This window comes from Cryptomeria japonica, chromosome 10 (genome assembly GCF_030272615.1).
Source record: "Cryptomeria japonica chromosome 10, Sugi_1.0, whole genome shotgun sequence".
NCBI lineage: Eukaryota > Viridiplantae > Streptophyta > Pinopsida > Cupressales > Cupressaceae > Cryptomeria > Cryptomeria japonica.
The window spans coordinates 133,905,492-133,977,580 of record NC_081414.1 but is presented as its reverse complement, the minus strand read 5'-3'; positions in this window follow the sequence as shown (position 1 = coordinate 133,977,580).

Genomic DNA, 72,089 nt, shown 5'->3' with positions numbered 1-72,089 from the left:
AAGTACAAGGTAGAGTTGATATCTTCTCGATGATGTCTTTCCCTTTATCATTACATTCTTTTTGTGCTTTCCTCAAATCTTTGATAAGCACCTCAAGCGTGTTCATCTAATATTCAAGTATTTTCTCATTGTTAAATATGCATGTCCCTTGATGGGATCACTCGATTATCAACCAGAACATCCAACTGGAAATCCTCTAGCTTCAACCAAGAGTCGAAGTCCTTCTCATGTGCTTCCACTTCATTAGAAAACAAATTCAAAGTTTTAACAATATCAACTTTTACCTCCTCCAAGTTGTTTACAAGAGTAATTGTTGATCATAGAAGGTGAGTTCCTTGTCTCAATAACCTATCAATCCATTCACCCACTATTCTCCCATGAGAATTCACTTGTTCAACATGTTTAACAATTTGTTCATCCACTGAAGAAGTGACTGACTCAACTACCTCTGATGATTTGGTAATCTTGATAAAAAATTATGTGAGTTGATCAAACTATTTTTTTAACTTATCTTTCTTTACCTTTTCTTCATTGAACATGGCCACAAGATGTTGGAAAGAAGCTTGAGAATCTTTAGCAGTTCCATCTTGTGTTTGTTTTCCCAAATCAATTCTACTGATGACATAATCAGTAGACTGCACTTTATCAAGATCTATGGAGGAGGAATAGCCATCTCCACGTACTCGTTGTTTGATTCATTTATCTTGAACCTAGATAAAGTTTTAGCCTTTTTCTTACCTTTGGGCTTAATAGGCACCAATTGATTAATGTTAAAATCATCTAGAGATATGGTCTACTTCTTCCTCTTGGGAGTGTTAGACACCAGCCAAGGTGGCAATGATGAATCTTCATCTACTCCAACAGTCAAAACTTGTGTAGCCAACTCATGTGACTGCACACTAGTAGTAACAATAGATGGAGTTAAGGAAACAATGGCAGGTGGATTTGAAACAATAGAAACCTATGGAGGAACTTGGGTTTCTGACATGAAATTATCAAAATCTTCTAGCATGGAAGAAGTAACCTTAGACAAATTAGGAAGGAACACGGTATCAAGGTTGTCATGAGGTGTATCTAGGGTTGATTCACTTTTGGAGGTGGAAGGAATGACATGTATTTCCAGAGCTTGGGATGAAAATGACACAGTAGAACCCAAAGGAATAGGATCACTAACAAAGACTGAGGTAGTACATGTGATATCACATGAAGTAGGAGGAATACCTTCATTTGTCTCTTAAGACTGGGAAGTACTTGGGATTTCAGGCAATCCTTCCTCATCAAATTCTCCTTCATTTTGTTCTTGTTCATTCTCTGGTTCATCTTCTTCTTGTTGTTGTTCATCTTCATTTTCTTCTTGTTCTCCTTCACCAATCTCTTCTTGAGCTTGAATTTATTGAGTCGAAGACTCACCTTGGTTTTTACCTTTTCCAACAGTGAACTTGAATTTCAGACCTTTAGGAGTAATAGGTTCTTGTCTATTTTTTGTCCTTAACTTAAAAGTCTTTCCCTTAGGGCCTGCAACATATTCTTCAAATGATTCAGTCTGGAAGGGTTTCAACTAAACACCATGTAGATTTAACCAAGCAGTGGTATTATCAAGAATCTTTTGAAACCTGGCCCTTATGGAAGTATTCTCCTTTTGGGACCTTTGAATGAGAGGCAAGGTAATCCAACAACTTTATTTCTTTCATATGCAGGATCAAGGATGTCACCATCTTCTTCAAGATCTTCAGGGACGTTAGCTAGATCAAGGTTTTGAATTTTCTCTACTGTTAAATGATAGTAGTCCAATCTTCAAACATCCTCTTGAGTCCTACAATCTACCCATACATCTTCAATTTAATGGATATGGGTATAGCTCTTCTTAATATTATTCTTCATGCCCTTATAATGGAAAAAATTTCTTGCTTTAAAGAATCTCATGGTCACTCTCTGAGCATCTCCTCCTCCATGGGACGAGCCTTGTAGATGGAATTGATGGAGTATCTCCCTATGGTAATGAAGAACTTAAGACCTGTCTTATGAGATCTAGATTGACGCTCATGGATAGAAATCATTTGGCGAGCCATCTCCATAAGAATAAGCTTATCTGACAGATACCTTAGGAGCATAAATGGTTCTCCATCAAAGCATCCAATCCTTATATATGTGAATTTGGGGAACTGAAGAAAAATGCAACCATATTCACTCACCACCTTCCATGCTTCATCTGATACTATTTTGTTTTGAAGGTCCTTATCAAATAAACACATTTAATGAGCAAATAAAGCATCATTTACCCTCTTGAAATGGTGTAAACTCTCCGAGAGAGTTAATTGAGTGAAGTATTTATAAACAAGAACTTGAATCTTGTTACCTATGGCAGATAGACTCAGAAAATGCCTCATTGAAGAAGCTACATAGACAAGATAAGAAGTCATATAGAGTTTTAAGGTGGTAGGCACCTTGGTCAATTGTTCACATAGAGCATTTGCAATTTTCTTGCACCAATAGATCTTCATCTTATTCTACCTGATGACATGAATGCACTGATACATCCATTTATGGCAAGTATTGGAAGTCGGGAGACCTTTTACTCTACTGAGAAGAGTAATGAGGTCATTGACCTCCTCAATGAAGTCACTGCAGGGAAGTGTCTCTTACCACATTGAAATCATAGACCTAGGTGTTTTTAGCCAATTATCATTCATATTCCTCCTACATTTCTCTGAATTCTTATCAAAATAAGCCACTGTCGATTGCATGTCAATATCAACATATTTATCTATAGGAGAATAGTTGAAAATTATATCAAAGCAATCCTCATCAAGTTTAATGAGTGTTTTCTTTCCATCAACATCCTTTATTGATTTGGTGACAAGATCATATTTGTTGGCAAGAGCCAACACAAATTCTGGATTTTGATTCGATATGGGAAAGACAACCACCAGATGAATTTCACTATTTATGGTGGGCTCCATCTTGTAAGAAATAGGTGGCTCTCTTACCCTCTTAAAAACTTCTTGAAGATCGACATGGCCGATCTCTGTGTCCTTGATATTGTCAATATTTGATGACACAAAAGGAGGAAACACTAGATGTATTTCTTTCTTCTTGAACTTCATTGATTTTTTTTTCTTGTCGAGGGTTCTGACATTTGCAAATGAATGCATTGCAAGAAGGATCACCATTTGAGACAATTAATCTCCATAGAAATCTTCATTTGATAGGGAAAACCCATCAATCAATCACAAATTGGTGAAAAATCACTAATTTTGAAGTGTCTGCATTAGATGCAAATCAAACTTACAAGTTTGATTTGCACTTACTATAAGTGTAAAATCAACACCAAGTGCATATCGGACTTACAAGTCCGATTTGCACTTACTATAAGTAAAATCAAAAGTGGTGTATATCGTAGTTATAACTCTGATTTACATCACGGGAAAAACTCACATAGTAGTGCAAATTGGAGTTATAACTTCAATCCATACTTGAAAAAGAAGCACAAAGAATGGGTGTCGGGCAGGGTTATAACCCCGATAGGTACTATCAAAAGGGAAAACCAAACACAGTTTCAGGCAAGATTATAAACCTGCACGACACTGTCAAAAGGAAATAGTAGATAATGACTTCAGTGATGGTTGGGTTTGTAACCCCGTCCACCACCAACACTACAATGAAAGGAAGAACGAAGGGGTGGGTCGGGGATACGACCCTGATCACCACTATAGTCATATACCATGGTGAGGATTTGGGGTAATACCCCACTCACCCAATATCACCAATGAAAATAATAAAAGGTGATGGGGATGGGTGCCCGCCACACACCATGAAGCATGCCATGGTGTGTGATGGACATACAATCTCGCCATCACCATGAACCATATAACTTAGAAGATATGGGTCAGGTCGGATTTGTAATCTGACACATATCAAGGTAATCATTAGTATGTGTTGGGTTCCAAACCTGACTCCTACCAATTGAAATCCAAGGACACGACAAGAAAATACAAATCGAAAGCTTATTGAAATAGATCTTTTGAAAATAAAATTTAAATAGGTAGGGAAAATAACATACCACAAAATTTGCAAATTGAGTTTGGAGGAAAATGAGCTCTTCACAACTCCATGAAAATTATAATGGAAAATTAGGGCATAAATCGAAGACTAAATGGGTGAAGAAACCCAATTTAAAACAAACTGTACAAACCATTAATTGTAAAATTATACATTACAAAGATGTAAATTGGACCTACAGGTCCGATTTGCACTTAAAGACCAAAAAGGTGTAAATTGGACCCATGGGTATGATCAACATCTTAATATTTATGCCATGGTGTAAAGTTGGGGATACGACCTGATTTGACACCAAGTAATCAAATATGGTGCAAAATCGGAGATAAAACCCGACTTGACATCAAAACAAGGAAGCTCACTTCTAAGTTAAAATTTTGAAATTTTAACTTCATGAGGGAATTTCAACATTGAATAATGCATTTTTGAGGATACATGAGACGACCAAAATGCCTCATTTACTTGACTTTGAAAGAAAAAAGGATAAATTATGAAAAAATTGTAGGGGCTTGTAGTGTCGTAAATTGTAGACCCTTGCTAGGGTGGTACAATTTCACACTTAGGTTAGCACCCGCCTTAGTGTGTCTTCTAGCTTGCATTTCTTATTTCCTTTTAAGCATTTAATTAATTAATTAAATTAAATCTAAAGTCATATTTCATCACTTCATACATTATAAAATTGGGCCCTTTACCCTGAGTGTGCCCCTTTTTATTTTATTCCTCCAATAAATCATTTAATCATAAACCCTAATTATGTTCTATTTTGACCTTTAAGGCCTAATTTCCCATATCAAAACACCTCAAAATCTGCTGTAACTTTGGGATTCACTCTAATATCATCATATCTAACGGCCTTGAAAATTTGGTGAAAAGTTGGTTGGACCGTGGCGGAAATGCACATGGTCCTCAACTTTTTTCCCAAAATTTTGGGATCACAACTCTATGATATTATAATGCTTAACCCCAAAATATTGGCAGGAAATTCAATTCCTAGGTCAACCTAAAGACAAAATTAAGTCGAAATTAAGATCTAGGGTTTCATACATAAGAGCTCTCTTTCTTCATTTGAAGAACTAAGATCTATCTAATCTAAATGAGTTTTCAACAAAGAAAGCATAAGGAGCCTTCTATGTAGTAAAAGAGAAGCCTATGTGGAGTCTTCAACAACATTCAACAACATTCAACAACATTTCATCAAGCATTCATCATCAATTAGGAGCCTTGAAGATATTGAAGAGTAATAGGAGATCTAGTGGCAATATATCTCCCTTGGGGATTGGTATGATTTCATGTTATTTTCATGTCTTTGTATTAGCTTCTTTACATCAGTTTTCATATTTACATTCATTCTTTAGATCATTTAGCATATTTGGTTTGAATCATTGTTTTTTACATTCACATTTACATTTAGGGTTTACTCTCATGCGTACGGTAGCTCTAGTTTCTTTCATTTTAGGATCTTGCATACACACAAGGTTCTAGCATACAAATTTTCAATACATTATCGGCTATTTATGGAGGTGGAAATCACTAGCATAGGGGTTTGATTGAGGCAAAACCCCATATAACCACCCAAACCTTCCCTTTTCAGTTGCAGGTATAGAAACAGGCATCTAGAGGCAATTTTAGATCTGGAAAAGGCATCAACACCACTCAGAAGTCTCAGAAGTGCAGAATTATGTCAAGGATAGGGGTGTGGCACCCTGGTCTTGCCCAAGATAGGGGCATGGTGCCCTGGTCCCTCTATTTTGTAGTCAAATTTGATAGTTTGGAGACTCAGGACCTCTAGTTTGTAGCGTCTCAGTTTCAGCCTCGTGTTTGCAAGAACAAGATAGTGGCGTGGCACCCTGGTCCTGGTCAGTTTTGTTCAATTTGCAACATTAGGTACACATCTATAATCCTTCTCCTTTCATGTTCTTAGTATCTTAGTTTCAGATCTACAAGTTTGTGCAATTCCGAATTCATTTATGCTTCATTCTTTATCTCCCAATCTAGTTGATCATTCAAACCCTAGTTTTTCTCATCATTTGCAACAAGAGAAATAGACACCCTAAGAGGTAATCCTTGGTTCTCTCTTTCTCACAAGAATTAGCCAAAGTGAGCTATCTCCATAGGCTGTTTCATATTCCCAATGTGTTGGCGAAAGTGGGATTAGGTCCTAGTCACCCGATCTCGCTTTTCTCACCTCCACAGGGTTGTCATGTTTTCACAAAAAATGAAAATGAGAACAACAGACTACAAAGAAGAAAAGAATAAGAAAAATAAGAAGTTTGATTCTGATTCTGAGTTTGAGGTAAATATTATCCTCATAATCTTTCTAATTATTGAGCATTCAATCATCCCAATGATGGATCATAGAGTGTGATCCAAAACATTGATGTAAAAATTTACACACAATCAAAACCAAAAACATCTGCAATAACTATTATGGATTGTGGAGAATTAATATATTCAACTACATCAACATTTTAGATAATTAGGATAACATAGGCATTTTCATGGTTGCTTCATATGTCTTTAAACTTTTCAAAAATTATTAAATAAATTTCATGGATTAACTAAGACAAAACTAAGGGTTAAAGTCACCTCCCACACCTATCACAACAAACTCTACCAATGTCTCTAGACACTATAAGATTCATGTAGTAGAGATGAGCAATTTATTTTCATAACAAAAGGGTAGAAGTAGGAACTCACAATAAAAAAAATATTAAGTGCAAGGATTACTTTTGCAACTATGAAATTAAACCTTGATGGAGCCTCAATTATTTCCTATATTACTAAAACTTCACTCTCCCAAAGTTTAATAACATAACTAAACATAAATGTAAAATAAGAAAATCATAATAAAATACCACCACATGAGGGGTTCTTCCCATAGGTGTTGGTTAAGTGGTGGTATTGTTGTTGCCACCACTAAGGTTTAAATCCCGTTGGGCCATTGTGATCGTACTCTTGTGCCTTTGTTGATGCAATATGCTCGCAGGTTTGAACCTTAGGTTATAAGGACATGTCGTGCCAGTGTTACCGACCAGTTAATGCATTAAAAAATAAAATAAAATAAAATAATACCACCACATGACAAAACAAAACAAAATATTTACATATTTTTTAATACTTTAGAAAAACATATGTATAAAATTTTAATATTTAAACTTATGTATCTTAATTTATTTATAATTTTTAATTATTTAAAAAGATTATCTAAACCCTATGTATTGTTTGAGGATAGTTTTACTTCCTAATAAATGTAAAGAAAAGAGACAAATCTTTTTACAACACTCTCTCTTGTTATTTACTCTTTAAATTTAGGTAAATAATGAAAAACAAATCTTTAACATTGTTTGCAATTTTTAATACTAATCAATAATTTTTTTATTTTTTATTTTTTAAAACTAGTGAATAAAAAAAATAATTAACTTTGAACCTAACATGAATCAAACACACTACCTATTGATCCGGAGTCCAACACGCTACCATTCTACCACCGATCCACTCTTGTTAGATATTATAGGTTATGTTTTAAAAACATTTAAATGTCGCTTACACTTACAAGGAAAGTTTAGTTATCATTAGTTGATACATTTCTTACAACGACCTAGAGTTCCAAATTTAAAACTTATTAGTTCCTCCCTATAATGTTTTCATCGAATGGTAGTGCATTATATATATATACATTTTTTTTTTTTAATTTTTCTTTTCAAAATTATTTTTATACAAGTTCTTGGTTGAATTGTTTGTTTTTCTCAATCAATTTTTTTATTTTTATTTGTAGAAGATAAAGGAAAATAATTTTCAATTATGATGCATGTGAAGATAAAAACAACAACTGCTGTCTACTGTATTCATTTCTTATTGTAAATTGCACGAATGAACAATTTTCTTTCTATGGTTTGACATTTTAATTATTTAAGAAAGCATTTCTTAAAACACATCTTTTTTTGTATCTCTTAAGCTTATATAAGGTGGTGACATTATGCATATATGAAGATGATCAACATGCCAAAACATATTGCCATGAATGAGATCTAACAATGCTTAATTCAAGCAAAGGACCAAGCCCATAAGAAATTCAGGCACATCAAAATCTTACTATGGTACTTGTTTTAGGCTCTACAAGTGCATTGTTGCTATCTTGACCTTGCCTTTACCAAGGACACCTTATGTTTCTAGTCCTGAGTTGAAAGGATGTCTAGCTTATATGCCTATATTTTATTACCTTCCCAAGCTATGTTATTAGTGTTATCTTAGAGCAACTATCAATAGAGTTTGGGTTTTTTAAGAATTATTTTGTTACCACAATATTTCCTATAGATGGGGATTAAATTATGTAATGTCCTTTGAGAAAGAATTGTGATTGCATAATAATATATTTTTGTACATGAGTGAGAAAAGATGGTTGTTGAAGGAACAACATTAATGTTCAACAATATTATGCTTTAATAAGTTAAAGAGGGGATAGTAAAGAAAAGTAGAAAACAATAAATTGCACTATATGAAATATCCAACACATGTTTTTTCTCAATTTCTAGGTAGGTCCATCTTGTAATTCTACCTTACACCACTTTTCTCTCTTCTTTTTACCTTTATATTGCAGTCAACTAGGAGGCTAATAGTAAGAACACTACCATCCAAATCATGGTAAACACCATGAAAATTTCATGTCACCTTCTCAATCACATGATATCTCTTTAAGTGGTTAGTAGGTTCTTTTTATCTCTATGTTCACTATATAGTCATTCATATTTGTACAAAGCAAGAGAAGTTTCACGACAACTACAAGTTTCAGGGTCTGAAGCTTTTAGCCTTGTTGAGAGAGTGGTTATCTATTGACAAGAAAAAAGGTGTCAAAATGACTTGTTCTCTAGCTAGCAACCATGTTGTACTGGAAATTGACCACATGTTAATTAATCAATCCATTTGGTTTCTTTATTAATTTTTTCCAATTTTAAGTATTAAGCATGTCGTGTTCACATCAATTAGAGCTCAACATTGAACTTCTATAATAAGAATTTTTCAACTATTATATTAATATTTTACAAGACATTGTAGACACTTAAATTTGACTAATTAGTTTAATCAAATTTAAATCCCTTAGCCGCTTATGTTTATTAAATAACTCATGTCATTTAATTAAATATAACATCCTATCCTCTTTGGCCAAATTAATTCAATTAATAAGGCCTTCTCTAATTAATTGATTAAATTTCTTAATTAATTCCCCTTTTCCATCCCTTTATTTGAATTTAATTAATTCAAATATTCCATTTGGACCAGATGTCTCCTAACTTTTACTACCCTTCTAACCTAACCTCTCATCTAAACTCATGGGTTCTAACCAACCCTATCCTCCCAACCAACCCTATCCACCTAACTAACCCTATCCTCTCTAATCTCTCTCCTCAAATGTGTGTGCACATTCCCTAATTTCCTAAATATTAAGAAATTGAAACCAATTTTCGGTGGCTTCCTCCCAAAACTGACATGTGTCCTTGAGGACACATGTCATGTCCCTTCTTGGCACTTGTTTCTTCCAGGGACACTTGTCACTATTGGTTGAGCTTTGAGGACAAGTGTGGAATCTCATTCCACATGGCACCCTTAGAATTTCCACTTGTCCTCCTTGGGGACAAGTGTTGAATTTTCACTATCCCTTCCTCTCCTCCCAATTTCTATTTAATATCCCCTCTTTTTCAAGAAAACCATCCACCTTCATATAATCATAATGTCATAATGCAACATTTTATCCACTCTTTGCATATCCATACCATTATCATAACATATTTCATACTCACATCTATCATCTCATCCTCATATCTTGAATCCAACTTGCATAATCCTGCATCATGGAGCACAATCGAGTATGTGCTACGTCATTGAGCACACATCCAACTAGAGAACAATCAAATCAAGTAGACAATGGTTTGCTTTTAATTGTCATTATTTGATGCTTTCTAATCTCCTTTTTAACAATGTTCCTAATCTTGAGGTGTTTGAGTGAATTTTGTGTTAGCTTAGATTGCTTATCTTAGGTTTTTAATCATTCTTAATTGCACACAATTTCCTTCATACATTTTCTGGCACGCTCGGTGGGACCCATTTCACGGGTCGATCTAATTGCTTGATTTTGTTTGAGTGATTTTGATTGCAGATATTTTGATGGTGGAAGATAGGAAATTGAATTCTCATAACTTCATTTTGCAGATTTTCGTATGATTTGCATCCTTCTGTCAGAATTATGCATTCATATGCTCATAATTTTGCATCCGTGTGCTCAAAATTTTGCATATGTTTATGCAGAATTTCACATTAGTCTAGCTAACATTTCACATTAGTCTAGTCATCATGTCACATTCGTCCATCAACCATGTCACATGCATTTGGGTAAAGGGAAGTGATTTTTGATATGTCATTTTTGTTATTTTTAGTGTCGCTTGTTAATTCCCAATACTTGTTTGCTTCCAGATTTGAATTTTTTTGCAAATAGAGTAGAATTTTTTTTTTAACAATGTGTCAACCCCATGGCTCACAAAGTTAAAATTTAATTTGTAGGATCACATTGAGAAGCAAAACACAAATGGCTTCAAAAAAAATACTTTAGGGTGGTGAGAGTAGAGCAGTTGATTAATGAGCAGGAGGAACAAATCAAGTATTTCCAATAACAATGAGTCCTAGCTTATATTAAAAAATACAACATGCTCTCGAGATCACACTTATACTTCTAACCCTGATTTGTAAATTTTTTATCAATCTATTGCAGAATGTTAAATTTTTATTTTTATTTTGCATAGAAGCATTTCACATTAGTCTTGACAATGTCTCACATTAGTCTTGATAACGTTTCACATTAGTCTTGTCATAATTTCACATTGGTTTGTGCAAAATTTTGCATTAGTCTTGATAATGTTTCACATTAGTTGAGTTAGCATTTTGCATCCATCTAGTCAATGTTATGCAATTCTGTTTCAAATTTGTCTTTGTTTTCAGGGTTTTTCTATGTTACTGATGCTTTGTCTGCAACATGTGGCAAAACATAATTCTTGCAGAGGTGTTTCGAGTGGTGAAAGATGAAACCCCAAATTACTAATCATTTGCTTGTAGAGATGTTTCAATCGGTCGAAGGCAAATATTAAATTTATAACTATTTGCTTGCAGAGGTAGATTAGGAGAGTGTTTGCTTTTTAAAGTAAATGAATTTTGGATTTGGGCATTAAAAAGAACATCTATCTTTTGTGTTTTCTTTGCTTGGACACATTTGTGCCTATGAGTGGGCCTAGTGCTAACACACACTATCCTCTCTCTTGGCTCTCATGGTCCTGGGTGCAAGAGAAAAGTGTTAGCGACACTCATTTTTTTTAGTAGGTAGAGGGCATGTCCCCTCGAGAAGCCTATAAGGCCGGTGAGAGGAGAACGACCCAAGCGGTAATGGGCTAAAGCCAAGTCACCTCTCAATTGCTATATAAAATATGTGGGACAAAAGTTTTCACAACGAGTACTAATTGCCTACCTATGCCGACTTCTCCGGTACCTGTTCTTTATAGGGAGGAAGAATCTCAAGGGAGAGAGAGTATATGGATGCTCAAAAGAGATTCTCATACTAAAAATATTTTTGTTTAGCTGCCAAAAAACCTTCTACTTGTTGGCTTAGGCGTTGTGATACATACATGTCGAAGATACCCCTCAAATACCGTTCAATTTGAGATAGAAAATTTCTTGAGATCTTAGGATCTTTAGAAATTTGAAGCTTGGCATGCCCAAGAAGTGTGTGTCGTGGAGTAGAGCCAATACTGCCAAACTTCTATCCATCCTGTTGAATGTGGTATTCTGGCCTAGGGTATTCAACAAGTTTTGTCTCTTGACCAACCTAGGAAGTGCATGATTGCTTTTCATTTTTTGTACTTGTGTGTTTGCCATGTTTGGTGTCAAAAGAATACTTATCAAAAATCAATTCAAAATATCAAACATCTCAGATCACTAGGTCCTAGTTTGGTTTTGTCCTTCAACAAATTATCCTCTCATTCTAATGAGTTTGTGTCAGTTGTTTCATTATGCTGTCAAAATTACCTAAGTCAAGTGTCAAATCAATTCATCTTGGTCATCATTGCAAATATTACGTTGTTTTTATTATCTACTAAGGTCTTGACTTGTATGGTCACTTTTATCATCTCCGTTGTTAGTCATAACCTTGGTTGTCATCATCTAAATTCTTGTGTCGCCACTATCATCCATCATCATCTTTCATCTCCTAATTTGCATCAAGATTGCCTTCTTCCTAAATCATCAATCCAAATATCAAACAACAATTAATTGAACATCAAGCTTCATCCCCTTTCCAACTTCCTCAAAGTCAATCCCCATCCTACTTTGAGCCTGTCGTTCATATCATTTTGAGCTTTGGTCTGTTGACCATTTTTCATCTTTCATCTCTCCAACTCATCAACTAATCATCATGTAGAAATTTTATTATGATGAGGTTGGTCGTCCTTCATTTTCTTCCACTGTATCCCATTTTGGTGATGATAAGGGTATGGTTGATCAAGATGAATATGAAATTGAAAATCTTGATGCTCTCATCCATAGCAAGCTTGCATCAAGTGTCCAATACCAAAATCCAGTTGTTCATCCTAGCTACTCTACCATTCCTTAATGCGCATCCACTCATAATCCTTATCAAACCTTTGACAAGGGAAATCCATCATATCTTCTGGCCACAACTCCCTCATATATCACCTCCACGCATCCCTCATATGCAACATCCATACCTGCATCTTCTCCCATGGTCCTATCTCAACCCCATTCTTTTCCTCACAATACTGCCACTTACATCCATAATTTGAATCCACCATCTCATTATACCAAAATCCATTACACAGTCCATAATCCTAACCCCCCATCATATCTCACTCCTCCATCTAATCTTCATTCTCCATCCTACCTCAATCCTGCATCCAATCCTATTCCCCCATCCTACCTCAAGCCTCCATCTAATCCTAATCCCCCATCATATCTCACTCCTCTATCTAATATTAATCCTCCATCCTACTTGAATCCTGCATCCAGTCCTAATCCACCATCCTACCTAAATTCTCCATCCAATCATAATCTTCCATCCTACCTAACTCCTCCATCTAATCCTAATCCAACATCCTACCTTAATCCTCCATCTAACTCTAATCCACCATCATCTGTTCGACATGTTATGATTAGGGGCATGAATTAGACAATGCCATTATCATCTATGCCCCCACCCATCCAATCAGTACCACAAGTTGTTAGTGCCCTCCAATACCAACCTCAATTTATATCGCAACTTGTTGTTTCACAACCATGATTTAGTTACCTATAGGAACCGCCTTTATCCATTGTTGTGACGAACATTCATCACTTAGCAAGTAGCACCAGTCACAATCCCCCATCCTATCTCAATCCACCACCATCCACTTCATCCTATCTCAACTTACCATCCAATTTGTCCTACTGCAATACTTCACCATCCACTTCATCCTATCTCAACCCAACATCCACTTCATCCTATCTCAATCCACCTCCATCCTACCTTATTCCACCTTCATCCACCTCATCCTACCTCAATCCACCACCATCTAATTCATCTTATCGCAATCATATACAATCCATTTCCTCCTCCAATCCACCAACTTCACTTCCAACTCCCACAACTATCATTCCTCTCCCACCTCCTAACACCATAAAAACCCTCCTATGCATTGAGATTGTTCAACCACAATCCCCATCACCTACTCCTACCATTATTCAAATAATCCGATCAATCCCCCATCCTTTCATCCACTTCGTCTACCCTAGTTTGTGAATCCCCCATCCTTTTATCCACTTCATCTACCCCGGTTGGTGAATCCCCCATTCTTTCATCCACTTTGTCTACCCTAGTTGGTGAATCCCCCATCCTTTGATCCACTTCATCTACCCCGATTGGTGAATCCCCCATCCTTTCATCCACTTCGTCTACCCCAATTGATGAACCTCCCATCCTTCCATCTACTCCATCTACCCAAGTCAATGAACCTCACATCCTTCCATCAATTCCATCTCAAGAGTCTACCCACTCAACCCTTGTCACACTATCCATACCAATCCCTTCATTCTAAGATCTTGTTCCAGAGCATGTTGAAAAGTTTTTTGATCTAAATCAAGATCCTACCATTCCGCCTCCACCATTTCAAGATCCCTTATCATCCCTCCATTCAAATGAAGATCCTAGCATCCCATCTACTCCACCTCAAGAGCCCTTATCATCCCCTCTTCCAAGTCAAGATCCTCCTATACCATCTACTTTACTTCTTGATCCTCCATCTCTTTCTATCCAAACCATCCCACCACCATCACTCTATCCCCTTGGTTCGCTTACATTCTATAATGTTGAAAAAGGTGAATGATTAGCAATTTAAAACTTTAATACCAGAATATCAGTTAAATCAATTAAGCATAAACAATAATCACAAAATAAAAACCATCCACATGACACCAATATTTATACGTGGAAAACCCAATAAAAGAAAAAACCACGGTCAGATAATACTTTTGTAGTAAGTATGTGAATTGCAATTGTGGGGCTTGCACTTGCAAGAAGGGAAATATCCTAGAGTGCACTGCTCATCACAAAAGGAGCCTCATAGACTACAATCCGGAGAAGTGTTGAACTGCAAAGATAGTATCTCCTATGCCTAAGTACAATTCTGGTTAAGCTCAATACCGGAGGGTTGAATCCTCTTACATACACCCAATTCAATCTCTAATGATCAACTAAATCCTCTGCCTGAATGATATTACATGATTCCCACATTACATTCCTTGACCATGACCTCTAACATAACCATGATGATCTATAATGAGATCTCATATCTATATATATAAACCCACAACCATAAACAATTAGGTCGGCCATCAGATAATAAACCAATTACATAGTTACAAACCATGTCAGCCTTAGACCAAACAAATAATATCCAGCTCATAAGACATCCTAGAAACACATCGAGAGGTCCAATCCACATGTTACATTAAAGTTGGTCCATAACCTAGATCAACTGGGACCTAGTATAGGTCCACAAGAAACAACAATGATCTCCATCCACCAAGTCTCGAACATGATCACCAACAACATCCTGAAACTCCACCAAAAGCTGCACCAACACCACTTATGCAATTCATCAAAGATCTTCATCAAAATCTCTGTCGATGAAACCCTCGCCAAAACCAAAAACTAAGATTCTAAGCAAGCAGGATAGCATCCAATCACCAGACCAAAACCAACTGACCAAATATGAGCATAAGTATCATGAAAAAGCCAATTCCATCACCAAACTATACCGGAGCCTACCGGATCATGCCGGATCCAAATCAACCAGAATCCACTCAACCTACTGGGACTAAAACGGTGCCGGTAAAGCATCCAAACAACTAGTGTTGGCATGAATGACAAAACATCAATGTACAACACATAATGAATTCCACCAAATGGCTAACAATCTCCCCCTTTGGCATTGATGGAAACACTAGATGTGAAAAAAATATAAGTACCAAGAAATGCCAAACAATCTTCCCCAATGGAAGACAACCAACAATCTCCCACATACGGCTCTGAATGGGCATATCTCTCCCCCTTTGACATCAATACCAGAAATCTGACAAAAATATCAAAGAAAAAACATAAACCATTGAATTACAAATTTGACTACTCCCCTTGAGCAGTAGTATCACACATCAGTACTAGAATGAATGGTATCTCTGATAGTGCATGCCAGACTGATGCCAAACCGCATCAATCAAGTCTCTACCAGAGGGGCAGAAACTCCCAATCTATCTCTCAGGTACTCAAATGATTCCTTGGGAAAAGGTTTAGTGAAAATATTTGCAATCTTCTCTTTAGTGTTCACATAAACCAGTCTAACTTCATTTGCTTCCACCTTTTCCTTCAAAAAGTTATACTTGATAGATATGTGCTTTGTTTTAGAATGAAATACCATATTATTTGATATATCAATAGTAGTAGAGTTATCACAGTGAATAACTACTGGTGCATCACAATCCACCTTTATATCCTTCAACATTTGCTTCATCCATAAAACTTGTGTATAGTTAGTAGCAACAACAACATACTTAACTTCAACAGTAGATAAAGAAGTACATAACCATTTCTTGCTGATCCATGAAGCCAACTTCTTTCCAAGAAAGAAAGCTCCACCGAAAGTGCTTTTTCACTTATCAATATCTCTAGCCCAATCAACATCTGTATATGCACATAAAGTAAAGTTATCATCCTTAGGGTACCACAAATCATATTCTGATGTACCTTGCAAGTATCTAAGAATCCTTTTCACCGCAATCTCATGATTTTCTCTAGGATCACTCTGAAATCTTGAAACAATACAAACAACATTCATAATGTTAGGCCTAGTCTGAGTCAAATAAAGCGTACCTCCAATCATAGATTTGTATCTTGTAGGATTTACTGGTACAAAAACATCTTTTCTTGTCAATTTCTCACTTGTAACCATACGAACTTACTGGTTTAGAATCTCCCATACCAAATTTCTTCAACAATTCCTTAGCATATTTAGTTTGATAGATGAAAATACATTTGTCAGTCTGAGTAATCTGCAAACCTAAGAAAAATTTCATCTCACCAATCATAAACATCTCAAATTATTTCTCCATATTCTTAGAAAATTCTATGCATAACTTATCTTCACCTCCAAAAATAATGTCATCAACAAATACTTCAATAATCAGTATATTATCATCAGTGATCTTATAATATAAAAATTTGTCAACACTACCCTTAGTAAAACTAAGCTTCAAAAGATATTTATCCAACCTTGCATACCAAGCTCTAGGTGCTTATTTCAATCCATATAAAGATTTCCTTAACTTGCAAACCATATTTGTATCATCTGATAGTGAAAAACCATCAGGTTGCTCAATTTAAACTTCCTTATCAAGATTCCCATTCAAAAATTCACATTTAACATCCATCTGATAAACCTTGTAGTTTTTATAAGCAACATAGGCAAGAAATAATCTTACAGCTTCAATCCTAGCTACAGGTGCAAAAGTCTCTCCATAATCATTTCCTTCCTTTTGAGAATATCCTTTACAAACCAATCTAGCCTTATTTCTTATAACTTGACCATCCTCATTCAATTTATTCCTAAAATCCCATTTAGTTCCAATAACATTTTTTATTTTTAGGCCAGGGAACCAAGGTCCATGTGCTATTTTTCTCAATCTGATCTAATTATTCTTCCATAGCTTTCAACCAATATTCATCTTTACATGCCTCAATTACTGATACTAGGTCAACTTGTGAAATTAAACATACCTCATTAGTTGCCAGTCTTCTTCTAGTCATCACTCCATTTCTCTTATCCCCAATGATCTGATCTGCTGACTGATTCAATCTCACATACCTAGGAGTCTTCTGACTTTCTGTTCCTCTTCCCTGTTCTTCAGTTATTGTAGAATTCTCTGATACTGCCGGAGTAACTGGTTCAACACTCTGTTCTGATAAAGGTGCTACCGGTTCAAATATAATCATTTCCACTGCCAGTTCCTTCTCATAAACTCTAATTTGACTTCTTTTCCACTCATCTACTTTGACATTAGCACTCTCCATAATTCTTTGCAATCTCTTGTTATAACATCTATATGATTTTCTTTCATTAGAATAACCAAGAAATATGCCTTCATCACATCTAGGATCAAATTTCCCAATGATATCATCTCTCCTGATATAACATTTACTACCAAAAATTCTGAAATAATTAACTGTAGGTGTATTGCCAAACCATAAATCATAAGGTGTCTTACCGGTTTCTCCTTTGATATGTACTCCATTGAATGTATAAACCGTTGTGCTCACTGCTTCTCTCCAATAGATATGAGGTAGACTAGCTTCCATCATCATTGTTCTAGCAACATCCATGATAGTTCTGTTCTTCCTTTCCAAAACTCCATTCTGTTGAGGTGTTCGGGGAGCATAAAATTGTCTTCTTATACCATGCTTCTCACAAAATCTATTAAACTCACCAAATGTGAATTCTCCACTATGATTTGACCTCAAACATTTAATCTTCAATCCTGTCCCAGTTTCCATTTTAGCCTTAAAGACTTTAAACTTTTCAAATGCTTTAGATTTCTAATTTAGAAAAGTAACCCACATCATTCTAGAATAATCATCAATGATATCTATTACCTTGAATTTTTTTAACTCTAGCAGGGCCACACAAATCAGTATGAATAAGATCAAGAATATCATTTGATATATCTTGTATACTCCTAAAGGAGGTTCTGACCTGTTTACCCAATTGACATTCTTTACATACTGTATTATAGGGCTTCATAATCTTAGGTATATCCCTAACTGCCTTAGTTGAACTAATCTTCACAATGCAATCAAAATTCACATGACACAACCTTTTATACCATAACCAACTCTCATCAATCTGTGTAATCAAAGATGTCTTCTCACCGGAGTTCAAATGAAATATGTTACCTTTTGTTTGTGTATCGGTTGCAATCTCCAAACCACATCTAGTAATGATTTTGCATTTTCCATCCTTGAACTATAATTGAAATCCCTTATCTACCAATTGTCCTACACTCAAAAGATTATGCCTCAAACCTTCAACATAATAAACATTGTCAGTATTGTTCTTACCATCCAATGATATAGTTCCTTTTCCTTTGATCATACATGCTTTGTCATCTCCAAATCTAACTAGACCGCCATCAAATTCTTGCAAAGATAGAAACTTCCCGTTATCTCTAGTCATATGATGTGACAACCGCTGTCAATTACCTATTCATTGTTGTCTTCAATTTTAGTAGCAAGTGCCTTCTCTTTACGTACATTCACTTCCAGTTCCATATCATGTTATTTGATAGCCAGGAACACCCATTCCTTTACATTTCCGGAACCACTAGCAGAGTCTTCTATGGATTCATCATTAGAATCAATAATACCTTCCTCATCCACTCTGTAGCATGATTTGTCTCTATTTTTATCGTATTTGTACTTGTTCTGATATCTAGGGTTAGGCTTAAATGATCTTCTAGATATTTCTTCAAATATTGAATTCCTTTCAGGACATCTAAATGCAAAATGACCAATCTTATTACATGCAAAACATTCAAAAGGTGCTTTTCCTTCATACTTACTTCCTACTGATCCTTTAGGTACTCTTCTAGCAAAGAGTGCTTCAAGTTTCTCAAACTCATCATCTTCTTTCTTCATATCTTCCAATTCCTTTGCATACAAAGCTTTCCAGGCTTGCTTACTGGTTGTAGATGTAGCTGCATGAAAAGCAGGTTCAGACTTCACAGCTCCAGAAGGTCCAAATTCTTCAAGCTCAAAAGTAGATAGTTTCCCAACCAAAGTATCTTTGTTGATAGATGTATTAGCCATTGTTCTTAATTCATTAATAACATTAGCCTTCATTTTGTAAGCCGTTGGTAGGGCTCTCAAGACTTTAGACACAATTTCATCTTTGCTTAGAGTTCCACCACAACATTGAATTCCCATAACAATCTCATTTACCCTTTCCATGAATGCAGTAATCCTTTCATCTTCTTCCATCTTCAGGTTTTCATATCTTACCCGGTAACCATCAAGTTTATCAATCTTCACTATAGGGTCACCTTCATTAAGAGTCTCCAACTTATCCCATATAGCATTTCCAGATGATTTATCAGTTAATCCCATTATTTTCTGATCAGAAAGTGCACACAAGAGGGATTCTCTTTCTCTACAATCATTCTCAAGCTCCTTGTCCAAGTTTGTCGGAGGAGGATTTCTAGATCGAGGATTATAAGGTTTGACACCATTCTGTATGATCTCCCAAATCTCCTTGCCAAGACATCTCAGATGAGTCTCCATCCGAATCTTCCATACTGTGTAATTTGTTCCATCAAGCCTTGAAATATCCCTCTAAAAGATATCTCTTGAAGAATTGGATAAATAAACTATTAGTCATCATAGGATCTTCTTCAAGTGGTTAAGATTTTTGTAGAGGACCAAAGCTCTGATACCAATTGTTAGATAGTTCAAATAAACAAAAGACAACTGAGAGGAGGGGTGAATCAGTTGTCATAGATTACTAGAGCTATTAGAAATTTAAAACTTTAATACTGGAATAACAGTTAAACCAATTAAGCATAAACAATAATCACCATCCACATGACACTAAGATTTATACGTGGAAATCCCAGTAAAGGGAAAAACCATGGTGGGAAGCCTACCCACATTTAGATAATACTTCTTTAGTAAGTATGTGAATTATAATTGAGGGGGCTACACTTGTAGGAAGGCCAATAGCCTAGAGTGCACTGCTCATCACAAAAGGAGCCTCACTAACTACATATAAATCCAGACTACAATCCAAAGAAGTGTTGAACTGCAAAAGATAGCATCTCCTATGCTTGAGTACAGTTCTGATAAGCTCAATACTAGAGGGTTGAATCCTCTTACATACACCTAATTCGATCTCCATTGATTGACCAAATCCTCTACCTAAATGATATTACATTATTTGCACATTACATTCATTGACCATGGCCTCTAACATAACCATGATGATCTACAATTAGATCTTATATCTATATATACAAACCCTCGACTATAAACAATTAAGTTGGCCACTAGATAATAAACCAATTACATAATTGCAAACCATGTTGGCCTTAGACCAAAAAAATAATATCCAACACATAAGACATCCCATAAACACATCCGGAGGTCCAATCCACACATTACATTAAAGGTGGTCCATAACCTAGATCAACCGGAACCCAGTATAGGTCCACACGCTACAAAAATGATCTCCATCCGCCAAGTCTTGAACGTGATCACCAACATAATCCTGAAAATCAACCAGAAGCTGCACCAATGCCACTTATGCAATTCATTAAAATATTTGCTGGTGAAACCCTCGCTGGAACTAGAAACTAAGCTTCTAAGCAAGCAAGATAGCATTCGATCACTAGACCAAAACCAACTGATTGAATATGAGCATGCGTATCATGAACAAGTAAATTATATCACCAAACTATACCAGAGCCTATCGGATCATGCCAGATTCAAATCAACCAGAATGCATTCAACCTACTGGGACCAAAAGGGTGCCGATAAAGCATCCAAACAGCTAGTGTTGGCATTAATGACAAAACATCAATACAACACATAATCAATTCCACCAAATGGCCAACACATTTCACTATTGATTACCCTTCAAATGGTTTTCACCAAGTTACATTCAGAAGAGGAGAGGAGAATTCACTAGATCCAACCTTCAAAGATGAAGATTGAATTTTGAATTGAATGGGAATAATAAGTTGATCCCTTCTTCCTTATTTTAAATGGAAAGGAATTGATTGAATTATGTAGTGCAAAAGTGACAAAAAATGATTATAACTTGAGATCGAAATATGGGATGAAGCTGTGCACTTGTATATGGCAGTAATATGCTGAGACAAAGTTGCCTTGCGAATTTGAGGAAAAGTTGCCCAAACCATGGCAGAAACATACATGGTCCTCCAAAAAATCTGCGAAACAAAAAGGGTTTTTTTGCCTTTGCAAATGGAGCTCGAATCCGAAAGTACAACTGCACACTTGCAACCTACACACAAAAAAGAGAGGAAAATGGGTTGGGATTGGGGTTTTGCCTTTAGGTCAAACCCCAATTTTGGAATTAACCAAGTAATGAAAGAAAGTACTTGCAAGTAGCTATAAATGAAAGACTTAATTGTAAATCACCTCAAGGGAGGTTGTGATAGAAATGTTGATAGAAATTATTGTGTGGAATTGATTATTGGAATCAATCTCCTCTTCAATGGTTGAATCCTTGACTTGAATGCAACACCTAGCCTGGAAGGGAGACTTGAGAATGCTTAATGCTAGAAAAGAATGCTTGAATGCTTGATCGCTTATGAAACTTGATAAAACTCCAATCTCATCCAACTTTGACCTATCCAACTTATGCAAATGAGAGGATGAATGCCCCTTAAATACATGTTAGTGTATTTGATTTTTGTCACAGACCGACTTTGGGGGAGTTTCCCACCCAATGCACGACCCACAATGCATGCTCAGAAAAGGTCTTGCACAAAAATAGGGCAAAGACATGGGCACCATGCCCCTATCCTAGGAGGACAAGGGCACCATGCCCCTATTCTAGGGGGGACAGTGGTGCCACTCCCCTCTCCTACCCCTTTCTCCAGGGCAAAGTGCAGATGGGGTGGTGCAGAGGCCAAGAAAGAAGCTATTTGAGGGTTGAGAAATCTCTGGTGTTCGATCAGGCTAGAGGATTTGATCTCGCGTGCGTGAGGACCCTAATGCGGTTGAAAAGTGCTAGGGTCACAATTTTATGACACTACATTTAGCCCCCACTTTAGCAAGAGTATAAGCGTACACCAATACTACCGGTAAAGTACAAGGAAACAAGATTGAAAGACTTCTACCAGGTCAAGGAGGAGGGATACGTCAAGCCCCCTGTGGACTTAGGATCTTATGACTTCGATTGACAAAGTAAAAGGGAAGATCGAGAAGGGGAGAACCATTACTGCAAGTAGCAAAGTTTCCTTCACTATGAGTCATGAAAGCAAGGATAACAAAGATTACAAAGAAAAATAAAGTTCACTAAGTAATTCTAAGTATCAAAGAAGGAAAATATGAGCGTGGTGTATGCCCCCATGTTAAAGTGATCACGTGCACCTTGTTGGGAGTGATTTCTTGAAGGTAGGATACACCCAAGAGAGAGAGAAGGAGGGAGCATGTTATCGCAAGGATTTAGCCCCCAATCGAGGAATAAACCCAAGGATAATGAGCACAAATGATGAGGTAGTGTCAGTTTCCTCAGGGTCAGTATGCTATATGATAACTCATGTATATCATGTATTTATATGTGCATATAATAATCGTGATTCCCCAAGGAAGGACACTACCTTAGAAGAAAGGGAACAAAGGATGTCTTTTGAGTCAACATGAAAGAGATCAAGAAAATATCTCAATGATTTGCATTGTCCCCAAGTAGACATTAAGGGAACAATAGAAGAACAAGGATACACATAGAAGAATGGTCACAAAAGATAAAGAAAGGAGAGAGAAAGATCTGCAGTGCTAATATTGCTAATCTAGCACGACATCCGCCTCCCGATCTTGTTGATCACTATTTCGGGAAGACGAGCAACATGCAAGAGGAGTGACATCAAGAACAATAGATGGAGCTATCACAAGATCCAAACAAGGACTATGCTCATGTTATAAGTCACTTTGTTTGATTCTAGGAGCTAGGATTAGTGTTTGTGAAAATTCAGTTGATAAATGCTTGTCCACATCAACATACTCATACTCACTATCAGAAGCATTAGGAGTTGTATTGCCATTATGAATAAAATTTTCACCCATTTCTTCATCAAAGTTTAGAGAAAGAGGAGCAAGAACATGAATAGGAGTAAAACGATCACATTTTTTGTGCAACTTATGATTTGGAGATGTACGTTGAACATCTTGCTTAGGATAAAAGGGAATCATGTCAACTATTGGGGTTTGAGGAGATTGAGTATTTTGAGGGATAGCTTCACGAACTCGAACATGGCATCTTCATTGGTGTTCTCTTGCACAATGATTCTGTCGAGTCTTATTGGAAGGCCGAGAAGGAGGAGGAACACTTGAAAAAGTAGGAATGTTTCTCTCCTTGATAGTTGAAGGTTTAGGTTGAGGTATTTTTGGTTGAACAAGAGGAGAAGAAAGCCTCTTCTCTCAATAAGAGGAAGGAGGTGGAACTGTGCCATAGAAAGGATGAATATTAGGTATAGGAAGGAGACCAGTTCCATCATGAGGAGGAGGTATAGGTCTAACATTAGGAAGAATATTGTTGTTCTCCTTAAGGGAAGGTAAAGTCACATCTATAGGAATAGGATAACGATCTTCCTTAGGAGGGAGATTAATTCTATCTGTGAGGGGAAGAACCTCATCTTGAATAATAGGAATCTCAAGTGTTGGAGATCTTGGTTGACTTAAGGATAAGATTATATCGTTCTTCCATTTTTTATAAGATTAAAAAAGAGCATCATTCCTTGATGAAAGAGATTGAAATTGTTTAGGCAAAAATAAATGAATAGGAACACCAGGGCTTCTTTCAGATGGACAAAATAACCTATGGTTCATGGTTATGATTTCTCCATTGTGAGGAAATTTCAGACACTTGTGGATTGGAGAAGAAATAGCCTTCATAGAAGATAGCCAAGGATAGCCCAACTTCACACAAAATTGCTCAGAAGATGGTATGATAACAAAGTCAACATCCATGGATTTAGCATGAACTTCAATAGGAAGAGTGATAGAACCAATGGTAGGACAAGATAATCCATCAAATAACTTCACAACCACATTAGAAGCATGATATATTTGCTTATGCAATCGTAAAGTGAAAATATACTCTTTAGTTATGTCATTAACCATGCAAGAGGGATCAATCAGGGCACCACGACAAGGGATATCCTTAATCGAGTTCTCTAATGGTCTCACTAGGGTCAAATGTAATACAAGAATCCTTAGGAATATCTTGTGTTTCTACCATATTAACCAAGTTTGGAGCCATAGAGGTGAATTCTTCAAAAGAGAAAGAATTAGGCACAGTCTCAATAACGTTAGAGGTATGAGAAGGCAAGGGATCAGTGAAAATATTAAGATTTTGATTAGGAGGAGATACTCATTTATTCCCTTTATCATTCACACCTGCCACATATGTAGTATTATTATCAATCAAGTCTTGAATCTTATTCTTCAATGCGAAACATTTCTCAGTATCATGACCAGGCTGAAGATGAAATTGACAAAAGGAATTGTTATCAAAATAAGGGGATGCAAGTTTAGAAGGATCAACTAGTTTTATAGGAGGAAGTTTGATAACATTTTTGTGTAACAACTGAGACATAATACTATGTAAAGATTCATTCAAGGAAGTAAACTATCTTTCTCTTTGAAAAAATTTAGAAATAGAAGGCACACTTTTTATAACATTCACATTGTGGTTGTTGATTGTATCATTGAACTTGATGAAGCTTTTTGTTGGTTTGAACCTCGCAAATGCTTGTTGACCACTCTCCCCCTTATCACTCAGAGCCATAGGAGTAGATTGATCCATTTGACTCATAGCCAGTTGATAATTGTGGAGTGTTGTGCACAACTGCGGAAAGGAAGTAAAATAAAACAAAAGAAGTTTTTCCCTAATATCTTTTTGTAAATTAGAAATAAAAATTCTTTCAATATCATTATCAGGTACATGAAAAGAAATTTGAGCACACAAATGCTTATATCTACCAATGAAATCAATCACTTTTTCTTTAACACCTTATTTAGAATGCATTAAATCAGTCAAAGTGATTTTAGGACCAATGTTGTTTTGAAATTGTTGGATGAAAGAATTTGCTAATTGTTTTAAAGAAGTGATGAAATAAGAAGGCAAGGAGAAATACCATTGTGAAGCCTTATCTCTTAGTGTTTTTGTAAACAATTTTGCAAGCAATCTTTGATCATAAGCAAAATTAGTACACAAGGTTTGAAATGTTTTGACATGTGTAAGAGGATCACCTTTTCCATTATAGAGTTCCAATTGAGGGATCTCAACATGTTTAGGTGGCACAACTTTAACAATATCAAGAGAAAGTGAGCTCGCAACATCAAAGATGGGCACACTAAACTTGGATTGACTCATAGAAGCAATTTATTGTTATAAGGAAGACACAGTTTGAGCAAGTTTGTTAATTGTCGCTTCGGTAGAAGAATTGATGTTAGCCATAGTTGATTGAGAAAGTGGTGTGATGTTATTGAAAGAAGGCATGCACTAAGAATAAGGTGGTGGGACATTATGATTTGTAGGCATATGTGATGATTAGGTAGGAAAAGGGACACTTAAGGGAGGAATAAAGTTATTGAAGGAATTGCCCCTTGTGTCACATTGATTGGTTGAGGAATAGTAGGAACACTCACGGAAGACATAGGTAAAGATGGAGGATTAAATGAAGAAGAGGGATTGCCCCCATGACCAATGTTTGTAGGAATGACATTTTGAGTTTAAGTAGCCATGATATTGGAGGTAAAAGTAGGAATAGTAGTCATAAGAGTAGTCAAAGGAATTGAAGCATTGACTTGTGTTGAAGGTTGTGAATAACCTAGGATTTCGGCACAACTCTTGATAGGCATGAAATTAGAATCAACAATATGTGCAATGCCATGCATTATATCAATTCCATTATTATCACTTTGAATCATGCATTTAAGGTCTTCTAATGGAAGAGCTTCACTATTAGGGTATTCTTGGGACATCCATTGTTGAAAGTTATCAAATTGATTGTCCAATGTGGAAAGTTGATCTATAGAGAGCCTAGTTAAAGCTTCTTCTTCATCATGGGATTCATCAATGGGGTGAATAGGGACATGCCTAGGATGGGAAGAATTAGCATGATCCTCATTAAAGAAGTCAACTAGATTAGGCTCCATCTCCTCGATAATTAAACCCTGGGAAGCCTTAATTCTAATGCTTCATCTAACGGGGATAGGATAGGTAGGACTAATAGTGGTAAAACTCATGCACTAGTGGGAAAATTTGAATTTTGAATTTTGGATCAAAGCTTACAAAATTGATTAATGCAAAATTTAAGAGAATAATGATTACACAATTTGAATTTTGTTGGAAGAAGAGGATGACATGATTTCCAAAAATGGAAGGAAATTGAAATTTTAAATTAGGGCCAAGGGAATACCACTTAATTTTAAAATCAGAATTTTTTAAAATTAGGGCAGACTATAATTAACCTCTTAATTTTAAAAATTTTCTTGAAAATTGAAATATTTAATTTTGGAGGTATTTCTGATTTAGAGATAAAAAATTGACAAAATCAACCAATCTTCTGGATTTAGGCTATTAAATACAGTCATAACAGTCTCCCAAAATTAATCAGAACAATCTGGATTCTCTTTGATGATCCTGTTTAATCTCCTTTGTTAAAGGTTTCGGGTCCTTAAAAACCTATTTTTCCTATTAATCAGAATAGTCTCCCAAAATTTTGGGAAAAAAGCCGAGGACCCTGGCGGGAACGCACATGGCCTGACCATTTTTTTTTGAAATTTTCAAGGATTAATATTACGATGATTTCAAAGCTAACCCCAAAAAATTGATGAATTCTACGACCTCTAGATGGGCGAAATGAAGGCGCAAATGTAAAAATAGGACCCTGTTAGGGTTTTGAAGAAAAAGAGGAATTGAATTGCAAATTTGAAAAAGGTCAAACCTAATGGATAGGGACACCTTGGAAAATGTTTATAACTTTGAATGTAAATGAAATTGATTTGAAATTTGCACAAAATCCAATTAATTTTGAAAATTAGGGTTTTATGACCTAACCAGTTAATTTTAAAATTGCTCTGGATTCTCTTTGATGATCCTGTTTAATCTCCTTTGTTAAAGGTTTCGGGTCCTTAAAAACCTATTTTTCCTATTAATCAGAACAGTCTCCCAAAATTTTGGGAAAAAAGCTGAGGATCGTGGTGGGAACGCACATGGCCTGGCCAATTTTTTTTGAAATTTTTAAGGATTAATATTATGATGATTTCAAAGCTAACCCCAAAAAATTGATGAATTTTATGACCTCTAGATGGGTGAAATGAAGGCGCAAATGTAAAAATAGGACCCTATTAGGGTTTTGAAGAAAAAGAGGAATTGAATTGCAAATTTGAAAAAGGTCAAACCTAATGGATAGGGACACCTTGGAAAATGTTTATAACTTTGAATGTAAATGAAATTGATTTGAAATTTGCACAAAATCCAATTAATTTTGAAAATTAGGGTTTTATGACCTAACCAGTTAATTTTAAAATTTGAATTTTGGGAAAAAGGGGGTAAATTGAAAATTTGAACTGTAGGAATGAAGACAAATCTGAGAACAATCAGAAATCTGAAAATTAAACGAATCTGGCAGTAATATGTTGAGACAAAGTCACCCTATGAATTTGAGGAAAAGTTGCCCAAACTGTAGCGGGAATGTACACGGTCCTCCAAAAAATCTGCAAAATGAAAAGGGTTTTTTCGCCTGTGTAAATGGAGCCCAAATCCGAATGTAAAACTGCGCACCTGCAACCTACACACATAAAAGAGAGGAAAATGGGCTGGGATTGGGGGTTTGCCTTTAGGTCAAACCCCAGTTTTGGAATTAACCAATTTATAAAAGAAAGTACCTGCAAGTAGTTGTAAATGCAAGACTGAATTGTAAATCACCTCAAGGGAGGTTGTGATAGCAATGTTGATAGAAATGATTGTATGGAATTGATTGTTGGAATCAATCTCCTCTTCAATGGTTGAATCCTTGACTTGAATGCAACACCTAGCCTTGAAGGGAGACTTGAGAATGCTCAATGCTAGAAAAGAATTCTTGAATCCTTGAATGCTCTTGAATGCTTGATCACTTATGCAACTTGACATACTCCAATCTCATCCAATTTCAACCTATCCAAATTATGCAAATGAGAGGACGAATGTCCCTTAAATACATGTTAGTGGATTTTATTTTCATCAAAGGCCGACATCGAGGGAGTTTCCCGCCCAATGCATAACCCACAATGCATGCTCAAGAAAGGTCCTGCCTCAGAATAGGGAAGGGAAAGGGGTGCCACACCCCTATCCCAGGAGGACAAGGGTGCCACGCCCCTATCCTAGGAGGGACAGTGGTGCCACACCCCTGTCCTATCCCTTTCTCCAGGGAAGAGTGCAGACGAGGTGGTGCAGAGGCCAAGAAAGAATCTGTTATGAGGGTTGAGCAATCTCCAGTCTGATTAGGCTAGAGGATTCGATCTCATGTGCGTGAGAACGATAATGTAGTAAAACATTGCTAGGGTGACAGTTTTATGACACTATAGATTCATTGATGGAAGTTCACTCACAACAGAATAATATCTCATATACACCACCCATTCTACTCTATCTAATATTGGACTCGCATCTTGTTACCGAGAGAACAAGTATCCTACTTTAGATAAAATACTAAAAAAAATGAACTATCAAGGAAAATGCTTGGGCCTACATGAGCAAGGTACTTTGGAGCCCATCCATGTTAAAGCACATCCAAGATCTCATGGTCTCGGTGACATATCCCAAAGCACTTCATCCAAAAATATTGGTACAACTAATGCAAAATCCCAGTATGCTTCCAAACACACCATCACATCGCCACATCGTTCCTCCAAATCATTTTTTGCCATCGCTCCTCCTCCATCATATAAAGCCAAAACAACTATCTGTTTTCCTCCTACATCCTCTAAATCCATTTTGGGTCCTTATATCCCAAAAGATACCTTCATATATCTCCCACATGCTAAATCCATTTTGGGCCCTTATATCCCACAACCCCATCCTCCATCTTTCCCTACTCGGCTCTCCATACACAAATCCCATATCTCCATCACCCATCATAAACCTCCTTCTCATTTCATTCCTAATAAGGATAAATAAAAGGCACATATCCCCACATTTAAACCAACCTCCTACATCCATTACTTCATCTATATTCCCTCTGTTGGCATTACTGATATTGACAAAATCGGTTAATCCAGTGAACCGGTATATTAGCTGAGATTTGTCATTGATGACTAACACTGGCCAATGGAGTGGTGTATCTCAGTAGAAAAGGTGATGGCTTGCAAACAACATGGAAGAAATATCAAAGATAGATGATGAAGGTTCAATTGGTTCAAGGGAAGACAGAATAAGCCAACCGGTCTATCATTCAAGAAGATCGGTGTTAAGGTCAGATCTTCAAGTTGGCTATTTTGATGATGATTTAGTCACAAAAGGTGACTTAGGAAAGAAGGTTTGAGGTCCTATGCAAACCATAACCTCATTGGAAAACATGAAAAGAGGCTTGATGGAAGTACTGCAAATTGGTAGCAAAGGATGAACTTGTAGTGAAGAGCTTAGTGGTATATCAATAGGGCGGTGAAGCAGAGGGGAAGATGGGTGATCACCGTAAATCTAGGAGTGGTGATTGGTAACAAAGTTTCCATGGCAAAAGGTGAGTTGGTTAGTTTGTGATAATGCCAAACTAAAGGTTATTGAAGTCAACCTCAGTCATCATGTAGTTAAGCCATGATTTTTGTGGATTTTATGGTTCGCATTTAAAAAATAGAACATGACCCAAAGATTGGTGAAATTATGAGTTGCAGAGGCAAATAAGGATGAGTTGCTGGCAAGATTGATGGAGAGTGTGCATAGAGAGTGCAGGAAGATTTGAATTTCAAATCTACCAAGTGTTAGGTGTAAACTGATTGAGGAATCAACGAGTATGTGTTGGCAAAATATGGTATAAAGGTTTTTGGTGAAAACCAAAAAAGATTGATTGATTTTTTTTTTGCAAAGTGTAAATCCTATGAGAGGCAATCCAACGTGTAGAGTGAAGAGTGAGGAAGTGCTACGTGATTTAGCAAAGAAGTGTGTGTGTGTGTGAAGTAGACTGGAAGAGTGCAGAGCCGAGGGTATGAGAAGAGAACTGAGGGTATGATCAAAGAACCAATGTAGTGTAGAGTGGACACAACTGGTGTAGATAAAGTATGAGATTCATTGTGATCTAATCAAACTATCAGTAACTATTGTAGCAAATCAACTTCCCATTCCTTTCTAACCATTGCAACTCAAAATCCCTTAACCAGGTGGACTCTAATAGGTCCTATTGTTTAAATCTCTTAATCAGGTGTCATCTTGATTGATGATTCAAGTCCTTTAATCAGGCTTCCTTTAATAGGGTAAAGAATTTAAAAGGCCTAGAATCAAATCCCTTAACCGGGTCATAATTAATAGTGTCTCTATAAATCTCCTAACAGGGATGGCTCCTTATAGGGCATTCTTTAGAAGAGTACAAATTTTGTGAGCATCAACTCACACCGTGGTTTTCTCCCATTTGGATTTCCATGAGATAATTCTTGGTGTTATTGTGTATCTTTTCATGCATGCATGTTTTCCCGCAATAACTATTTGTATTGATGAATATTAAGTTAGTGCAGACTTGAGTAAAAGGGTTTTAATTCTATAAAACCTATAAGTGACTGATTCACCAACAACCCCCCTCGTAGTCACCAGTAGGAACCAACACCCCCCCTCTCCTACACCTTTGCACACTCCTTCCAAAGCTACTAGCAACAACTTGGATGCCAAATCATAAATACATAAAGATAAACATCCACAACAATATAAAGATGACCATGTCCACTTCAAAAGACATGCTCCAACAAAGTAAAATCTGCTTAAAAAATGCAATGAATCCCAAAGACTGCAAAGTCCCACTAAAGAAATAACAAAAATAATATGGATCCCAAAGAAAAAAGACGTAGTGCATCCAAAAGAAAAATTTCCAATGGCATCCAAAGTTGCTAGTCCACTAGCTTAACATTCTCCCCCTCCTTCTCCTAAGTCTATTTTGGGTCCGTATATCCCAAAGCTACCTATCATAATTACTCCATCATATCCACATGCTACATCAATATCCCCTCTGCTCATAACACATCCCCCAAAATATGTGCCAATTTTGGTCCTGACAACATCCCCCCATCACAATCACTTTCCTTCATTCCATCCGAACACTTGCCACTACCATATCCCTTACACCACATACATTCCCCATCAAAACCATCTAATCCAAGACTTTGCATAATTCACTCATTCCTAATAAAGTTGCACCAGCACCTGGTGATCATTCCAAATGGGGTCCTACTACCTTGATATAAAACTTGATGCTTGATTCCTCCATCCATCTCCTTTATCACCTATCCTACAAATCCATTTATCCTCATCCATCTCCATCCATAAATTTCCTCCCAAAAATCAGAAAATACAAAAAAAAGAAAAAAAAATGAATAAAAAAGTAAAGAGAAAAATCCATCCAATGGTAAAAACTTGGCAAATAGGTGCCTTGGACAAGTACCATGATGAATACCTAGCAAACATGTATCATGCATAATTACCCTGATTACTTTTTCTCTTCACACTTGGGGGTAATTTCTTCTGGCCATCTAGCATTTCCTCCTCCATCTCCATCTACCTACCATACCCATTATATACAATCCATTTCACTTCCTCCATCCTCCTTTGGATCTTGATAGAACAAAAGGGTACCATGTATACATGATTTGGACACCTCTTTGCCTCCATGACCCTTATCTCCCCTATCTTTCATCCACTTCTCTCAACTTCTTATCCATCTGTCAGTCATCTTATTATATCCATCCATGCACCAATCCTTATCTCCCAATTCTCATCTACCTCCATCCCTTCTTCCCTCATCCTTTCATCTCCCAGCCACATCCACAATGCTTCCATCTCCAAATCCTTTTCATCTTATCCTCCATCCTTTCATCCCTCCTCTCATATCATTCCACCACCTCTTGTATCCATTGCAATTGGTATCTAGCTCTAGGTTACCCCCATGCAATCCAATACCTTCCATCCAATCAATCCATCTGCTCCTCACAATCCACCATCGCATGCAAATCCTATCAATGTTTCTCAACAACACACCATCAATCACCAATCTCTCATGGATTTTCATCTTGACTGGGGTAACATCATTCTTGTCCCTGGGTCCTCGTCCACCATCCATAGCTCTTGTAACATTGTGTATATAGGGGTCATTGTACATATTGTACATATCGGTCCTGTCCTTTGAGATCATATCCTATTAGCTCGCTCTTCAAAAATCATCTTTGAGCATCTTTCTCATCATGATCATATTAGGTACCTTTTATCATCCCATCATCATCAATCTTTTATCCTGGTGTTGTTTTGAGATATATTGTTCTCACATCAATAAAACCCATCATTAGTCTGTGCAGGATGTATCCTTCCTCAAGTTAGACATCATCAAATCCTCATCCAATCATTTATCCTTTTGGAAAAAGATATTTGAGGCCCTCGTGTTGGTTTGATTCTTTTTTATCTTTGTTTATCTTTTAAATCTCCTCGGGTCCTGTTTCTTCTTGGTCACCACAATCCTTTATATCATGGTGTGTTGGGAATAACTAGGCTCAGGATGTGATCTTGTTGCTTTTGGTTTTTGCTTGGTGTGTCTTTTTGGATATGTTCCTTATTGTACCCTCATGAGGTATCTACTATCTCATGTTACATTGGGGCATATCTTCTTCTTGTGGTTGTTCTAGCACCTTTTCCTGCAGGGTCTCTGTAACTATGTATGGTGCTAGATTGGCTTGTGTGTTTGTTTATATGTGTTAGTCCATGCATTAGCTGTTAAATTCCTCCTTGGTTCCTTATACCCTGGTGAATCACAAACACCGCTAAATCAAAATAAGTACTCACTGCATAGTGTCCAGTTTTGCGGGTTCTCACGCTCTATGATGTTCCATCTGCATATTTCCGCAACATTTGAATTTCACTCCGCTTTCCCCTCTGCTTCATGTCCTCCATCCTCATCCACTGGGGAAATGTTTCTTTCAAGATGCCGCTTGGTTTGCCTTCCTCCGTGCACCCTCTCAAGGAGGCATGCTTGCCCATTCCTTTTCTTACCTGGGGCATTTTTCTAGCACCCTTTTTTCTTCCCTCATAGGTGTCTTATTTTCTTCACACCAAAGCTATTCTAACGCCACCACAAAGAGCAAAAAAATGTAGACACTTAAATTTAACTAATCAATTTAATCAAATTTAAATCCCTTAGCCACTTATGTTTATTATCTTACTCATGTCATTTAATTAAATATAACATCCTATCCTCTTTCGCCAAAATTATTCAATTAATAAGGCCTTCTCCAATTAATTAATTAAACATCTTAATTAATTAACCCACCCACCTTTTCTCCTAATCCTTAAATTAATTAATTCCCCTTTTCCATCACTTTATTTGAATTTAACTAATTCAAATATTCCATTTGGGTCACATGTCTCCCAACTTTAAATACCCTTCTAACCTAACCTTTAATCTAATATCATGGGTTCTAACCAACCCTATCCTCCTAACTAACCCTATCCTCTCTAACCTTTCCCCTCACATGTGTATGTACATTCCTTAATTTCCTAAATATTAGGAAATTGAAACCAATTTTTGGTGGCTTCCTCCCAAAACGGACATGTGTCCTTGCAAACACATGTCATGTCCCTTCTTGGCACTTGTCTCTTCTAGGGACACTTGTCACTCTTGGTTGAGCCACTATGGAATCTCATTCCACATGGAACCCTTAGAATATCCACTTGTCCTCCTTGAGGACAAGTGTTGCATTTTCAGAATCCCTTCCTCTCCTCCCAATATCTATTTAATCCCCCCTCTTTTTCAAGAAAATCATCCACCTTCATATAATCATAATGCAACTTTTTATCCACTCTTTGCATATTAATTAAATATCTTAATTAATTAACGCACCCACCTTTTCTCCTATTCCTTGAATTAATTAATCAAATTAATTAATTCCCCTTTTCCATCCCTTTATTTGAATTTAATTAATTCAAATATTCCATTTGGGTCACATGTCTTCTAACTTTAACTACCCTTCTAACCTAACCTCTAATCTAACCTGATGGGTTCTAACCAGCCCTATCCTCCTAACCAACCCTATCCACCTAACTAACCCTATCCTGTCTAACCTCTACCCTCACATGTGTGTGCACATTCCCTAATTTCCTAAATATTAGGAAATTGAAACCACTTTTGGGTGGTTTCCTCCCTAAACGAACATGTGTCCTTGAGGAGACATGTCATGTCCCTTCTTGGAACTTGTCTCTTTCAGGGACACTTGTCACTCTTGGTTGAGCCACTGTGGAATCTCATTCCACATGGAACCCTTAGAATTGTCACTTGTCCTCCTTGAGGACAAGTGTTGCATGTTCACAATCCCTTCCTCTCCTCCCAATTTCTATTTAACCCCCCCTCTTTTTCAAGAAAATCATCTACCTTCATATAATCATAATGTCATAATGCAACATTTTATCTACTCTTTGCATATCTGTACCATTATCATGCCGAATTTCATACTCACATCCCATCATCTCATTCTCATATCTTGAATCCAACTTGCATAATCCCGCATCATGGAGCACAATCGAGTATGCGCTATGTAATTGAGCACACATCCAACCGGAGAACAATCAAATCAAGAGGACATTGGTTTTCTTTTAGTTGTCATTATTTGATACTTCTAATCTCTTTTTTAACAACGTTCTCAATCTTGAGGTGTTTGAGTGAATTTAGTGTTAGCTTAGGTTTTCAATCATTCTTAATTGCACATGATTTCCTTCACACAGACATATTGTGAGGAAACTAGCTTTCTTATTTTATTTCTATTGCTATTGCACTCTCTAAAAAATATTTTCTTGGTGTCAATTATGTAGGTGCCTTATTCATAGATTGGGCCAGTTCACTATGATGTAGGAGCATCCAGGCTCAAAAGCAATTCTACATTACCAAAAAAATAATTTTATTTCCATGTTTAATTTTTGTATTTTTGGTTTAGGTTGGAGCTTCAAGAGCATACTTCAGAGCGTTGAGGGATAGAATATTTGTTTTATCAATAATTGGCTTCCATTTCAAAAATTAGAGGCTAATAGGGCATTTTATGTGACTTGAAAAGTATTATATTGCATAATTTCAAGGTTTCAAGTGTTGAAGGGATTCATTGACATATTATAAGTTAAAAATCAATTAATTTACTCAATTTGGATGCCTATGGAAGTTTTCATATAGAAATTAACCTTTGGCATTTTATTCTTATCTTTTTCTTCCAATTCAGGTACCTAAATGGAGGGAAAAAGGTAGTGAATCTTTTTAAAATAATTAATGTCTCTTCAAGTTCCAAAGGAGCATGGCTTGGTTTATGTTTTTGTTCATTTTTCAAAGGCATGTACAATTACAAAGTGATAAATATGGCGCAACAAGCCCGGGTTTCATATTTGGAAGCAATTAATTAAGAATTTTAATTGACAATTGGAGGGAAATGACAGAAAAGATCCGGGTGCCTCTTTTTGGTGCCTAAAAAAGGTTTTACCATCTATAAAATGAAGCCTTTAATGGTATTAAGAAGAAGAAATAAACAAAAACATGTTTGGAGAAAGAACTAGCAAGTTGATCTAGAGAATTGCATAAGGAAGAGAGCATACTTTAGAGTGTTGAGAGATACTTTTTTTTTTTTTTTTTAATAAATACTTGGCTTGCATTTCAAAAATAAGAGGTAAATAGGGGTTTTATGTGATTTAAAAGTATTATATTTTACAATTTAAAGGTTTCAAGGATTGAAGGGGTTCATTGGCATATTATAAGTTGAAAATAAATTAATTTACTCAATTTAGATGCTTATGAAAGTTTTCATAAATAAATTAAACTTGGCAAATTTCATTTCTATCCTTTTCTTCCAATTTTGTTGCCTAAATGGAGGCAAAAAGTAGTCAATTTTTTAAAAACCGATTAATCTCTTTAGATTCCAAAGGACCACAAATTTATGTTTTTATTCATTTTTTAAAGGCATCTAAAACAACAAGGCATTGGATTTGATGCAACAAGGTTGGGTTTCATATTTGGAAGCATTTAATGAAGAATTTTAAGCATATACAAAGTATTTTCAAAAGACAATTGAAGGGAAATGAAATAATTTATTTTGGTGCCTCTTTTTCATGCTAAACAAAGGTTTTACACTTTTATAAATTGATTCCTTTAATAGTGTTAAGGAGAAAAAATCAACAACAAAAGGTTGGAGAAAGAACTTGCAAGTTTCTCCAAAGAATCACATAAGGAAGAGTGTAGGAAATCAACTTTGTAAGAGGAGAAGAATAGAAGGAAGAGAAAGAGGAATTTTTAGGTGTTGTGGGCACCCAAGGCAGTAACGAGAGCTATAAGATGAAGGAAAAAATCAAATTTCAAAAGAGGTGCGAAGCCAAGAAGATGTGAAGGCATGCACATTTGAAGACTTGTAGGCATGAAGTGCATATAAACATTGTAAAATTTATTATTTTTTTCTTGTTGAAATTGTAGACACCTAAAATTGTCCTACTTAATTAAATAAATATTGTATCCTCAATATTCTATTAATTAAATAAATTCTTATTTATTTAATTAATTCATTTAGCCTCTTCTAGCCCTTTTCTCATTTAAATAAATATTTTTATTTATTTAAATTATCTTTTCCCTAAATTAAATAAATATTTTATTTATTTAATTTGTCCCACTTCCTCTATTAATTAAATAAATCTCTATTTATTTAATTAATTCATTAGCTTTTTCCTCTATGACACATGCCATTCATCTCTTAATTTTATTCTACCTACCCCCTTCATTATTTTATTATTTCTTCTACCTAGCCTTTAATCCTAGCTGACCATTTATTTCTTTCACCTCTTAATCTTATCCCTCCATTTTATAAAGTGCCTTCGATATAAGAGGATTATTTCTCTCTTTCTAACACCTAATGCAACCCTAATCAATACTTTATGCAATCAAGCCTTCTTTCAATCAAGTGATTTCACATCCACAATCTGTTCTTTGCTAAGCTCTTGTGCACATACAAAATCCGAGATCAAATATATCAAACAAGATCAATGGAGATAGGAGACAATGGATATTGAAACCCTACTTGACATGTGAATGGTATTATTGTTCAATTTGTTTATTTTCATGTTCTTAGGTATCTTCAAATTGGTGTATGGTGAATGTTTTATTGTAGGACTAGGGTTTATTGTGGTTGGATCTTTGTGGTTTTGCAATAGTTTATCATCATCATTTTTCACCGTATATAGGAATTATCCATGTATGTAATTGTATCTGAGATATTTTGTTGCATGAATATATAAATGAAAGTTGCAATAAAGATAAGTTACAATTTTTGTTACCATATAGTTGTGATGTAGGGGAAATTAGGGTTTCACCAATTAAGATAATAAAACCACTAGTCTCACCACTTAACCATTAGATTAAAAGAGGGAGATAAATTTAATAGATAGAGACACAATTTATTTAGGAAAAGGGTTGAAATACTAATTAAATTTACATATTTTTTGTTTCCCCCTTTCGAGTTGAAATTTGATTTGAATTAAGTTCTAGGGTAAGGCAATAAAGAATTGCAGTGTATAAGTAATAACAAAATTATACAAATGTTAGAAAAAGCCACAAATAGAGATCTAAGAAGGAGAATAGGATCAGAACATGGCTGAAAATTCAGGCTAAATTGGCAAGACCAGGGTGGTAGGTCAACTTGGTCCTTCGCTTTTCACTCTTTCAAAATCTAAACTTATTCGTTATTACATATTCTATTGAAATATTTGATCATAACTTTTGGATCAATTTCCTACACACACACACACACACACACACACAATTGTGGATAGGGGTTTGCCTTGGGTCAAACCCCATTTTATGAATTAACCTTAAAATTATAATTATAATTGAAAAGAAAATAGAATTTAATTGTAGCAAGATGCTTTCCTTTTGAGGGAAAGGCTATATGTAAAATTGAATTCTTGTAATTGAAGTTGATACCTTGATGAACCTTGCTTGAATCCTGACAAAAGGGTTTTACGATGTCATGTAGAATGTATTCATTGAAGTTTGATCATGGATGCCATCTTGAATGCTTAAACTTGACTTAACCTCTCCAATGCTTGATGAATGCTTGATTTCTTTCTCACTTGAATTGAATTTGTTAGGATGTAATTGAGAGAGAGACATCATAGTTAGGTTTCAAATGAGAGGGGTAGGCCTCCTTTTAAACTTAACCATTCGAAAATTATTTGCATTTCTAGAGTAGACTGACATAGGACCTAAATTCCCACCCACTTGAACAAAATTTGGGTTTTGATCGAGAGGACTAGGGAAATTTGGCTCGCTAGCCTTGAGGTAGGACCATGACACCCTAGCACCTTGGTCCTAAGAATTAGGACTTATTTTTGGATATGAGATAAGGGGAAGTGAAAATGCAAGTTTTTGGAAGGTGTGAGCAAAATCAAAGCAAGCATGAGGCATCAAAAGAAAAAACTCCAAGGTGAGGATGAAATTGTATGTAGATACAATTTACGACACTAAAGTAGTGTTTGGATGTGATATTAAGGGTACAAGATTTGATAGTTTAATAAGATCCCCCAATCTTGTCTGCATCACACCATCTAGAATAATCTTAATTGGAGCCTTCCCTTTCAACTTTTGTTAGGGACTTCCTATTTATCACAACCTTTATTTAATTATGAAATTTATTTATGTGTTTTTTTATTTACTTTTCTGTTTATTTTGAATAGAGTTTTTGTATATATAAAAATATTGATAAATGACGTACTTTTTCCTAAAATTAGTTTTCTTATCTTATGTTATTTACTTTTCTCGTTATCTACGTTCCATATGATTATTATTCATATTTATAATGTTAGAGTAACTATTATTTACTCTTGCTTAAGTTTACTTAGGCATCATCATTAGTTAGTGTAGCATTGTAAATTGTACACCCTTAATTAGAGTTGTCCAATTCCACGCTGAGGTTAGCACTTGCCTCAGTGTGTTGCATTTTGCATTTTAATTTTTTTTTAAGCATTTAATTATTAATTTAATTAAAACTAAGATCCTCTTTTATCATTCCACACATTATAGGATTGGGTCCTTAACCCTAAGTGTGCCCCTTTTTATTCCATCATCTTTAATTAATTAATTAATTGAATTAAATCCTAATAAGTCCTATTTCATTTCAAGGCTCATTTTTGCATATCTAAACACCTTGGATTGATGCACTGAGATGGATTTGACTTTGTAAGCACAATACCTTGCATCCCTAACAATTTGGAAAAAATTTGATCGGACCAGTGTGAATCACACTGGTCTCGACTTTTTCTCCCCGAATTTCAGGAGCTTAATTTGGTGGTATTATAATTTTCAAATACTTCTTTGTGCGAAATTTTATCAATTCTTGGCCGGCCTATGATAAAAAATAAAGTTAGGATTTCATATATATGACCTTTCCTTTCCTCATCTGAAGGGTCCATTTTCTAGCAATTGAAGGAGCCTCTCACGAAGTGAAAGTGCATGTTTTTATGTGAAGTCTACAATCAACAAATTCATCATCAACCAAGTATTCATCAACATTTTTCAACATCCATGGAAGCTTAGGAGATATTAAAGAATAATAAGGAGATCACCGACTGTTGATTGACTTGTACCTCTCCCTTAGGGTTTGGTATGGTTTCATGTTATTTTCATATCTCTATGTGAGTTTTCAGATCTAGACATCATTCAATTTTAGATTTACATTATTTCTTTAGATCCATAATGCATTTGTGATTTGAAGCATTTACGTTATATTCATTTAGGGTTTTTGCTCCAAACATAGGGTAGAACTCTAGTTTTGCATTTTAGCTCATTAGGATCTTACAAACACATGAGATTCTAGGGCACACACACTTTTTAATACTTTATTGGCTATTTGTGGAGGTGGAAATCACCAAAACAAGGGTTTTGACTAAGGCAAAACCCTATATAGCTACCCATACACCTTTTTCCAGCTTGTAGGTACATTTGCAGGTTTTTGTTGGAGGTGTGATCTTTCAGGAAGTCAAAATCAACAAAGACAATTATAGATCTAAAAGCACGTCTCAAATCCCTGGGACTATAGCGCCCAACGCTTTGGTTCTGGATAGGAATGCCCAATGCCCCATTCCTCTACATTTAGTGACAAGTTTTGGCAGTTCAGACTTCTAGGACTTCAATTTGCAGATTCCAGATTCTTAGCTCAATTTTGTAACAGGGACTAGAGAACCTAGTACCATGGTCCAATTCATTCAGGCTTAGATTTTAGTGATAGATGCATATCAGAATTCCCTAGTTATATCTATAGTCCGTGTCTCATTTTCATCTTTGTATTTCTCTATTATTGCAGTTAATATAGTTGCTTTCATACATTTCACTAGCTTAGCCTATCATTACTTGACACTAGACTCATTTACCTTTCATAGAAACAAAGGAATTTAAAACCTAAAAGTATTCCTTGACTCTCTTTCACAAGAGGAATTCAAAGTGAACTACTTCCTTAGGCTCTTTCGTATTCCAATGTATGAATGAAAGTGGGATTAGGACTTAGTTTACCCGATTCCATTTTCATTCATCACAATTAGTTAGATAAATATAATTTATTAATATTTATCTTACATAAATATTTGTAGCTAAGTTGATGATGGTTGGTTTCTACGTACCCTACCTACTCTCACATCCTATTGAGACACATGGTCTCATCCTATGTTCTCTCATCTCAGGCTCTTACCTATATAAGTAAGATAATGTACACATTGTAAAATATCTCATCAATATATCATTTCCTAATGATTTATTATTTCGAGCTGTCATGTGGAAGTTGTAGCTACCATGATTCTAACTTGAGCTTTTCTCTTACATGATATCAAAAACTATAGACATGCTCTTCTTTCTCGTTTGAGGTATTCATCAACTGTTGAGATCCCAACTATTACAACTATGTAATTGTTTAGACAGAGCTCAGTTCTCTATATTATCATTAGAGTTTTTTTTGGCATATCCAAACTTTTTTTCTTGCAAGAAAATATCTTTCCCTGTATGGGCTATTTCTTTGGTTGTTCCAATTATTGATTCGTGGCAATCACATATATTTTTAAATTGGCAGTATTTTATGACTGGTGGTTTTTGAGGGATCGTCACTGGTTTAAGACATTTTTATCCTCATTATTCACATGGCATTTGATTTGCAAGCATTTTCTTTACGACATCACTTCATATCTCTCAGCTTTAACATTATTGTTAATTGTGAGTCCTCTTTCTTTGGAGTCCACAACGATCAATAAACTTTGTGATCTCATCATTGAAACTATTTTTTTTGCCAGATCAATATTCTTGGGTGACATTGTTTTTATCGTAGGGTTCGAGATATATCATTGGCCAACACCATTTTATTAGCCGTGTTGTATGTGAGATTTTTTAATAAGTCGACATCCATAATTATTGGCAGCACTTCGCAGTAATATTGGACCATTTTTTTTTTATGTTGGTCGAGAACTTTATAGGTTACAAATCTAATTGAAGCCCAGAGAAGGCATTTTTTTTTATTTGATCTATATCTGCCAATATTGATATCAAGGTTTGTATTTTCTTATCTTGGCTATCCATTTTCTAGGTGTGTGCTCATTACATTAGATGATTGTTGTTTTCCTCGGTGATTTTAAGTTTATGGTTGTGAATTAGTGTCTGTAGAGATGCGTGTAAACACTTTCTAGTACTGGGTATTCTATTGTGAGAAAAGACTCACATGGACTATTGAGAGTCCTCCTTTCACATGTGTGTGTTGTAAGGTGTAAGGTCCTTGCTGTTTGCAGTGGTGACATTGTTGTTAACTTGGAACTCGACAATTTTGATTGTTTGACTCTGAGCTAATGTGACATGGGAATCTGCCATATCTCATTTATCAAGATCCTCATAGCCCAATTAGTGGGCCCACATCATTTTGGCAACCAATCAGGTTGTGTTATTGCCCTTTTTAGCCTCATTGTCCATTATTTATTGTTTTGTGATGACATTATGTTTGAGCATTTTTTGAAGAATTGTCATTGTTAGTTATGGGTTTTTCATGTGGAGAGATTTTTGATACCTTGGACAAATCATCATTTTACACGTAGCAAACACACTTAAAAATATAAAAATAGATCTTCAATAAACCTATGTGCATGAATTTGTTTACACCTTGGCCAAAGCATCATATTAGATGTTCTAGATTACACTCACATACAATACATCATATAAGTGACACCAAATGAACATAGTTGGAAACAAAAAGCATGTGGTATCCATATATTCATTACATATAATTGTAGTTTGCGTTTGGCAGTATAAATCAAAATCCAAATAAAATAAGGATACCTCTATTTTTTTTTTTTTTTTTCAAAAAAGGGGTAAAAATTTATTGAATCAAGAGAACCAGTACAAAGCCAAGGGCTAGAAGCCCAAAGAAACAAAGCGGATAAACCTGAAAGCAAATGGGAGCCAAAAAATCCTCCGCTAATTCATCAAATCTTTTCTAACAATTTCCTAAAGCTCTGTGACACACTCCAATGGAAATTGAGTCCATTCTCTAATATCCCAACCATCCTAGTGGTTCAAAGCCCACTTCTCTAAAAAATCCGCTTCCTTATTCCACTCTCGGGGAATATAACAAAAGGAGACATACTCAAAAAATTCCTTCAAGCTGAGAATATGTTTGCCAATCAAAGCCAAGTGCCATTCTAAGTCCTCAAAACCCTTCTAATTCAACATATCCATCACAAATTGAGAATCAAACTCACAAATAACCCTTATCCCTCCAAGTTTATATCCTCTTTGAAGAGCTAAAAGGACAACAAGAGCCTCCATATAGTTATTAGTTTGTCAATCCTTGTACATCGAAAATAGAAAAATCACATACCCCTCATTATCTCTACCAACTCCTCCAACTCTAGCATGCCCAGGGTTGCCTCTAGAAGACCCATCAGTGTTGATTTTAAGGACTCCAAGAGATGGAGGAGACCATTTACCAATCCTTTGAGCCTTCTTTTTACCATGACTTCTCCTAATTTGTCTTTTATGGCTCAAGCCACCAAGCCCTTGCCCAAAAATATCCAAGGTCTGGACAATGTGCATATCATCACGATCAACCCCCACTTTGAGATCACACTTGGCAAACAAAGTTTCCTGAACCATATGAATGATTCGTAACCAAACTTGTTGCGCCAAAATATTCTTGTCTCGAAAAATCCTGCGATTTCTCTCCAAAAATAATTGCCAAATAATGAATCTTGGTCCAATACCCCAAGCCACATGAAGACAGGGGGTCTTAGTAGGAGGTCGTCCAAGACTATTCCAAAATTCCACCAGAGAAGTGGGATGAAAACAAGCATGCCTCCAAGCCTCCCTCTAGAGATGCCAAATCCTCCTAGCATAAGAACACTGAAAAAAGAGATGGGAGGTGCTTTCCTCGCTATTGTGATAGAGAACACAAATTGAAGGCCCATGAAAGCCCCTCTTTCAAATATTTTCCCAAGTGAGGCACCTATTGCACACAACCGGCCAAATAAAAAAAGTTGCACTTAGGCCAAGCCAATCTATTCCAAACCTGATTCTACCATTGGACATTCGTCCTCCCAAAAGTTAGCCTATCCAGCTCCATATATCCTAAAGCCATAGAGAATTTCCCTTTCGGGCTGGGGCCCCACGTGAGAATGTCCTCCCTTTTCCATTTGAACATTTCACCATGTCCCAGATTAACTGTAACCTTGAAATCCTCAACTCTAGACCACCCTGCCTCAAGAAATCCATCACAAAGAAGCTGAAGTTGTGGATATTGAGAAATAATAGGAGGAAATCCATCCCAAGAGTCCTTCCAGAACAAGGCATCAACACCCTTGTTACATATCCAAAAATGCCCCTTCTTAACCAATTGATCTCCCCTCTTGAGAGTATTCCAAATCATAGAACCATTACCTAGCAGATTGCAACGTGGAACTTCCTTTCTATCCACTTCCCCAAGGTACTCAACATTGATAATTTTAGCCCACATATGATCCTAGTTGATGCACCATCTCCAAAAAAGCTTAGCAGCTAGGACTTGAACTTCAAACCTGTAAGACGTAGTCCCAGATAACCATCCTGCACATGTCTACAAATAAAATACCACTTGACCAGAGTCCATTTAGATGAGAGCTAGTTACCTGTCCACAAAATTACTGGGTAAGGGCCTTAAAGTCCCGAATGAAACCAGTCGAAGCTGTCTGAACAAAACATCTATAAATAGGTAGAGCCTACACAACTGCCTTAAGAAGGATCACTCTACCAATAGTTGAAAGCCAACGGTTAGTCCAATGATTGAACTTAAGATGAATCTTATCCAAAATATCCCACCAAAACTGCCAAGGGAGATGAAGAGCAGAGAGAGGGATTCCAAGATAAACCATAGGGTGCTCTCCAATTTGGAACCACAAGATCCTAGATATCCTTGCCTAGATGAGAATAGGGGTTTTAAAAAATAAAATAAAAGACTTCTCTTCATTGATCATTTGACTTGAAGCTTTCGAGTAAATATTGGAGATCTTCTAAAGTTGACAACCTCATTGATTCTATCAACACCCATCAGAACAATATCATTCGAAAACTGTAGATAAGAACAAGGAGGAAAGACAGGACCCCACTTACACCCCTAAATTAGACCTTGCCCAACACAGAATTTAATGAATCCTCCCAAACCTTATGCCATTAGAAGGAACATCTACGGGGAGAGGGGATCACCTTGTTGAAGGCCACGAGAAGCACCATTGATGAGAACAAAGAAGGAAGCAAAAGTGGTGCAACTCATCACCTAATTGATCCAATCTATTCTGAAGCAAAAAACACCAAAACCTTATGAAAGAAGCTCCATTTGACTCCATCTTATGCTTTAGCCATATTGAGCTTAATGAACACAACATTCTCTTTGGAAACTGCCATAGAGTGAATAGTCTCTAGAATAATGATAATCCCATCCATAATTTGTCTACTATCAACAAATCCAACCTGCTCCTCAGAGATCACTTTATTCAGCCATGACTTTAATATTTCTGTGATTAACTTTGTTATTATTTTATAGATCACATTTCACAGAGAAATGGGATGAAAGGAGTAGAGAGAATTAGCTCTTTCCTTTTTTGAAATAAGAGAAAGAAAAGTAGAGTTCACAACTCTGAGAATTTACTTATTCTTGTAAGATTCTTGTACCACTTCCCACAGATCAAACTTAACAATTTTCCAAAACTCTTGAAATAATTCTATGGGAAACCCATCCGGACTAGGAGATTTCCCTTTCTTCATGCTAAAAACCGCCTTCTCAACCTCTACCAAAGAAATAGGTTTAATCAAGTCCTCATTCATTTAATTTCCAACCATGATAGGAATACTGTCCAAAACAAGCCTTTCTTCCTCCCCATTGAAATCAGAGTCCTCCTTAAACAAATTTGCAAAAAAACTCATGGCTTCCTGAGAAATTTCCTTGTAGGAAGATAGAAGAACTCCCTCAGAAGAAATGAGAGAGGTAATAAAACACCCTTTCCTTTTAGCTCGCACTGTATTGTGAAAAAACTGTATTCCTGTCACCTTCTTGGAGCCACTCAATCCGTGACTTTTGATTCCAATAAATCTCCTCCTAAAGTTCCCATTCCTCTAACTCTTTTACTATTGCAGACTCATCCCTATAAAGTTTCTCAGATAAGCTTTGATCTCTGATTTTACGGGTAATGGAGTCAACCTGATCTTGAGTAGCCCTTTTTGCCGAGAAGATATTGCCAAAGCAGTTCCTGTTCCATTTATTGAGCTTATACTTAATATGTTGCAATTGCTTAAAAACCAAATACATAGCAGTTTCAAAGGTAGGCTTCCCCTCCATCCACCAAACCATCATAAGATCTTGCAGAGAAGGGTCCCAAAGCCACATTATTTGAAAATTAAATGAAGGATTCTTTGAAAGCCAAAAATTATGAGTAGAAAACTTGATCAGCCAGTGGTCAGACCCTTTCTAATCTAGAACCTCAGAGGTAGTAGCCCAATTGTCTGCCAACCAATAGCAAGAAACAAGAAATCGGTGTAGTCTCTCAGCTATCGCTTCTTCCCCTCTCCTTTTTTGTTCCAAGTATATATCCCATTGGATGGTATAACATCCATAACCCTAAGATACTCAATATTATTTCTAAGAAGATCATCAGAAGGGTCCAACCTAGCATTGCCTCCCCTTTTCTCATCCAGACAAGAGATAGCATTAAAGTTCCCTACAAGAATCCAAGGAAAGAAAGGGGCAAGGGAATGAACATATCTAATGTGTGACCAAAGCAAAGTTTTTCCCACAAAATCAGTTGAAGCATAAACATTAGTGAAGAGGACGTGCTCACTAGTTTCACAACTTGTAGCCAACATAGAGATAGAGGATCTACTAGTAATCCACCAGATTGGGGCAAGATTACATGGGTCCCACATACACGCCATGCCACCTGAGATGCCAAGAGCCCCAATACATTGACACTGACTTCGGGCCTTAATTTTTCCTGCCTTTCTTAACACATTATCAACTGATAACTTAGTTTTCTGAATAAAGAAAATATCAGGAGAATGAGAAACCACTAAATCTCAAATAGCCTTTTGTTTGGGGATGATATTCAAACCTTGTACATTCCATGAGAGAACAAACATTTTTGAGATGAGGAGAAATGAGAGTCAATGGTCTTCATAGTTCCAGACTCCACTAATATCTCACTCACCATATTCACCTTTTCTTGATCTTTCTTCCTTCCTACTTTAGGAGGCCTTTCTTGGGCACTCTTCTTGAGATATTTTTGGAGAATACCTAAACTAGGTGAGGACCCTTTTCTATTACTAGCTTCTTGTATATCCTTCTCCTCACTTATTACTGGGTGAGTGATGCCAGTGCAATCACCCAAGGCTAGATCTTGACTAGTTCCCAATACTTCCAAGATCCCCAAAGGAAGCTTTGTGTCCATGTGCATACCTGTCCCTTTCTCCTTTATTTCCACCTTGGTGGTCTTATTCTCTTCCACAATCGGTTCCCCTACCTCCATAAGATCTTGGCCACTTGGCATATTAGTAATAGCTCCATAAAACTGATTCAAATCATCTAGAGCATCAAACCTATTAAAAAATTCATCAATTTGTCTGTCATTAAAAGTCCTCTTTTTACCTCGACCCTTGTTACGAGTTATACTGGAATAAAACCCTCCTTATCATCCTTCATGGGGGCCTTACCTTTATCTTGAGTAGGGGGTGGGCTATTCTACCCAGCCCTAGAAGAGCCTGCGGGTTTAAATTTGGGACACATCCATTGCAGATGCACATACTCATGATAGATGCAACAACAAAAAGGCAACACTTCATAATCAAGTTGTTGTATCCACGACCTTAATCCCATTTGGATTTCCATAGAATCAAGAAGAGGATTATTCAAGTCAATTTATAAACATATATGACAATAGATGATTACATTTTTCTCCATAGTTTATCTTGAGGGGCCCACTGGCTTCCCAAGCTACACTGCAACAAGATTGAAAATATCCTCTCTCTAGAATTCCAGAGGAAACCATGGAAGCCTCACCCAAACCGGCACTCGCGAAGGAAGTTCCTCAGTAGGATTAAATCCAACATGCCATGACTTCATGAAAAGGATAGCCTGGTTGTAGAAGTAGGGACCCCCTTCAAAAAATTTATTTCTATCAGACATGCAATTGAAAATCACTAGAAAATACCCATTAGCAGCTAATAACACTTCCATCTCCCCCTCCAGATTCCATGTTTTTCGAGCCCATGACTCCAAAAAAGGCAAGGAAACCCGAATCCCCAAAAAATTGCAAATCAAAGCATGTTTGGAAAAATAATTAATGTCCTCCTCCATTGAGTCTAGTTGAATTACAAGGAAAGGCCTCTTGTCACTTTTTGCAAGGCATCCATTCATCTTTGAAGTTTTAAAACCCTCAGCCTGAAAAGAACTTTCTCCCAGACCAACACTTTGCCCACCAAAAATGGGATTATCATGCATGGTTGGTGACTGAATATTTCCAATAACTATATCCCTAAGATGTAACCTTTGTCCTCCAGAAGAATTACCTCGTAGATCCATGTAGAGCAAAAAACCTCAAAGAGTACTCTAACCTTGGAAATCAATCCGATCTGCTTGAAAACCACATAAACCATGATCCAACTGATCGAAGAAAAAATCCAAAATGACTGTCCAACCGATCAAAAACAACCCGCACCAAACACATAGAAACCCCCCATAAAAAAAACCCCACACTTTGCAGAAACTTGCCGTCACCTACAAACAAAAAACAAAAGGGAAGCCGTCCCAGACCACCCCCTCGAATGCTATCACAACCCACACCACATGCAAAAAACTTGCGACCACCATAACTCCTGCAACCGCCAATGCCAGATGCCTCCATCCATAAACCTAAATTTTCCTCTAAGGATACCTCTATAGATTATCAATTGTTGTTTCAATTATTGATCCATCCCAACTTTAAGTAAACCAAATAGGAAAAGATGTAGTCGGTGATGCAGGTTGGGTCCTTGAGGTTGTAATGAGAGCAACTTTCTTAGCCCCTGATGTTGGCTGCAGAGTGCTAGTTACTTAACTTGGATTTGGGCTGTAATATTTATTGTTGTTGACATGTGATGGGAACCTTGCAACAAAATCTGTATGAGAAGAAATATTAGGGGATAGTGAGCCAGATGGAATGTTCATTGCAATAGAAAAGTGTGGGATGTTTGTGTTGATCACATCTCACAATACACCATGGTTTTCAGGTATGAGAGTGGATGGAGTGCAATGAGCGGTTATTTGCCTTATTAGAGCCAAAACCCTTGCCTTATCTTGAATGACCTTTTTCTCTACTTCTTGTTCCTTTAGTTCCTTCTCTTGTTGTTTTCTGGTCTCTTTATCTTTCTTCTCTTTTTATTTCAACCTTTATTTTTCTTTACATAGAATTTCCTTTTCTATTTTGTCCTACTCCTTTTCCTTTTCCTTTTCCAGAATACATGTTGCCTTATTCTCCTCAGTCTATTGTTTCTTTTGAACTTTGATCTCCTAAAGGTTTTTCTTCCCTAGCTCCCGCTCCATTAAAAAACTCATGTAATCATTTGTTTTTAAGAGTCGAGATTGATGCCTCAACCAAATTACATTATCATCCGCATTGTTGTGTTTTTAGTTGAGTGCATGGGAAGCTTTAAGAATTTTATGATTATCAGTTCTATTTGAGAAGCCTAAGTCCCATTGACTTGTGATTATATGTTGTCCTCTTCATCATTGCCAACCACCTCTAATTATTGAGTAAAATCCAAGTCATTTCCATAATATAAAATGACACAATCAACATAGTAATGCACAAGCTCTGGAAGGATAGTTGTGGGTGGTGGTGATGGGAAAGATAAAGTCCCCTGTTCTTCTTGGCCTTGCAAATCAATACCTAGATTCATCGCTCCATCCACTAACCACAACACTTGATTAGGCACCAAGGGAATACTAGGACTATCCTCAATATCCTCAACCCAACTTTCCACCATGTCATGAGGTGGTTGTTTACAATTCACTTGTGCAATTGAATTAGGTTGATTGTTTTAAGCAATATTTTGTGCAACATATTTTGTTGAAACAACAAATCTTGAGAGACATAATTGTTTTGGAATATGTTGCAGGGGTATGTGTTCTCAATAAGTGCATTAGGATTGAGGGGCCATATCTTGATCCTTCTAAATACTGCACTGATGTTATAAATTGTCAATGCTTTGGTCAATGATTTTCTACCTAGTTCTGCTAGTTTTGCCCTCCTAATGTCTAAGTTGGGAAACCTTGCCAGCCATGATGCTCATCCATATTTGAAGTATTTTTTGAAAGGAGAAACCACACTCACATCTAGGGGTTGTAGTTTATGTGAGGTGTGAGCTGGCAAGGTTAGTAAATTAATACTTATAATTCTTGCCTTTTGGATGGTTGTGAGTGTGACATGGCTACTATGGCCATAAAAAATTAGTAAGTATCTACTGGTGGGTGAAACACCCTTTAGAGCTGATCATGTGAAATAGTGGAACCAATTCATAAATAGTTCCTCTGGCATCCATGCATATGTGGCTGGGTTGCCATGTAAGCACATGGTTTGTAGTGGGAGATGTAATTCCTTTACTGCTTCTTGCCCTTAAACAAGTAGAAGCCTAGAACGATTTTCTCAGAAGCATTAATAGAACATATAATGGTAATCCATTATCAAATCTTAGGAATGATGTAAGAGACAATGCTACTTCCTTTTCTAGCCAACACCCTCATCGCCCCATTTCTACCCACCTGGACACCAATTTCATTTCAATTCCATATGCGACCAGGACCATATGGATTTACAACATATGCATTTGATAATGTATCATAGAAAGCAAAGACAATTAGTAGTGTGAGGTTTAGTACCCTATCTTTGTCAAGACCTTTAGCTATCTTGTTGGGTGAATATTTCATCACCAGCATACTAAAGACAAAATATATGTCTCACACATAGCTATGATGAGACAATGTCTTTCCTCTCAACAAGGGGAGGATCCCTGATAGAACTTGATACTTCAACTAGAAATTAAATCCTGGGGGTAATCTTAGGGTGTATAATTCTCCTTTTTCCGAATTAACATAAATCCCTTAACTTGATACAATTTATATAATTTTCTTATAATAACCAACTAAATTTGCATACAACAATCCACTTCAATCTATATTAACGTAAGCACAAAGTCTTACATAAAGAAAGATACTTTTCCTAAATAATTAAAGATATCTTGTATCTTGATGTCTTCAAGATAAATTATTACAAAATTGAAAAGTAATCAGCTACAACGCAAAGTCACCCATGTAATCATTGTACTACAATAAAGCTCTAAATATGCTATATACCATAAAGTTTATATGCACACTTAGAAAAGTACTTCACTTACACAATGCATACAAGTACCATCAAGTAAATTAGAAGCACATATAAGAAAATGATATAAGAACATCTACTCATAAGATGCAATCCTTGCCCAACATAAAATTTGGAGCATAAAATTGCTTTCTTTAGCCACTTGATTAATTTCAACACTAGAGAACACAAATTTTCACTTGAGACAAAATTTTGGCTAATTTCTCTTTATCTTGCAAAAGATAAAATATTACAAATGAATATCCTCCTTTTATATGGAAGGAGTTGAGAAAAAAGTGGGTATAGTTGACTTATTCAACCGTAGAGTCCAAAATATCCTAGACTTGTGCATAAAATAAAAAATGCATCTACATTAAAATTTATAGTAAAAGAAAATACAACTACATGATCTTAAACTAACTAGTGTCAAGAGGATACTTTATTCTTCATTTTCCTCATCATTTGTTTTATGGAATTATTGAAATTTGGTTAGTGTAGCCTACATCTCAGACTTATCTAGAGCTGATGTTGAGTTGGTGATTGCAAGAACATGGGAAATAGAGTCTCCAACATTCACATATCCTTTCTTAGCCTTCTTCAGCACAGATGCAAGATCATCCAAGTTGGATTGAATTTTGGTCAACTTGTCAAATGAGGCTAAAGATAACTCATCATCCACTAGCTGACTTATCATTAAAGAAAATTCTTGTATAATGGTATCAAGGGGTAGAATCTTTTGTTCATCATCATACAATTGGCATGGAAATTGAGTTATCCTTGATGAGATATTGGAAACTCCATCATCACATGCTTCTTTATCTTCATATAAATCATCCACTAGTTGTTTCAATAATTCTTTCTTGTTCTTTAACAATTCCCAAGTTTGGATGTATTCACCTCGAGTCAACACAACATTATTTTCTACAAGGATATCAATGATGTATTCTTTCATTTTATCCCATAGTTCAAAATCCTTTCCAATTTCACTTGTTTCTTGGGACAACAATGATTGTAGATCTTGTACCTAAGTTCACATAGTTTCAAAATCAAGCATGAGTTTAATGACGGAACTCAAAAGATGTGTACCTTCTAACGTTAAGTGATCAATCCATTCATCCACAACTCTACCTTTGGTGCTCACATCTTCAACATTTTTGAGGGCTGCTTTATCTATGGAAGAATTCAAAGGTTCTACTTCCCGTGACGATTGTGTTACCTTAAGAAGAACACTGGTTAGCTGCTCACACTTTTGTTTCCAATGAACTTTATTAGACTTTTATACATCAAACCTTCACATAAGAGCATTCAACGAGGCTTGTGTATCTTTCTTGACACTTTCATGTGTCTCTGATCCTAATTCAAGAGTTTTCATATCATAATCAAAAGGCCAAACTTCATCTTTATCTTTGTCAGGAGGTGTCACTAAAAATTCAACATATTTCCTTTTACTAGTCGGATCAACCAATACCTTGGATACAACCTTATCCTTCTTGGTTACCTTCGGTTTAATTGAAACTAGCTGACCAAAATCAAAATCATTTGGTGAAATTACCTACTTCTTTCTCTTTGGAGCTACAATATCCAACCACGGTGGAAGACTTGGTTGTGGTTGCAGAGTTGTGAGCACCCCTTAAGTTGAAGCAATTACTTGTGATGTATCGTGATTACTCAAAGAAAGCACTTCAACTTGTGATGTTTGAATAGAAGTAGTAGTTACAATAGTGGTAGTAACAAGAGGCGATACCTTAGTAATAATAACAATGGTAGGATTTGAAACTAGTTGTTTGGCCTGAGAAATTTGAGCCATTAATTCATTGAAATCCAGGATAGAAGATTCAATCATTGAGGCTGGAAAATCATCAAAGCTTGGAAGACTATATAGGGAAACAAATTCAGTTTCACATTCTCCTTGAGAAACTGCATGTGCTAACTCTTCATCATCATCATCATCATCATCAAAGTTAGAATCTAAGGAATGAATGGTCACATGTGTATATGATGATGGAATTTGAGAATAAAGAGAAAAAAACTATGGTGCAGAAGGAGCACTCATATGTAAAGGGGTTGATCCTTCCACATTTGGCATTTCTTCTTCTTGTGGAATTTCTCCTTCTTCCTACCCCTTTTCTAGCCCATCTTCAATAGGTTCCTCAATAGCAGGTTTATGTATTGCTTGAGGTAAAGAAGATTCCCCTCCTTTAGGGCCCTCGACTATGAATTTATATTTCAGAGCTTTCCCTTTTGACCTAGGAGATGAGATCGGTACAGATTCCTGTGTATCTTGCTTTTTTTTTTGTCCTTGATTATGACCTCTTCCCTACATGACCTTCTTCATCCTCTTCATCTCTAGAACTAATTGGAATCTATTTCATCCCTATTCCTTTCTTCAAAAGCCATGCATTAGTGTTTTCCATAATGAAAGCAAACCTTATTCTAATTGATTTATTTTCTTTTTGTGACCACTAAATTGCAGGCAAAGGGATATTGGCAATATTGTTCTCATAATATCAAGGATCAACAATGTCATCAGTGTCTTCCATTTTATTGGGAATCTTATCCAAATTTAGATTTTCAATTTTTTCTAAGGTAAGATGACTAAAATCCAATTTTCTTATATCTCCTCATCCTTACAATTAGCTCATACATCTTCTAACCTATGCACATACACATAGCTCTTCTGGATTTTATTTTTCATTTCACGAAAATCAAAATTATCACAAGCTTTTAATATCCTCATAGTTACCCACTGCATTTTTTTCTCCATGTTATTTTCCTTTGGAGAAGTTTGTACCATATACCTTCTTATTTCCTGTAGAAAATTGAGACTAGCTTTGTGAAAAGCAGATTATTTTTCATGCACATGGATCAATTGCCTACTGAGATCCATAGTAACAACCAACTTGTATATATGTGAAGGTTGGGAACTGAAGAAATACAAAGCCATATTCACTTACTCTATCATAAGTAGGTTGTGGGATTCTCTTATTTTGAAGTTCTTTATCAAAAATGCCCATACTCTAAAGAACACATCATTTATCCTCCTGAAGTGGTTCCTCTAGTTTGTGATTTTTAAATGATAGTAATAATCCCATATTGGTGTTTATCTTCTGTTTCCCTTGGTATGTTGGCATTATACACTCTTATGAGAATAGTTGATGTTGTCATTGATGGCAACCAACTGGCAACCAACTAGCAATCATCTGTCAACCCACCGACAATTACCAACACCAGCGATAGACTTATACATTCACTGATAGGCACTTCATCGACAACAACAATAATGGATACCGACACTCAAGCTGACATGGAATAAACTTTTGTTTATTGTTTTATCTTTTGTAAAAGCTGGCATGGCATATTGTAAAAGACTCATATATATCTATGAGATCTTATAGGTCATTTTATATGTGAGTATGTAGTATAGGAGAAAGGATGATACATGAAATTTGATATTTTTGTATAGTTGACAGCGAAGGTTTTGGTAATGGATTGAGCTTAAACTGGTACTAAACCTGGCATAGTTGATGCTGATCTGAAGTAGTACATTGTATTAGATTTTGATAATCCATTTTGTAACTCAGTGAGACTTCTGTTTTGTGATTGAGCAGTGAGCTCTAGGCTGCTAGCCTTTCTGCATGTTTAGGCCCCTGATTGTAAGTAATATTTATTCATTGGCCAGTGAGTGAATATTGTGGGTCACAAATCCCACCGAGGTTTTTCCCACACTGGGTTTCCTCATTAAATATCTTGTGTTATGGTGTGTTTTCTATGATGTCTCTATTGTTCCTATTTACTGCATTAATTCTTATTTACTGGTACATTGTTTTGGGATGCAAAGTTCTTAATAAGGTTAAATCTTCTGCTAACCGGTTAGACACTGATTCACCCCCCCCTCTCAGTGTCTTTGGGATTGTCATTGATTCTAACAATTGGTATCAGAGCGAGGTCCTCTATTTTCAAAATCCTAACAACTTGAGGAAGATTCTGACATCGGTACATATGGAGAACTTAAGGAAACAATTGGAAGGAGCTCTTGTAGATTATGATGCTGAAAAAGTGAAGAACATCAGATTGGAGGAAGAACTTAAAACTGCTCAAGAATTTCTTTTGGCACTTCAAAATAACCTGGTTATTGCAAAGAACAAAATAAAAGAACTTCATATGCAAATGCAGAATGAGGACGATGAAAAAGAAACTCTTAGAGAACTTGCAAACAAGTTGAGACAAGAAAATAGTACTATGAAGAATGAAATGCAAGATATGACTATGAGGTTTTGTAAAGACATTGAAGACAAAAAGAAAAATGAAGATGACTTGACTAGGAGACTTAATGATGCTGGAAATGAAAATCTAAGACTTATTCATGAAAATGATATGTTGAAGATAGATCTGATTCACATGCTACATGATAAAACTGAGCTTATGAGACAAAAGGGAATTCTGGAAAATGAGTTGGCTACTGCAAATCAACACAAAGAGAAATTCAAGAAAAGTTCAGAGGAACTTGATAACATGCTGAAAAGTCAGAAACCTAATGGAGATACAAATGGACTTGGATTTGAAGTTGGAGAAAGTTTTGGTACTACAAATAATCTAGATCAGAACAAACCGGTAAGACAACCTAATTCTTACAAGTTTAATGGTAAATGTTTCAATTGCAACAAATATGGTCATAAAGCAAATCAATGTAGATTTAGAAATAATCAGAATATTAATACACCCACCGGTCAATGTTCCAAATGCAACAAAGTTGGTCATAATTCAGAAGACTGCAGGATGAATGTGAAATGTTATGTTTGTGGAAGATATGGACACTTATCTAATCAATGCAGAACACAAACCGACATAGGATATGGAAAAGCTATTCAGAGGAATAATGTGACTTGTTATGCTTGTAAAAAATTGGACATATTGCAAAATTTTGTAGAAGCAAGACTTCACCGGCAAATAATAAAGGATCCAGTTTGAAAGACAAAGAAAAGGTACATGAGGTAAAGCAAGAATTTTCAAAACAATGGATTAGGAAGAGAGATCAGAATGTTGATGAGACTATCTTTATACTGGTAGAAAAGAGTAACCCTCCACCGGCAGGAGAATATTCATCCAACTAAGAAGTAACCCTATGGGGGTATTGCAACAAATTGAATATCATGCAGATTACCCTCGATTAATGGTGAGAAGATAAATTTCTTCTTTACCAGTAGATGTGTTAAGTTTTCACTTAACCGACAAACATTAATGCGTTTGGTAAGAGAAAAGTAATTATAAATCATTGGATTTCCCTCATTTTTTCACTGTGCATTCAAATCAGCAGAGAGTGTGAAAAAGAGCAAAGGCATTCAAGGCGAAGGTGTGAAGTGATATTTTCAAGCATTCATAATATTTTAAGGCAGCTAAAGGAGATTAGAGGCAAAAAGGATAGTAGTGATGGAATTGGATAAGAAACTAAAAGTTGAAAAACTTCTAGTTGTACATCTGGTAAACTTGAAAGAGGAAATTTATGAACTAATCTCAGAGGCTAACTGATCCGTTTTTTCTAGTGAACACCGACAAGTAAGTTTAATGGCAGGTAGAGTAAAAGAGATTGCAGATGAAACTACTGATAACTGGGATATATTCTTTGTGGAGAAGGAAAAACAAGAGGAAATGAACTGGCCAAAGAAAACATTCAAAGTGTATTAGAAGGATAAGGAGAAAGGGAAAGGTAAAGTTGGTGGTATTTCAAACATCAAATTCACTGACAATTTACCGCCACCTTTAGATACTGCACCGGTACATACTGATGATCCACCGATTATTGACACTGAAGGTGTCACACATGATGACATTAATCCTGATTCTGAGATACTATTCACCATGAACATGGACACTTAGAAAATGAATATTGTTGTGGACAAGGACAATGCAGAGGTTAAGGATGACAATGTTGACTATGGCAACATGGTAGGAAAACTAGTAGAGACTGTTGAGGTTGAGATCCCAACCCAAACAGAGCAATCATTACAAGCAGAGCAACCATTGGATACTGGGAAGAATAATGAAGGTATAGACGCTGGTACAAGGCCATCGAAGACTGAGATACCGATAATTGAGCATACAGAGAAACCTATTGAGACAGAGGTACATACTATAGCAGAGAAACCAACAATCACTGTGACATCAAAGCAGTATGAGAAACCCTTTCTAGTTGAGATGCAAACACAGAGTGATCCACCAGAGGTAAACAAAGAAAAATAGCTACAACTAATAGAAGCATAGAGGTAATAAAGGCAATTGGTCAGACATCTGACACATAATCAAGTGAATTCAGACCTACTAATGTAATAGAGGTACTCCTGGATTCAATAAAAAAGATAACGAATTGCAATGCTTTGGCCTACAAAGCAATTTATGACACCATACCAATTCTTAAATTGATTGTACCAAAATGTAACATAGATCATGTTAAGGATTCTTTAGGTGAATTAAACACATTGTCCAAATTTATTGCTGACAATGTAATAATAGTTGATAAAGTGAATGAGGATACAATAAAGGACAGAGTTGAAAATGAGAAGAACAAACTCTTTGATGACACCATAAAGAAGTGTATAGAACACATGAATACATTATTATCGACACTAAACTCTACAATTTTGGAATACAAAGAGTTGTATAGAGAATTATGCAAACCCCATGTTTTGATAGAGGACTTAGAAAAGGAGATCAATAGAGTACAAAAATAAATAGATGACATAGCTGATAACATAATTGGTTCATCCGAACCTATATCAGTTATTGAGTGGGAAATAACAAGTTTTGAAGAAAAAATGGAGAAACTTGAGAAAGAGAAGGCAAGGATTAATTCTAATGCTAGAGAGCTTAAATACAAACTTGGTCCTAAGTTGGACAATCTTATTTCTCTGAGAAATGAAATCTCTAAGGAATTACTTCAAGGAGAGTGATCACCGAAAGAACACATGCACTATCTCACCGATAAGATCCAACAGACCGAAGCAACCCTAATCGACAACAAAAGATTCATGCAGAGTCTAAATTTGGTTTTAGCAGATATCTTTCAGATTGTAACCGACTGGTTACAAACCTTGAGGTGAAATTTTTGTACTCGTTTGACAATTTTTGACTACCTTTGTCATTGATGTCAAAGGGGGAGTAGTGGAGAGAAAAATGATTATTCAGAGGAGATCATTTTCTCAGGGGGAGCACATCTTTTTGGAAACTTTTTGGACTTCAGTTTTTGGAACAGTTTTGGATTTTTTTCATGAGTGTTGCCATCAATGCCAAAGGGGGAGATTGTTGGCATTCTACACTCTTATGAGAATATTTGATGTTGTCATTGATGGCAACTAACTGGTAACCAACTAGAAATCATCTGTCAACCAACTGGCAGTTGCCGACATTGACAATAGACTTCTACATTCACCGACAGTGACAATAATGGATACCGACACTCAAGTCGACATGGAATAAACTTTTGTTTATTGTTTTATCTTTTGTAAAAGTCGACATGGCATATTGTAAAAGACTCATATATTATGAGATCTTATAGGTCATTTCATATGTGAGTATGTAGTATAAGAGAAAGGATGATACATGAAAGTTGATATTTTTGTATAGTTGACATCGAAGGTTTTGGTAATGGACTGAGCTTAAACCGATACTGAACCTAACATAGTTGATGCTGATATGAAGCAGTACATTGTATTGGATTTTGATAATCCATTTTGTAAATCAGTGAGACTTCTGTTTTGTGATTGAGTAGTGAGCTCTAGGATGCTAGCCTTCCTGCATGTGAAGGCCCCTCATTGTAAGTAATATTTATTCATTGGCCAGTGAGTGAATATTATGGGTCACAAATACCACCGAGGTTTTTCCCACACCGTTTTTCCTCGTTAAATATCTTGTGTTATGGTGTGTTTTCTATGCTATCTCTATTGTTCCTGTTTACTGCATTAATTCTTATTTACCGGTACACTGTTTTGGGATGCAAAGTTCTTAATAAGGTTAAATATTCTACTAACCAGTTAGAGACTGATTCACCCCCCACCCCCCTTAGTGTCTTTGGGACTGTCATTGATTCTAACATGGTAGACAACCTTGGAAAATGCCTCATAGAGGTGACTGCATATAAAAGGTAAGAGGTCATATAAAACTTCAGAGTAGTCCTCGCCTCTGTCAATTGAGAACAAATGGCATCACTAATTTGTTCACCCTAATCAATGTTGTCTCCGCCTTTCCTTATGTTGTTCATATATAAAAACATCCAGGTTTGAAATTGATGTGAGTCTGTAAGGCCTCTTACTCTTGCCAACAAGGTAACCATGTCATTATATTCTGGATTGAAATCACTTCTATGAAAAAAATTAGGCCATGTGGTTGTGGTGGAAGATTTGACAGTCTTCAAGAACATAGTGTTGATTGTCTTATTGCACTTATCCAAGTTTCCTTCATAATGGGTCTGGGCCATTGCAGGTGTAATAGCTACTACTTCATCAAAGGTTGGTCCTTTGAACAAACTATTGAAGAATTTTCTATCCAAGTAGATAACCACATTACCATCTACATCTTTTACTTGTCATGTTTTGGCATCAAAATGATCAACAACTACTAAGACAAATTCATGATTGTGTGCCGCAATTGGAAAGGAAGCATACTGGCGTGGACCACTTGCTTTGAGGTTGGTCATTTTGGTGAGAGATTTCTCAACACACTCCAAGAACTCATTCATGTCAATGTGCCTAATTTTTGTTCCCCTGATGAGGTCCACGCTGGTCTTGACGGAGCTCTCTGGAAACATATTTAGGTATTTCTAGTACTTGTTCTTCATTTTCCTCCCTTTGGATATACTCAAAGAAGGATTAGACATCTAGAAGAATCTGCAACATTTTCATCAACATTGATTATCAAATTGTCAGCTTCAAAGTCTCGGAACGACGTATAAAAGATCAAAATTTTCCCTTAAAGAAAAAAAAGGCAAAAAAATCAGCAAATCAAGTTTTAAAACCCGATCTGCTAATGTGTGGATCTAAGATTGTAGATCGGGTTTTAAAACCTGCTCTGCAATGCGTAGGAAAGGTATGACAGGGCAGGTTTTAAAACCCTACCTATCAATGGGTAAATTTAGACTGACAGGTCAGGTTTTAAAACCCACCTTGCAGCCTAGGGTAGGACGTGGCTGCATGTCACGTTTTAAAACCCGATCTGCAACCAAAAAAGATTACAATGCGCATGTTGGGCTATGAAACCCAACATGTAGCAAAAATGACCAAGCATGTCGGGTTTCAAAGCCCGACATGTTGCCATGGAAGGACATGCAAATATGAAAACCAAAAGGCAAGCAAGTGAAAAAGAAAAAACGCGACATCTGTGATGCCCAAAATTTTGGGCAAAAAGTGCAACAATAATTTTTTTTTGATTTATTTTTTTTTAAAACAAGTTTTTAAATCTTTGTTTAATACGATGGGTGATATGATATATATATATTTAAAATACATATACTCACTATGAAAAGGGTATTTTCTAGTTTATTAAATAAATCAACAACATCTATATATATATATATCTGTGTGTGTGTGTGTACACAGACAAGCTCATTGTGTTCTTTTTTTTAGAACATATTTATTTATTAGTCATTTTCTTCGCAACAACATTATTTTAATATACATGAATGTATACACACACACATATATGTACATATGTTTATGTATATGTATATATGTATGTATATATATACGTATGTATATGTATATATACATATAGATATATATGTATATATATGTGTATATATATATGTGTGTGTATGTATATATATGTATGTATATATATACACATAGATGAACTCACTATGTATTTTCCAGAACTAGTTTATTTGCAACACATTGATCTCATATAAATATATATATATATGCACTCAATTGGTTGGTTTCACTATGTTGTCATTGATGGCAACATGGTATTGTGTTCTGGCTACATTTTTTGGTTCAGTTGTGTACCGACAGGCACTTTACAGACACTACACCAGCACCGACACCGGCACCAACATGACAAAAGAATTTCTTTGGTTATCGACAATGCAAGCCGACATGGTTTAGAATATGGTTATCAGTATTGGAGGCCGACATCTCTTGGATCTGGCATCGATAATTGATTTTAATATTTATGCATTTATGTTATCTAGCTGACATGTAATTTGATATTGTATATATCTTTGTAAGTTGACATAAGGCATGAAAATTGTATAGGGTATATAGGTCAGTTGGATTAGATCATTTTGATATATTTATGAAATAGGAGATTATGGATATGCGAATGTAATATGATACAAAATACATCAAAGAGATTATGTATGTGAGGAAATTCATGTAAGAGTTATTTCGGTAAAGGGTTTAGGGTTTCAGTTTGGAACAGACCGAGCTTAAACCGGAACTGTATTTCAGCATAGAAGATGCTATCTTAGTAGTTCAACACTTCTCTGGATTGTAGTCTAGATTTTTATGTAGTCAATGAGGCTCCTTTTGTGATTGAGTAGTGTGCTCTAGGCTGTAAGCCTTCCTACAAGTGCAACCCCCCTTATATTTTGTAATATCTCTTCATATGACCAGTGGATTGATATTGTGTGTCACAAATCCCATCGTGGTTTTTCTTCTTTGAGGTTTTCCACATATAATTCTGTGTGTTATGGTTGTCATTTATGCGATTGGATTATTGGTTGCTTTACTTCTTTCAATTCTATATGTACCTATATATCGATTGGTGTATGCATGTTTTAATAAGGCTAAAATTGATCGTTTCAGTATAACATTGATTCACCCCCCCTCTCAGTGTTATTGGATTCCAACAATTGGTATCAGAGCCTTGTGCCTCAAAGGAAGTTTAATAGCTTGAGGAAGATCCTGAATCCAGAATCCATGGATATGGCCTTGGAGAAGAAACTTGAGATGACACTTGAAGATTATGATGCTGAAAGGTTGAAGAACTTAAAGCTACAAGATGAATTGAATTCTGCTAAGAAATTCCTTCTTGTCTTACAAGAGAGGCTATCATTTGTTCAAGCTAGGAGGAAGGAACTTTTACAAAGTTAGGATGATGAAGAGAAAGATGCACTTATAGAACAATGTTAGAAATTGAGTCAGGAGAACATGGTAATGAAAAATGAAATGCAAGTTATAAATATGAGGATGTCTAAGGAGATTGAGGACCGGAAGAAAAATGAAGAAAATCTTGCTATATCCCTGAAGAACAAATTTGAAGAATGTGGTAGGTTGGTTCATGAGAATGATATGTTGAGAACTGATTTAGTACAATCCTAGAGTAATGAACAAGAGCTTGAGAGACAAATGATAATTTTGAGAGAAGATCTAAGTACTGCAAGTGAGTATAAAGAAAAATTCAAAATTAGCTCAGCACAACTAGATGAGTTATTGAAGAGACAAAGGGAGATTGGAGATTCCAGTGGACTTGGATTTGAGAAAGGATAGAGTTCCAGTACTGCTAATGAAGATCAAAACCATAAGGCATCGGTAAGGAAATTTAATGCTTATATATTTAATGGTAGATGTTTTGTTTGCAATAGATTTGGTCACATGGCCAGACAATGTAGAAACAAAGCACGAACCCTGATTCCGCTCCTGATAAATGTTCTAAATGGAATAAGTATGGTCATAAAATAGAAGATTGAAAAATGAATGTTAAATGCTATGCATGTAGAAAGTTTGGACATATGGCTAACCAGTGTAGGTCAAGCAATTTCACCGGTTTTAGCAAAACAATTCAAAGGAACAATGTTACATGTTATGCATGTAATAAGGTTGGACATATTGCTAAGTTCTGTAGAAGCAGAAATCTACCGGTTGGTAATGGAGGATGAAATGAGAAAGGGAAAGAGAAGGTTAGTGAAATTCAATAATATCATACTCAGAGATGGGTTAGGAAGACTGAAGAACAATCATCAGATGGAAATGCACTGGTTACTTATCCGACATAAGAGGTTTCTCCTGCACCGACAGGTATCTCATCCGGTAACTGAGGCAGATGCCTTAGGGGTAGGAAAAATTCATGAAGATGCTGCATATGCCCCGAGAAGAGGTTTTGGAAGATGTTCCAGACATTGAAGATTATCATCCAACATGGATATGTTATGTGCGAGATCTGGTATCTTCTACCGACAGTCATTTATGTCAATGGAAGAGTAGGGTTTTTCATGGAGGTTAAAAGGTTGAATTCACTTAATTATTGATCACCTTGCATTCAAAGAGATTTCAGAGTGATTAAGAGTGACTAAGAGTGATTAAGGCATTTTAGAGCAATCAGATTTCTTCTTGGGCAATTTCACCGACATTTGGAGGAATTTGTTGAAGGTTTTCCTCGAGAGAGATCAAAAGGTATTTATATTTAAACATAGAAGCAAGATCATCATCTATTCCTATTTTTGTTGAAACCCGACTGTAGTAGAGGTCAAGGACCACCCCAGGCCAATTTTCAAGTGGTATCCAGATGTGGCTACCCTGGAAGATTCTATGGGGAGCATTTTCCCATGTTCTAGAGGGAGTTGTCAATATAAAAGATGTTAGGGAATATATTCACTGTCACATTGAGGACATGGGAATATAACAAATTAAGGGTATGTATATGAGCGAGCTGATGGGAGAATCTGGAAAGATTAAACTGGCATACAAACACATTGAAGACTTAGGGTTTACCGACATTCTAGACATTTCAAATTTTGAAGATGAGATAATTAGATATGTTTTGAGAAAAGTACATGGGGAGTTTATCTGGCTAGATAGACCTTACAAGATCACCAAGGAATTCATTTGGGCAATCATTGGTTTACCATCGGTTGGGCAACATCTAGACAAGAAGGTTTCGAATGATTTCATGGACAAAATCACCAACATGACATCTGACAGGAGATCTATGAGAGTGAGTACCATTACCGACATGAAAATTTGATTCAGTAGCATGATCATTGGGTATAAGGTAACTCAGTCAAACCGTCTGAATTCTGTTTCTAATTCATGCATTTTAGCTGCATATAAAATGATGAGAGAGGATGTGAAATTGGATCTATGTGGTTGGATGTTAGATGAGTTGTTAATAAACCTAGAGAAGATTAAGGGAGAAAAGAAGGGAACCTTCCAGTATGGCAACTTGATAGTCTTCTTGATGTTATTTTTCATGAATGATACACCCGATTTTGGTAAAAGGCAATGGGCATTTGACATCCCGGTAGGGAGACAATTGAAATAGTCAATTGTTGCTTTAGGAAGTCAGAGAGATGATAAGGTATGGGGATATTTCAAAGCATTCTAGAAATCTATGAGGTCTAGGGTAAGGGTACCTAAGCATATTGTATAAAAATATTCAACTAACATATGCTTCATGGTAAAGAAGGATGAAACACTTATGGAAGTGGTTAAGACCGAAAAGATTTGGATTGAGGAAATGGGATATGAGGTCGATGCACATATTCTTGATGCCTATGCAAAAATGTTGATTGATGCACCTATTGATGAGGCAGAGAAGCCCTATGGTACTACACAACAGAAAACACATGAGGTTGAAATAGAGTTCAACCAAAAGAAGAGAGAGAAGAAGGAAGGAAAAGAAAGCAAATTTGTTGAGAAGGTCTCACAGGACATTAAGACATTAATTGATGCTATCCCAGAGAAAGTTAGAAAGAGGAAGAATCTAGAAGTACACATTGATCCTGTTACAACAGAGTCTGAATCTGAGGATGACACACCATTGGCATTCAAGAGGGTTGTAAGGAAGAAAACAGAGGAAACAAAGGTTGAAGCTAAAAAGAAACCGGTTAGGAAGGTTATACTTAAAATACTGGCAAAGAAGCAAGAACCAAAGGCAACACCTTCAGTTGCATCTGATACTGCAAAGAGGAAGAAGAAGAATGACACCGATACAACTATTCAATCTGGTAATGTAAATATCATTCCACCTAAAACTTGTGCAAAATTAGTAGATGAAATCACTAAGAATGGCATGTTAAAGAATATACAGTTCTACTATGATCATTTAGAAGAGGATGGACAAAGAGAGGTTGAGGAAGCAACCTTATTATACTTGGATATTTATAAGAAAGCCTTAATAGAAATTGAAAATCAAATACCAGTTGAGTTGTATAATATGTTAGATGCTAGAAGACTGTCAGCTATGCAAGAAGATAAGCATATTAAAATTCAAGAGATATTATATGTTTGTGTTACTATTACTCTAGATAAAATAGAAAAGACACTTGAGGTGGTAGATAGAAAAGTCTTTAATAGCAAACATAGAATAACTAGTCTGATGCTAGGAAGGGTAAATGAAATAATAAAGGACACTCAAAAAGCATGGGTTAAGTTCTTTGGAGAGAACAGATGATTCTTTACTTCACTGGAATCTAAGATAGACATTGTAGACACCTTGGTTGAAGGAAAAGAAAAGGGGATTATGGGTACTTCACCCTCAATTTTGAAAAATATTAAGATAGTGGAAATCAAGCCCCTGATTAATACAAATGTACAAACAAATATTCAGATACCGGTTAATACAGAGAGTGAAAAATTTAATGTTGTACAGGATACTAATATTGAGGATAATAGTCCTCTAGATACAAATGTCTAGGTTGAGGTTATAGTTCATATAGAGGAACCGAAAGTTACACAGACTGCACCAAGTGGCAAAGCCACTGGTGCAAGTGAGGAAGCTATAAAGGATAAATCATTAGAGGAGAAGAAAGGGGAATCTGGAAGAGAACCGGTAGCTGGTCCATTATTGTTGTCAATTAACACCTCACAGGTTGAGAAGAAAATCATAATAGAGATGAGTCCTACTGAACTCATGATGATGGTAGCACAAAAACCAAAGGAGGGATCTACAGATAAAGGGATTATTGATCAATCAATCACGACTTTACACAAACTAGTCCTGGAGTGCAAGATTGACAATGAAGAAAGCCCATTCGACAAGCTTAAGACAATTACTAAGTATATTTCAAAGGATTTTCAATCCTTACAACAGATTTTAAATCAACAAGCATTGTAGAGGTTCACTTAGGCTAAGAGAGCTGCATTTGATCAGGTGATTGAATTTGAGAAGAAGAAGATTGACAAGAAGCTGAAACTAATAGAAAATTCCTTGAAGCAATGTACAAATATTTATAGGGTATTTTATAACACTGATATACTTATAGCTAATATAGATAAAATGATAAAAGAACTTCAGGAGAAAATTGCAAATATAGCTAGTTCTTTTGACGATTTAACTTCATTGACTATACCCATTGATGGTCAAATTTTGATTTTGGAAAACCAAAAATTTGTTCTTGAGAAGGAAAGAAACAAAATTATAAGAAGAGCCAGAAGTCTGAGAGGCTTGGTGAGTCCCCGGTTGGATTCACTCAGTGTACATAAGAAAGAGTGTATGGATATGGTGGGAAAGCCCACACCGACAGAGGTAAATGAGAAAGAGTCGTTTGCACATATATTAAGTGGACTTGTATCTATTTCTGGGATTTTCAAAATAAGTTGGGATACTTATCTCGAGCTATTGGAGAAGGCTTATCTAGAAATTTTAAAATTGGTTAAGCTCTGGTAAGATATTTTTGGGATATTCATTGTATAGTTTTTTTTGGATCTTTGACATTATTTTTATAATTTTTGATGGCATTGATGTCAAAGGGGGAGTGGTTTAGATGTGAAAAAGAAAAGAAGGAGTTGTATACATTAGGGTAACTTATGGAGATATGGAAATGTGGATTATTTTGCATTAATGAATATTCAACTCAGGGGGAGCAGGCAGGATGAAACCGATAGATGAAACCTTGACCATTTTTCACACGAGTGTTGCCATCAATGTAAAATGGGGAGATTGTTGGCAATTGTCACTCAATTGGTTGGTTTCACTATGTTGTCATTGTTGGCAACATGGTATTGTGTTCTGGCTTCATGTTTTGGTTCAGTTGTGTATTGACAGACACTTCATAGACACTACACCAACACCGACACTGACACTAGGACCAACAGGACAAAAGGATTTCTTTGGTTACCAATAATGCAGGCCGACATGGTTTAGAATATGGTTATCGGTATTGGAGGCCGAAATCTATTGGATCCGGCATCGACAGTTGATTTTAACATTTATGCATTTATGTTATCTGGCTGACATGTAATTTGATATTGTATATATCTTTGTAAGCCGACATAAGGCATAATAATTATTAGGGTATATAGGTTAGTTGGATTAGATCATTTTAATATATTCATGAAATAGGAGATTGTGGATATGCGAATGTAATATGATGCAAAATACATTAGAGAGATTATGAATGTGAGGAAATTTATGTAAGGGTTATTTTGGTAAAGGGTTTAGGGTTTTAGACCGGAACAAACAGAGCTTAAATCAAAACTATATTCTGGCATAGAAGATGCTATCTTAGTAGTTCAACACTTCTCTGGATTGCAGTCTAGATTTTTATGTAGTCAGTGAGGCTCCTTTTGTGATTGAGCAGTGTGCTCTAGGCTGTAAGCCTTCTTGCAAGTGCAAGCCCCCTTATATTTTGTAATATCTATTCATATGGCCAGTGGATTGATATTGTGGGTCACAAATATCATTGTGGTTTTTTCTTTTTGAGGTTTTCCACGTATAATTCTGTGTGTTATGGTTCTCATTTATGTGATTGGATTATTGGTTTCTTTACTTCTTTCAATTCTCTATGTACTGGTATACCGGTTGGTGTATGCATGTTTTAATAAGGCTAAAATTGATCGTTCCGATATAACACTGATTCACCCCCCCCCCCTCTCAGTGTTATTGGATTCCAATAATATATATATATATATATATATATATGTGTGTGTGTGTGTGTGTGTGTGTGTGTGTGTGTATTTTTATGAAAATATGCACTCATTGTGTAAACACAGTGACTTGTTTTTTATTTTTCCAGATTAGTTTATTCTAACAACATTGATTTTATTAACCATAAATATATATTCATACAAATAAATGAATAAACACATGTTTAAATATGAAGTTCATTTTCTCTAGCTACATTTTGATTTAAAATTCCTTACTACTAACAGATTAACAACTAGCATATTAAACATCAAGAAATGATTTAAGTGAATAAATGAAGTGCAAATATATCCTTTTAGAACTGGATGTTTAGATTGATTAGTAATTACATTTAGACAACAAAACTAAGATAAGAGATAAATTTGCAATTTATTAAAAAGTATTTCTACTCATTTCTTTTCTCCAATAGATATTACAATAGAAAATAATCACTAGAACTTAACTCTCTCTTTTTTTTAAAGCTAATAAATAAAAAAAACATGGAAATAAATACATTTTTATTTCTTTTCTAGAAATACATTGTTCACAAGGAAATACATGAACCTTTCCTTCTTTACATTTTTTAATTGAAAATGACTAAATACAATTAGAAGATCTAAATTTGTAAATGAACAAAGGTGTGCACTTTCAACACACATAAACAACCGCTTTAAGAGACTAGCTTTTCTCCATCCTCTAGATAAGTTGTAAACCTGCAAATAAAGCTTTGGTTGTGACCATGAAGGTGCACCTCCCAACCTAGGCCTACTAGAGGTCACCCCCAAGCTAGGAGAACCAATAACCAAATAGGTAACACACATACTCAATACACAAATACAAAAGAAACCAAATTTTACAAGGAACAAATTTTAACAATGAACTCCCAACCCAAGGCTTGCAAATAGTCACCAAGTGATTCAAAACAAGGGGTGAAGGTGGACCAAGTATCTAAGGGGAGAACTACATTAAAACCATTGATAACCAAATGCCTTCACAAGGCTGAAAATATCCATCTACTTGGTCTCTCACATGACCAAAAAGAATCCTTATGACCCCCAAAACTTCAAGCCAAACTTCCCTTATGAACTCCATATGTTATATATAAAAAACAAACAACAACAAGGCTCTTAAACCTTGTTTATCCCTCTCTTCCAAGAAGAGAGACTTTACACCCTTAGACTGTCCTAAAACCCTTCACCCCAAGACTACTCTTCCCTCCCAAGGGTGAGTTTAGTATTAACTCCCATGTACAAACAATAAGGGAATCCAAAAGAGAACCAACTAAAAACAATTCAAAGCATAATTTCAAAGACATAAAAGCACATACATCTCACAAACAAATTCAGATTTTATCATCACACAACATGAATGCAACTAATTACTTAAAATAATTAAAACCACACTTTACTCCTGCTATGGTATGTATGTTGTAGAAGAGTTTCCCAATTCCCTTACAATCTCCTTAGCCAAAATTCTCCTCTAAAATTTCAAATCCATCACAAAACTTGTTTCCAAGATTGGAGAGTGCGTGATCAAAGTCCCAAGTTTGAAAATCTCCCCTATGTAGGCTCTCCTCACACTTTCCAACTTCCTTAGAAAGAATGTGAGTTCCCATAGGTTGGTATTCCCAACCTCTTAAATGGTTTCTAGAAATGGAAATTGAAAAAGGTGGTTGCAATATGGGGAAGTGTACCTAAACACCAAAAAGGAAGGTTGTCTACCCAAGAGTCAATCTTCTAAAAGTTCAATGTTCGTCCATATTGAAAAACCCACTTTTGAAGTGACTCCACAATCACATGTGAGTGGTCACATGGCTAAAAATAACCCTTATCCATAGGTATATCAAATGGGCCTTCAAAAGTGACCTAAAATCAACCCGAGGATTTAGTTTGACCCCCTAAAAAACCTACCTAAAGTTTGTCTACGGATCAAACTTGATTTGACCAAACTAATGGCTCTCTAACCAAGTTATCTTTTGGGGCCACAACAAGATATTTAAAAATGCATTGTGTTGCACACTTTCCCTCGTAAGGACATGTCATTTGTCAACTAACACCCATCACAAGTGTCAAGTGACACCATAAAATACACATCACAAAATACACTTGGCATGCCCTTTTAGGGAATAATTAAAATTCACAAATATAAATATGAACATACATTCAAGAATCACTATTACGAAATTAAACACATCACATATGAGGTATTGTCTCTCCAAATAGACAAACCTTGGCTTTAATATCTCACATAGATTTGGCCTTAATTCTTCATGTATTTCCATGGTCACATGGATTAATTTCTTGCACATCTCATTTCACACATCAGTAATCGAAAACCACATGCATGTGTAAGTATACGAAAGGAAATACACATTTGACACACATAACATCGATTTTACAACATCTCATCAATTGATCCAAATAAAAGAGTAATATAGATAGTATCCAATTAACATTTTTCCTAGCAAATCCATATGAAATAAATTACTCAATTGTCTCATCATAAGCATCATATAAATCAATTTTCCATAAGACATGTATAAATGTATCATATCATTGTCACATAAGTACTAAAATCAACATAAGATGGATTACATTATATCTAATGATATCAATCACCTGTCAAATAGTATCTAAATCCACAATGCATCAAAATAGTATATCAAATACTAAGTCTAACATGAAAATCAATGAAGTGCTATGATGGGCTCGAGGTAGGGCCTCACACCCTCCCACTCTAGGCATGAACTTCCTCCCGGAGTTCATTAAAAATATAGGGATACTAGGATCTCATCCATGTTGCATCCTCCCATGATTCTGTAACCTCATCATAACAACCCTACTGGACCCTAACCTAGTCCAGCTCTTGGCCTCGAAGAGCTAGCGTCTGATGAGCCAAAATGTGAATGGACTCCAAAGTCAGCTACCTATCTGACTCTACCTACCAGGCATCCCAATCTAGAATCTAAGACTCATCATAAATATATTTCCTCAGTACAGACACATGAAACACATCATGGATGCGTGATAGGCTAGGTGGAAAAGCTAGACAATATGCAATTGGTCCTATCCTCTCAAAGCTCTCAAATGATCCAACAAAGTGAGGTATGAGCTTAGAACCCTTTCGATAATGGATTGGACTCTTATGCAGCCATACTCTCAAGAAAAATCTATCTCTAACCATGTAGCTATGATCTATCCTCTTCGCATTTGCATACTTCTTCTGTCTATCCTTTGGCTCTCTAAGGCGCCATCTAATCAAATCCACCTGCTACTCCATATCTCAAACTAACTTAGGACCAATAGCTACTGTATCCTCACTATGGTCCCAACTCAACGGTGTCCTACAAGGCCTGCCATACAATGTCTGATAAGGTGGCATCCCTAAGGAAGTGTGATGCCCATTGTTATAGGAAAATTATACCAAGTAAAGATACTCTTCCCATCTAGTCTGATGATCCATGACATACATATAGAGCATATCCTCCAATACTTAGTTCACCCTCTCTATTTGTCCATCTATTTCTAGATGATAGGCCATGCTAAAGTTGAGTTTGGTACCCAACGCTGCCTGTAATGCCTTCCAAAAGGAAGAAGTAAAGAGGGAATCTCTGTCTGAAATGCTCTTGCATGGAATTCCATGAAGTCTGACAATATCCCGCAATAACACCTATGCCACTGCTAGTGCTGTAAAAGTAGTTCAGATTGG